General features: G+C 49.1%; 6 protein-coding genes and 1 non-coding gene across 13 annotated transcripts; 3 read left to right on the forward strand and 4 right to left on the reverse strand.

Annotated features, from left to right (window-relative positions):
* Positions 1–3,900: 3,900 nt before the first annotated feature.
* LOC120663979 lies at positions 3,901–5,382 on the reverse strand. The gene is made up of 2 exons (XM_039942935.1): positions 4,611–5,382; positions 3,901–4,456 (listed from the first exon to the last, which is right to left on the reverse strand). The coding sequence occupies exons 1-2, from the start codon at positions 5,062–5,064 to the stop codon at positions 4,041–4,043; spliced, it is 870 nt and encodes a 289-aa protein (XP_039798869.1). The 5' UTR covers positions 5,065–5,382; the 3' UTR covers positions 3,901–4,040.
* Positions 5,383–24,764: 19,382 nt separating this feature from the next.
* On the reverse strand, positions 24,765–25,811 carry LOC120663983 (ocs element-binding factor 1-like). Its single transcript, XM_039942939.1, has one exon. The coding sequence runs from the start codon at positions 25,708–25,710 to the stop codon at positions 25,189–25,191; it is 522 nt and encodes a 173-aa protein (XP_039798873.1). The 5' UTR covers positions 25,711–25,811; the 3' UTR covers positions 24,765–25,188.
* A 10,728-nt stretch (positions 25,812–36,539) lies between these two features.
* LOC120663984 lies at positions 36,540–37,276 on the reverse strand. Its single transcript, XM_039942940.1, has one exon. It carries the CDS (start codon positions 37,242–37,244, stop codon positions 36,852–36,854), a length of 393 nt encoding a protein of 130 aa, XP_039798874.1. The 5' UTR covers positions 37,245–37,276; the 3' UTR covers positions 36,540–36,851.
* Positions 37,277–38,188: 912 nt separating this feature from the next.
* Positions 38,189–38,996, forward strand: LOC120667074 (glycine-rich cell wall structural protein 1.0-like). The gene has a single exon (XM_039947092.1). It carries the CDS (start codon positions 38,328–38,330, stop codon positions 38,775–38,777), a length of 450 nt encoding a protein of 149 aa, XP_039803026.1. The 5' UTR covers positions 38,189–38,327; the 3' UTR covers positions 38,778–38,996.
* A 4,314-nt stretch (positions 38,997–43,310) lies between these two features.
* LOC120667075 (tRNA dimethylallyltransferase 9-like) lies at positions 43,311–47,911 on the forward strand. 7 transcript variants are annotated; one of them, XR_005672073.1, is made up of 5 exons: positions 43,312–44,116; positions 44,206–45,575; positions 46,554–46,729; positions 46,910–46,974; positions 47,532–47,911. XR_005672073.1 is itself a non-coding variant. In XM_039947094.1 (3 exons), the coding sequence occupies exons 1-2, from the start codon at positions 44,004–44,006 to the stop codon at positions 45,572–45,574; spliced, it is 1,482 nt and encodes a 493-aa protein (XP_039803028.1). In that variant the 5' UTR covers positions 43,311–44,003; the 3' UTR covers position 45,575; positions 46,910–47,911. The 7 variants fall into 7 exon arrangements, 3 of the variants coding, with proteins under 3 accessions (XP_039803028.1, XP_039803029.1, XP_039803027.1); XR_005672074.1 differs by lacking the exon at positions 46,554–46,729 and having other exon boundaries at positions 43,311–44,116; XR_005672071.1 differs by having other exon boundaries at positions 46,554–46,974.
* A 169-nt stretch (positions 47,912–48,080) lies between these two features.
* On the forward strand, positions 48,081–48,153 carry TRNAA-UGC. Its single transcript has one exon. It is a non-coding gene; the product is annotated as a tRNA-Ala (tRNA).
* Positions 48,154–48,734: 581 nt separating this feature from the next.
* Positions 48,735–49,708, reverse strand: LOC120667076 (VQ motif-containing protein 29-like). Its single transcript, XM_039947096.1, has one exon. It carries the CDS (start codon positions 49,562–49,564, stop codon positions 49,178–49,180), a length of 387 nt encoding a protein of 128 aa, XP_039803030.1. The 5' UTR covers positions 49,565–49,708; the 3' UTR covers positions 48,735–49,177.
* Between the last annotated feature and the right edge of the window lie 20,189 nt (positions 49,709–69,897).

The raw sequence follows: 69,897 nt of genomic DNA on the forward strand, positions 1-69,897 counted from the left end.
TCGAGGCGGGGAGGGGAATGGTTGGTATGTATAGTCCGACGGGGCAAATACGTGCCGTGTTGGTTAGGTCCACCTTGCAAGGTTAAATCGGATCGATTCGCCGTGTCTCGCGGTTATGAGGGCCTTGGTCTCTTTGTCACACCGTAGCAAAAATGTAGAAAGTGAGTTAGGTATGTTTATATAAAATATTGAGCTCATCGAATTATTTTGCTTGCATCACCATGATTGCTATAGTAGGTCTTTGCGAATATGAGATGAGAGTTAATTTATATAGAATCTGAAGCTAAAATAATGAAAGTAAGGAATTACTTTAGTTGCTTTTTCTGCAAAATAACCACCAGCCAAGAGCCTTGCATGTCTAGATATGTGGGCTAAGTTATACCCACTGGTCGGGTAAGCCTTGCTGAGTATTAGTATACTCAGGGTTTGTTGCCACAATATTTCCAGGGCACGCAGACGTAGACTTCTGTCCCTGCTGCGCCAAGTTCATCCGCCGGGATGCAGAGGGATGGGTGGTCGTGGAGCCGGACGTTTAGTTAGGGATCTCTCTAGGGCTCACTTTTGGTAGCTGTAGGCCCCGTTCCTCTAGACGAACCAGGATTTCAGTATTGTAAAGTTTGTGAATTATGTGTTTATTCAAACTCGGTTTGTAAAACTTAAGGTCAAGTTCTATGTATATTTGTTGTATATTCAAATATGTGTCGTGCTTGTACCATCTGCGCCCACCTTCGCGTGGGACTATCGGTGATGTTTTGATCGGGACGTGGGTTGAGAAAGGATCGCCAAATTAAGCCGTTAAGCTAATGAGCCCGATGTGTTCAAATGACGGCCATTACGCTTAATTAGAGTTTTAATTTGACGGTTCCGTCACAATACTGCTCTGAGGAAGGGCTTGACAACTCTGAACTGGTGGTTGAATTCTCTGAAAGTGTTCCCTGTCCACATTCCACAACGTGCAACTGGACTCTCTTGCACTTTGTCTAAAATAACCAAACAACCCGGTGATTTTGGAACTGACATGGCATGATGACTTTCAAACCATGTACGCATGGTGTAGTAGCAGTAACATTCTCTTCCTCTGAACAGTTCAATGGCATGAAGACAGTTAGACAATGCCAAACAAGGCACAGATTTTGGATTGCAAGCCACTCCAAACGATGCCCCTTACTCGAAAGAAACTGTAAACGTCATTCAGAGAAAAAGAGTGTGAAGGGCACTGACAGACATTTGTGCTCCTTTTGTTTCCCTGCCAGGGAGGTTTCAGGTAGGGTTAGTTGTACCAGATTTGGGAACCTTGTTATCTTGGGAAATACAGGACATCCATCCATACAAAATTGGGTGATCGGTTAATTTGGCATGCGATACAGGAAAAGGACTGCATACTTGCTTTGCGATGCCACGCTTCTTCTACTCCCTTGTCTGAAAGAAACGCTGAAGCTTGCAAACCAGGAACACTGTAAGTGGTTGTTGTGCCCACACAATTGGGTGCTGGAGTGGCCCAATACTTGATCGGCCCATCCTCCGATCCATCAGTTTCAGACTCCCAGCTCATTCCTGGTAGTTGTATCTGATACTTTCTTTTCTGCTTCTCTGATAAAAAGATAGCCCCCGTCGTTCGCCAAATATCTGCCTCCTCATCAAACGTTTGAGTGTCCGATCGAGGACAGCATCGGTCATCTGCTCCTGTATGTATCCAGCTACTACAAATCTGCTATATGCTGCTCTAGATGAATCCACTGGACCACTTCCTCCCCATTTTAATGCAGGCAGAGATGAGATGGAAACAAAAGCAAGATGACAATTGTAAAGTGATCGAGATGCTGCCAAAAAAAAACATACTACTTGTTTTGGTTATATGGAACCTTGCAAATAGCTAGGATAAACCACATTAGGACCGGATACCCTAGGTCCATTGACGATCGAAAAAACAAACATTTTGCTTTGCCAGCTTCTACGCAACTATGACAATACATCTGCGAGGAAGTTCTGACAACAAATCTGGGAGCAATTTGGTGGTGTCACAATGACATTTGTGTTTGAGAAAAAAAATATGTTTCATTATCTAGGCTATCCATAGAGGAACCTAATTGCTACGATTTTGGTTGTTACTTAAGTGTGAGGATGCAAGGGTGCCCATCCGATCAATTTGCTTGAGAATGGAGGTCGCTGCAATGGACCTATTTGCCAAAAACGGATGGAGGAATAATAACAGACTTTGTTTCCTTTGATTTTCATTCATCAGTTTGTGGTTCCTCGTTTTGATCAGATATAAACATTAAAGTAAACCCCAAATCAGGTTACGTGTTTATGAGACCATTTCGGCGGCGGCCGACAACTATGCGAAGTCGGCTTCATTTCCCCCCCCCCCCCTCCCTCCTCCCTTCCTCTTCCCCCAAACTCGCGATTCTTGACCCTCTGCCCCACCGCCGGTCGCCAGCTGCCGGCCGTGCGGATCCAGATCCGGCGGCTCCCTTGCCGGATTCAGGCTTCCTTTGGCCAGATATGGCCTCCCTGGGGCTCCTCGTCAGCCGGAGCACTCTTTCCGTGGCCCGCCCCCTGCCCCCCTGGTGGGGTCGGTGCGGCGATGGTGGTTTGCGGGCCAGCGGTGGTGGCGGCGGCGGCGGCGGCGCGGGTCTCCGGCCCCCCGGCGGCGCTGGCCCGTTATCCCGCCCTAGGACAGGCTGTCGCTCGCTTGTGCCTTCCTGTCTGCTGCTTCTGGTGGCCGCGGGTGGGCTCTCCTGTGTTGTGGCGGCGTTGTTCGGCCCTCGGCTCTGGAGAGGGTTTGAGGTGGAGGCGAAAGCCATAGGTCTCCTCGTGGACCGATGATGATGACGCCTGCGGGCGCCGTTCACCTTCTTGAAGGCGTCATCCTTTTCACCTCTTCCCTCTCCTTTGTTGAGCTTTCCGGGCGAAAGCCTTGACCTATTTGGTCGGACGACGATGGCGCCTTTGGCGTCGCTCCTTCCTTGGAGGCGTCGTTTTGGAAGCTCGGCTTGCGGTGGTCATCTGCTGGTGGTGGTCGCAAAAGTCTCCGCATCTGCTCCTGTCTTTGCTTGCATCGTCTAGGTTGCATTGGTCGTTTTCTGGCGGATGCTTTGCCGCCCTGTACTGGTGGACGCTTGGCCACCGTCGTCGTCTTGGTGATCATTTCTGGCGGATGCTTTGCCACTATGGTGGGTCTGGTGGATGCTTTGCCACCCTTGTTGTGTTGCCGATCCTTGCACCCTTGGCGTTGTAATATCCTGTTGCGGGTTCTAGTTGCGTTTGTGTCTAGGATCGTGGGATTGCCTATGTCTTTTCTGTTTTTTTCTTGATGTATTTGTTTTCTCCTTAATAGTCTCTGGCTATTAAAATTTGTACTAGTCGTATTGCTTTCCTCTTAATGAAATACGTGCTCAGACACGTCGACGAAAAAGAGACCATATCTTTTTCTAAAAAGACTCAAGCCAACTGGTAGCAGCAAAGTGCAAAAACATCCAGGATTCATTAATTTATCACAGGAAGCAACACTATCTAGGGGTCTGTTTAGATCCAAATTTTTTACACCAAAAAACATCACATTAAATGTTTGGACATATACATAGAGTACTAAATTAAGTTTATTTATAAAACTTTTTACACGGTTAGGCTGTAAATCGCGAGACGAATCTAATGAGCCTACTTAATCCATGATTTGCAACAGTAATACTACAGTAAACATCCGCTAATTATAGATAAATTATGGATTAATTATCATCATTAGATTCGTCTCGCGATTTACAACTCATCCGTGCAAAAAGTTTTATAAATAAACTTCATTTAGTACTCTAAATTATCAAAATTCTTTTTCCAAATTTTTTTGGACAAGAGATCTAAACACACCATGACCACTTGATCAAATTTTCCAGTTGTAGAGAGAGAGACGGCTAACTGTAAACTTCGAAATGGTAGGGAATCAATGGTGTGGTAAAAATCGTCAGAAGAGAGAGAAGCTATTACGGGACAACAAGAAGTTGTGCCCAATTTTCCAATTTACAGCAGAAAATCATGGCACGAGCTCGTCAGAATTCACGCAGGCAGATCATGTCACGCACAGCCTCCCACCTGACCTCCTCGAAGATCATGGCCTCGATGCTCTGCCCCACCCGGCGGGCCTCCTCGTCGCCGGCGACCCGCCTCCACCATTCCCGTGCTGACTCGGACACGTCGAGCGCCACCAGGCTCGGGATCCGGGAGATGTCCGCCGCCATCCTCTCCCAGCCGGAGACGGTGGCTCGCTCCATCTCCTCCGAGGAGGACTCGCCGCTTTCCTCCGCAACCTCTTGCTGTTGCCCTCCACTTCCGCCTCCATTGCGCGAAGCTTGCCGCTGGTGGCGAAGAAGGTGGAACATGGGGCGCCGGGCGCCGGGAAGCTGGTCGTGGTCGGATGGCGGCGACCTCGCTGATGTCGACGGCTTGCCGTCGTCGTCCTCATCCCCTGTATGAATCAATGAAGAAACAGAGTGGGTTAGTAAGGAGACCGGGGATGGTGCCAACTGGCAAGAAAATACAGTGTTGCTGTGGAGGGGAAACTAATGGGGAAAAAAGATACATTTTTTATTTGGTTGATGGTGAAGAATCAGTGCGCTTACAATGGCTAGGCACCGGCGATTCCTCGTCGGATTGCAGCTCCAGCACGGACACCGGGCTGAGCTTCCTCCCGCCGTCCATGGCATCGCCGCCGAGCTCGCTGGCGACGTCGCAGCGGCCGCCGAAGTCTCCGGCGCGCGGCAGGCGGCGGAACCTCTGGCCCACGCCGCACGGAAAGAAACAGCCGGTGAGGTCTCCCCACAGCAGAGCCTTCCTCGCGGTGTTGTTGCCACCGCACGCGCACAGCAGGCTTCTCCCTAGCGCAGCGGCAGTGACACCGCCGGCGCTGTCGGTGACGCTGAGTTTTCGGCGCTTCGTGAGGGCGCACAGCTCGCGCAGGCGGCGGCCGCAGGCGTCGATGGGCGAGCGACTCTTCGGCGCGTCGACCAAGGGCTCCTGCTGCTCCCGGAGCAGGTCCGCTAGCCGCCTTGCGCCGTAGCAACCGGTGGCCGCCATTGGTCGGCTGTGGAAGGAAGGCTTGTTGCAAGTGGTGGGAAGCAGGCAGCAGGCAGCAGCAGGATGCGACGAGACAGAGATGATGATGGTGCTCCCTTAGCTTGTCATGGAGATGATGGAGTAAAGTCATGGAGGAGTCGTCTCACCTGTGAGAGTGTCCAACCAAGTGCTGCAATGGATGGCGATTCCACTCGACTCGTCTCCTTCCACTCTAGAGTAGCTACAACTACAACACGTAAAGCCAAAGGGTTTCTTTTCTTTACGTGATATAGGTCTCTGTAGCCTACAGCTACTACATTGCACTGTGTGCTCATGTGTGAAGCTTAACTGACTAAATTAAAATTAACAAGGCAATCCCCCTACCAGGTAGGTAGTGGTTGCAGAGAACGATGATGCAGTGGAGTCATGTGGCGCGGTTTGCAGCAGCAGCAGCAGCGAAGGAAAAGCAAAACCATTTGATTGCTTCAACAAAAAAGACGGCAAAATATTGGACTTTGGTCTGATGCTGATGCTGTATGCTCAACAGCGAGCAAGCCGGCCGGCACTTTTCGGTTCTGTTGTACTGTACACAGGTGATTAAATAAGCTCTGCAACAAAGTCACCATGGCGAACAAACAATCGCAAGGCTCCATGGCGAAACAAGGTGTGTTTATCTGGTGAAAAAGTTTGAGTTTTGGTACTGTAGCACATTTCGTTGTTACTTGATAAATAATGTCCAATCATAGACTAATCAAGTTTAAAAGATTCTTCTCGTGTTAATCAGTTAGATTGTATAATTAGTTATTTTTTTCAATTATATTTAATAATTTATGCATGTGTCCGATGTGATGAATACTGTGCAAACTTTTTTGAAACTAAACAAAGCAAATGCAAATGCTTACAGAGTCAGGGCAGGTGCACGATCCATTCCAGCATCGTAGAATCACAGACGAATTGACTGCAGTGCACGGCAGGCAGCAGCAGACATGTTTAGGCCATGTTTAGCTTCCACCTCATAAACCCCGTAAACACAAAAAAACATCACATTGAATATTTCGACATATGCATGGAGTACTAAATGAAGTCTATTTACAAAACTTTTTATATGAATGGGCTGTAAATCGTGAGACGAATGCAACAGTGATGCTACAGTAACCATCTGCTAATTATGAATTAATCATGGATTAATTAGCATCATTAGATTCGTCTCACGATTTACAATCTGTGCAAAAAGTTTTGTAAATAGACTTCATTTAGTACTTCAAATTAGCAAGATTTTTTTTAAAAAAATTTACATTTCAACTAAACAGGACCTTATTCATAGAGTAGCTTCATACACGGACGCCTTGCTGAATGCTGAGCTTCGGAGCTTGGTTGCTCGCTCTCCCAATGCCAAGAAAATACTAAATTGCCAATTGCGAACCGCCCCCATTTGGTTGCTTTGCGATACTCCCGATAAAAAAATCTTTCATGCATGAAGTACTAAATTAAATTTATTTGCAAAACTTTTTTCACGGATGGGTGTAATTTTGCGTGACGAATCTAATGACGGCAATTATTCGATGATTGGCTATAGTAATGATACAGTAACCATCCTTTAATCGTGCGGTCAAAGACCTCATTACATTCGTCTCGTGAAGTAGCGCAGGAGTTGTGAAGTTAGTTTTGTAAAAATGTGTTTAGTTGGTGAAAAAGTTTGGGTTTTAATAATGTAGCATATTTTGTTGTTACTTGACAAATAATGTTCAATTATGGACTAATTAGATTTAAAAGATTCAGCTTGTGCTAATTAGTTGGACTGTGTAATTATTTATTTTTTTAACTGCATTTAATGCTCCATATATATGTTCGAAAATTCGATATGACGGATACTGTACAAAAATTTGTGAGAATTAAACAGAGCCTAAACTATTTTTATTTAGTACCTCTAATTATTAATTAAAGTTTTTACTACTTATACTACACATCAAACCAACCGAACAGGAGTCCGAGCTCTGCCGCCGCAACACCGAGGCAACAAATGGGTCAGTCCTTCCTTTTGCTGCAGAGCAGAGCAGGCCCCGGCTGGGGACGGCAGCTTTTCCTTTCCCCTGCTGGCTGTGGCTGCTACCCGCTCCTGCTGCTCGGATCAGATCACAGACCATCGATGCATGCAGATGGGGCAAATTTGCTATTGGACACTCTTTAATGTCGTTATTTGCTAAAGCACACTACTCAAATGCATCTTGTTTGGTTTTCTAGCAAAATTACCCATGCAGATACACACCCTGTTTGGTTTTCTAGAATGCTAGGAAATCAATACTTTGACTATTAATTATATTATCAAACTAAGTTAATTTACAAAACTAACTCTAAAACCCCTGCGCTAGGAACACTGAAGAATCTAATGAAGTTTTGACCACATAATTAGAGGATGGTTACGGTAGCATCACTATAGCCAATCATCAATTAATTATCATCATTAGATTCGTTACGAAAAGTTATACACATCCCTGAAATGGTTTTGCAAATAAACTTCATTCTAGACTCTATGCATGCGAGATTTTTTTCTCAGCTTGCGTACACTAAGGATTGCTGCTCAGCTTGCGTGCACTAAGGATTGCTGGAAAGAAACCAAACAAGGTGTTGATCGTCTGCTTCAGCTAGGCTGCACACAGAAGTTGTGAGGAAAACTTGGCGGCGGCTATTCATCGCGCGTGCGGCTGGTAGTCGATGCGTCACAGAAGAGCCCCGCCCCTGTTCATCTTCCTCCCCGAGCCAGGGGAGGGTGAAGTGACCGCCGGCAAGCCAGATGAGGGGAGGGGTGGGGGAGGGGGTGGCCGGCGAGAAGTGGGAGGTGGGCGGGCCGGCCGGAGGCGGCCGGGGTGGTGGCGGGAGGCGGCGGAACTTATAATTCCAGGTTGCTGGGGTGGGGGGCTCCATGGCCACCGGACCTAGAGGAGGGCCCGACAGCGGCGACGGCCCGGCGGCGGAGACGGAGGCGGTTCGGCCGGTGAAGGGCGCGGCAGCGCGGGAGCGCCGGCGGCGGGGGCGAAGAGAAGACGGCGTGGCGGTGGCTGGGCGGAGCGGTGGCGGGCTCGGTTAGCGTGGCGGCGGCGGAGGCCGCCAGAGCCGGGGGTGCTTCTGCGATTGGACAGGTTCCAATCGCAAAAGGTGATAAATAGACGCCCTCGAAAAGCTCTGGATGCGCACGGAAGCAGATTTCGATTCAATGAGCTGTAAAATTAAACGATCACCTAAATGTGCATGCTCCCTGCACCTGGCCAGTGTTGATTGTCTGCTTTAGCTCGGCTGCAACTGCTAGTGACATGAAGCAAGAAGTTGCTGTACTTCCAGGAGTTACTGGTGTTTGCTGCAGCGCGAGATCTTTTCTCCACTAGTAGAGTACTCTGTCCGTCCGTCTAGTACACTGCCCTCCTGAACCAACCGCGTCAACCAGCTAGTACACTGCTCCCCGGGGGAGTCTATTTGTCACGCACATCCCAGAAGACCCGGCAGCGAACGCGGCAGAGGCGAAGAGGCGGCGGAGGAGGAAGGTGGAGGAGGCGGTGGTGGTTCCGGCGGGTGGCGGCGGCGGAGGCCGACGACGATGGAGGTGGCAGCGGGCGGAGTCGGCGGCGGAGACGGAGGAGGAGGTGGCGGGGGGGGGGGGGGTGAAGACGGAGGCGGCCGGAGGCGGCGTGGGAGATGGAGGTGTGGCGAGGGGGTCTGTGCGACGCGACAGCGCCCACCCTCGTGCGCGAGAAATAGACCTCCCCTGCTCCCCCCCGCTGTCAGGTTGACACCAGCGTCGTGGATCATCAATTCATCATGCCATCTTCTGTCTGGTTTGGAGGATCAGAGCAAAATAGCTGTTCAGTATTAGTGCAATAGTAGCAAAAAATGGGAATAAGAATTAAATCTTGCTCAATTTATGGCACTTTTCTCGTTGTTTTTAAGCGTGGCAATGACCTGATGGGCTGTGCAGTTTTTTTGGAAGTAAATGGGTTGTGCGGTTGGTGCTATGACCTATTAGATCAGCGTTATCTGGGCCCAGAGGCCTGCCTCGGTTTTAATTCTTGATAGGCTTGTGGCCCAGGAAGTAAATGTTAAAGAAAATGTTTGCAGTCCAACTCATGATGGCACGGGACAGAAGTATGGGCCTGGACCTCTAAAAAAAGAAGTATGGGGCTGGAAGAAGTGATGATACTACTATTTCTTTACCAACAAGACGTGTGTACCATTGTAAGGATCACCAGGGTGTCCGATCTTAGAGGGGGAGGGGTGAATAGGGTCGCTAATCGCTTTCTAACCTAGGGCTCAATCTATTTGCATAAGATAAACCTAACACATCCTACACATGCTAGTTATGACAAAGTTTATCTATGCTACTCTCTACTTACCCCTAAAAGACTTGCAACGTATAGCCAATCCTAATCAAACTAACTAGGAAAGTAAAGGCGCGCAAGATAGAGTAAATGCGGAAACGTAATACGGTAAGTAAAGAGGTGAGGGAGAGAATATGCAAACTCCTGTGAAGACACCAAGAGACACGATTTAACGTGGTTAGGTTAGGACACCAAGTCCCTCCCTACGTCCACGGCCACTTGTCCAACACGAACAAGTGTGATGCCGAGTCTCTTCGCTTGACCACTGTCTTGCGTTCGCCACCAAGGCTTCCGGCAAGCAAAGGCTAAGTGGCGCCAAGTCACCAAGACAAGGCCACCGCCACCGTCTCTCTCAAGGCGTCACCAACGACACCGTCTTCACTATTGGAGCTTCTCACCAAGAAGGGTCTCCTTCCCCGCACAAAGTGTCGTTGCCTCTCTACACCAAGTCGGAGTGTCACACGACGAGTACACGATTGCTTGCCGTAGCAAGACTTTGCTCAAGGGAGCTCTCGCAAGAACTAATCCCTATACAAGTGCACAAAGCACTCTCTCAAAGCTTCTCACAAGCTAGATATGACACTAAGGTTTGCTAGGATGGTTGGAGATGTTAGTTTGCTTGGGCAACACTTCCTTCAACTTTTATGGCGTCCAACCATATGCAGCAACCGGCCTTGGGGGGTATATATAGCCCACACACCCCAAAAGAGCCGTTGGAAAAGTGGCTGACAAAAAGCGCTATCACCGGTTAAACCGATGATGCACTTTGTGTCATCACCGGTTTAACCGGTGAGCACCTTTTTCCAACTAGCCGTTATACTTCAACGGCTACCTTAATCAATCGACGTAATCAACCGGTGAATGCATCTTCATCGCCGTTTTAACCGATGCATGTAACTGTCCCAGAGTTCCCGAAAACCAACTCTCTGGACAACTACACCTGTAGGAATATGGGTAGCAAATACAAAACTTTTCTACCGCATAAACCAGGATTACTGCAGTTATAGATCACGGGATTACCACTAGACGCGCGGTTGCGGAACTTCTGTAGCGCGTCGGTGTAGTGCGGATGGAAACCGGCAGTGCAGTTGCGAGAACCTCCTCTCGTGCGGCTCGTCCTTGTGCAGCAGATGCGGCACCTCCACACGTACGGGAAGAAGTATCGCGATCCGGACAGCTAGGTCCGCGAAGGAGTGGCGGCACTGTAGCGCGACGCGGCTATTGTTCACGGCGGCATTACTGTTTAAATGAACGAAAACCGTGAATAGTAAAAGGTCTAGCGCCCCCTCCCTCTGTTTATATAGCCCCTTAGGTGGGCTGCCTTGGGCCCCACCTTGGGCGCCCCCTTTTGAGCCGAAAAGGCCCATTAGTGCACCTAAGCCCAGTCTAATTCGGATCTCATCCTTATCAGGCTTCTTTCCCTTAAGTGTGTGACCCTATGGGCTCATATGCGAATAGACATGGCCCGAGTACTCTTACTCGGCCCAATAGTAGACAGTGGCCTCTAGCAAGACATGTCAACTCCTATACGCACACAAAGATCATATCAGACGAGCCGCCACAATATCATATACATGTTGTTCCCTTTGCCTCACGATATTTGGTCTAGTTTAAAGCCGACCACTCTTTCTCGATCCTGTGATTCGGAATACTTGGTTAACTCTTAACCCCAGCATGGCCATGCATTTCCTGATCCGAATCACTCAAGGGGCCCAGAGATATCTCTCTCTTGTAGAGAGGTGCAAATCTCATCTTGACCGACTATGTCTCACAACATGCTTCTTGACAGACCCGAAAGCCACCTTTATGACTACTCTGTTATGGTGCAGCGTTTGATGGCTCCTAAGTAAGTCGGTTCACATCTTGAGTACATACGATGATCTCAGGTCTTAGGACACAGCATACATATTGTGTAATGAGAAGTCATCATCTCGTGTTGGGTCAGTTCAGTCTCATGTCTCACATGAGCTCACATTATTAGTTTGACATCCCCATGTCCATGACTTGTGAAACGTAGTCAATCAACTAATACATGTGCTAGTCTAATATTCATGTGTGTCCTCACATGAACTCCAACTAGGAACATTTTAGAATATTCATACAAGTATAGAGTTTCACAAATACTTCACATAAGCATTAATCAATACAAGTTGTCATCCATTAATATTCAAGGTACACTTTATAAACCATGAATACAAGGAAATATGATTGCCTCTAGGACATATTTCCAACGACACCGACATAATTGACCGGTGTATTATCGGTTCAACCGATGTATGCATTTCCCTTGGTCTTCTTCTGTCGTTGCACCGACGTATTCAATATCTTCATCGTCGGTTCAACCGACACAAAACCCTAGCCTCAGCTTCTGCGTTCATTGCACCGGTGAGTACAATTTGCTCATCATCGGTTTAACCGGTGATAGCAAAATGTCTCTGTCTTGTTTGTTTTGACTTGATTTCTTCACGGTCTCTTCAATTCTTTGTCCTTCGGGCCTAGCTACGCCTATCTTCTCTTTGCCATCACTTGAACCTAAAAGCCTGATAATGGTTATCTTAACAAGCATATTAGTCCAAGTGTTGTGTGTGTCATCAATCGCCAAAATATTACATTGAAATATGGCATGAGAGGCTATTTTCGCTACAACCATGGGCCACTATTGTGTGTCATCTGTGATGCATCAACAGACTTTTCTCGTTTCTTCCCCCAAACAGATCTGAGCAGACAGAAGGAAGGCAATCGACGTCCAGCGCCGATTTCTGTCGTTCCCTCTCCAATCCGGCGGCCGGATTGGCGCTGGAGAGGACGCGGAACAGAGATTGAGGTGGCTGTTGTACATACTCTTACTTAGTTTGAGTAATTTAGATCTAGACAATGTTTCTAGGGTGGAGGTGACACTGCGTCCATGGAATAATCTTCTTCACCTCCTCCTCCGTCTTGCTGGTACATGTTCCACTGCCAGTGAAGAGATGAAAAAGTGTGTACCTACTGGATCTGGAGATCTAATTGCTTCAGATCTAGTTTGGTTTTTGTTGGCGCTCCTTAAGTATCCATTTTATCACCTATTTAACTTTGACAATGGCATGAATTTAATATTAGAATCACTAACCATCCTAACCTCGGCCCAATTATTGGTCGTTTTCGTGTTTGCACATATATTTTGGAGGTACTTCGTTTTTGCAGGTTTTGACCAATTTTGGAGCATAAAATGGCAAGGCCCACGATCACGCGATGACATGAAGAAAGACAAAGGGCAAAGCCCGAACAAAGGATCGAAGGCCATGATGATTAGAGGCCCATTCATGCACATCCACCCTCCAATGAAGCCCAAAAGACAAAGCCCATAAGATAAGATCGAGATACTTCGGGGCTTAAGCAAAGCAAAGAGATATTTAAGGTCCGGCCGGCCCAGACCTTTTTTAGGTTGGTTCGACCTCCCCTTTGACCGAGGGTTCCCTGAGGCTATTTAAATACCCCTCCCCAAGGTTCACGGAGAGATCAATTCGGGAGACGACGCCAAGGAGCAGAGAAGATAGAGGGACACCTCTCGGAGAGCCGAGGGTCGTGCTAGTTGTCTAGGGTTCGCCCTAGCCGACGTGGGAACCTTGCAAGGAAGACCACGTCGGAGTTCTGGAGCTAGGATCATCAAGATCAAGTTAGGGCCCCGGTTGTGATCTTGTGATGTACTATCATTCATGGTGAAGTTATTCTTTGGTTCCGTGGATTGATAAACCTTGGGGGAATACTCTAAGGGAAAAGCTACACGAAACCGTGCGCTTGCGGTATATAAATCGGGGGCGCTAAGGAGCGTCAACAAGCTTTTCTGGCGCCGTTGCCGGGGAATCATTGATTTAAGATCCAATCTTACTTGCATTCGTAAATATTTCTTTTTCTTGATTTTTCTTTTTGACTTCTTTTTAGATCTCTTATTTTTCTGAGCTAACTAAAAAACGGATCTATTCCACGAAAATCAATCTAATCTAGAGTTTTCTTTATTTTTGCTTTATTTTTCTTTTATGTTTTAGATCTTGTACATTCATCTTTTAGATCTCGTATATATTTTTCTTTTTCACTAACCCCTAATAGGAGATGGACGGGAGCCTCTCCAACAAACCCGAAAATTTTGTGGATGATCCAGAAAAAATTTACAGGCAAAGGAGACGAGAAGCACGATCAAAGAAGTCGGAACTAGTAGATCCAAAAGTTGAAGCCGACGGTTCATCATCTTCACCTCAAGCAACTCCACCAACAAGTCCAAAGGAGGTGTCACTTCACCAAAGGATGGCGCTACCGGAGCCGGAGCGTACAATCGGAGAACTATGCGTACGATCGGAGAGCTATGCACTCCGGACGTTCGGGACTTGCCGATCCAAAATCTCGACAACATCGGAGTTCCGTTCGAGATCAAGACTTCAATCATAAAGATGGTGCAAAGCTCGCCCTTCACTGGAAAAGAAGACGCTAATCTACATCTTCAAGCGTTCCTCCAACTATGCCGCACCTTCGACATGCAAGGGATGACTCAAGATCAAATAAGAGCGAGGATCTTTCCGTTCTATCTACTTGGGAGAGCGCTGCAATGGTTTCATTCTCTACCACCGCACACGGTGCAAAATTGGGAGTCCTTGATGAAAGAGTTCATGACGGATTTCTACTCGCTGGGCAAGACCCAGATTCTGCGCAACAAGATTGCAACATTCGCGCAAGCCCCGACGGAGACTATTGCGGAAGCCTATGAGCGCTTCAACGACTACATCCGCGCCGTACCTCATCACAAGTTCTCAAGGGAGGATGTGGTCCAGAAGTTCTATCAAGGCCTCACTACTGCATCAAGAGGGATCATTGACGCATCGGCCGGAGGATCTATCATTGAGCTCACGCCTACTCAAGTTTTCAAGCTATTCAAGAAGGTGGCGGACAATGACGCATGGGCATCATCGGGGCGCCTACAACCACTCCAAGTCGTGGGCGCTGCGAAGAGTGTATTACAAGTGGAACGCGAAGAAGTGCTAGAAGGGAAGATCGACTCGCTCATGAGAAGGTTGGAGAAGATGGAAGTGGAAAAGAGAGAAGCCCAAGCTATTGATTTGAAGGCGGCCAAAGCAAGGTCTACATGTGAAGAATGTGGAGAGTACGGCCATGTGCAAAAGAATTGCCCGGAGGAAGCCAAGATGCTCGACTACATGAAGAAGGGAGAATGGATTCCGCCAACCAACTTCCGCTACGGGCAAGGTAGACCCCAATTTAATGCAAGCTCTTCCATTCAAAACTCGGTGCCTCTTCGTATACAATTGAAGGAGTTCATGGAGGAGCAAGGCAAGATCAACAAGGACACCGTCACCAAGTTCAAGGCTATGGACAAGATTTTAGAGAACATTGATGGCAAGGTGACGGAGGTCGGGAGCTCTAACCTTCAAGTACTCAACATGATGAAGATGCTAGAAACACAAGTAGCCCAGCTCGCCGGACGCCTATCTAGCAACGAAGGAAAATTGCCCGGGCAACCTCAAAGTCCGGAGACGGCAAAGGCAATTCAAACTCGCTCGGGAAAGGAGACCGAAGAACCCGAACATGCGGCGGGAGCAAGGAAGCCTAAGCCAAGAGTTGAAGTGGAGACCATCATCAAGGAGAAGGCACCTACTCCTATGCCAGAGATAGTCACTGAAGAGCCGAAGTTTGAGCTAGATGATATAGACACCAAGATTCTACCACCAAGGCCACGATACCGCAAAGGTAAACATGAAGATGAGTAGTTCAACAAATTTGTTGACATGGTACGCAGGTTGAGCATCAATATGCCGCTCTTGGACGCTCTACAAGTTCTGACGTATTCTCGCTACTTCAAAGACATCATGGGAAACAAGCGCGAGATACCGCCAAGCACTGTCAAGCTAACCGAGGAATGTAGTGCGGCAATCGCTAATGAAGCTCCTGAAAAGAAGAGGGACCCCGGATGTCCTACCATCCTGTGTTCCATTAGGTCTCTTATGTTCGAAAGAGCACTTTGTGATCTCGGTGCAAGTGTGAGCGTCATGCCAAAGAATGTGTTCGAGAAGCTACGCTTACCGGAGCCGGAGCCCACCGCCATGTGCCTAGAGTTAGCGACAATTCCGTTCGCTATCCTTTGGGAATCGCCGAAGACGTGCCCGTGAAGATTGGAGAACACTTAGTCCCCTTTGACTTTGTGATTCTTGATATGGGAGAAGGGAGCAAGGCGCCTCTCATACTTGGGAGGCCTTTCCTCAAGACCGCAAGGGCGAACATCGACGTTGGCAAGGGGGAGATAAAGTTCGACATCAATGGCACCACAAGCGAATTCAAGTTTCGTCCACGCCTCGAGGTATGCAACATGATTAATGTCAAATATGTTCCGCCTCACCGCCATGTCACAGAGGAGAAGCCAAAGAAAGAAGAGGACTCGAACAAGAAGGAAGTGAAGAAGGAGATAGAAGTCGTCGCGTCCATCGCGACAAAGAAGATCGTTGCACCCGTCAAGAAGAAAGCTAAAAGCCCGCCTGTGAAGACCAAAAAGACTACTAACGTAGAAGACAAACCCGCACCAAGGATTGTGCGGAAGTGGGTACCCAAGACTGCAGCGCCATCACCGAGCGTTGGTCCGAAGTGAAGAAGAAGAAAGTCTGGCTATAGACTATAAACGAAGCACTTTGCGGGAGACAACCCGTTCGTCGAGTCAAGAATAAAGCTGCCGGGAGTTCAACCCGTTCGTCGAGTCAAGAATAAAGCTGCCGGGAGTTCAACCCATTCGTCGAGTCAAGAATAAAGCTGCCGGGAGGACAACCCGCGAAAGGTTTAGGTAAGTGAGTCGAGAATTTTGCTACGCAAGAACATGATATACTTTTGAACAATTGGGAGTTCGGTCAAACAATTCGATTTGGATTTTATTCGCTCAGTCATTTCGATGTTGTTTCTTATTTTAAACCAATGACATGAGCCATCCTATGATTTATTTGCTTCTTCTTGAGAAAGCCACATCCAAAATTCCATACCTATTTTTGGCGACCGTCCTGTCCATGACGGCCGGACCATGTTGAGATAAAACACACGAGTAGAGCCGCGCTATGTTTATATCATTTAAATTCTTGATGCGTAGGTTCGTGCAAACATAGAGAGAATTTTCAGTTTCATCACCATAGGATTAGAATTTTCCTAACTTTATTATTCTCTTTTTCAAAAATCTCTCTCTCATTTTGGCAAAAATTAGAACCTAAACCCAATACCCACGATTGAATTCGAGATTGTTCACTATCAATTCATGAAAGTGAACGGTTCCGATGCAACCAAAATTAATGTAGTCGGGAAATATTTTCGACTTACAAATGTAAAGATGTTTCAATTCCCCTCTAATTATTCATTTAAACTCATTGCATGCTTTGAGTCAATTCTGAAATTTCGAAGTTAGAGGAGGATTAAACATCTAAGCATGATTTGGAAAGGGTTTATGTGCTTGATTAACATCCATTGATCAAAGTGAGTTCACGGGAAAGAGTAGTGCTATCTACCTACCACCACATGCAAATAATTCAAAGGAGGGAGCTGCCATGCATGGGAAGGACAAGTGATTTTCAGCAAAGATGGCACCATGTGATGAATGATTAAGCATGGGACAAGGTGAATGTCACAAAGTGGAGAAATAATGTTGCAAGTGGACATCAAAGGCAAAGAAGGAGTGGTTCACATGATTTGGGCGGTGCAAAGCATACAAGATGTACTGGACAAAAACAAATAATTGCACCAGGAAGCCACCAGAGAAAATTGAAGTGGAGAGGAGCCAGAAATGCCCTAGGCCGGCCGGCCTGGCGCCTATTTAAGCCCTCTGGTGCTCCCCTTTGGCAGGTATACTCCTCACTCATTTCCTTGCTTATGTTCTTCAAGTTCTTTGCCCAGAAACATCAGTCAGAGCCCTAAAAAATTCGTCCACCAAAATCTACTCCAAAAATCTCAGAAAATTCACCACAATTCCTAGTTTGTTCCACTCTTCGATATATTGTTCTCCCGCCGGCAAGAAACCCCCGGTGTGTTTGTTTTTGAGTGTGTGCAGCAAGGAGTCACCATGAGTAGCCTCATGAAGTTCATCGCCGGGAGGAGAAGGACGCGTTCATCAACATCCGACGCATCGGCAAGTTTTTCGCGGAGGCACTTGGTCTCCGAGTCTCCGCGGAGCATGGAGGAAGACAACCCCGCACCGAGGAGCGACATGCTGCTCCTTGGTGGGATGAGAGACCCGAGAAGCTCCTCCATGAGATTCACCGAAGGGATGCCACCTCCTCCACGGCATTCGACAAGGTCATCCACACCACCGCCATACAAGCCCAAGAATTCAGAATATGGGTTTATTATCTTGTGGAAGGAAGAAGAAGAAAGGCTCAAGTTCACGAAGGGAAGACTACGAGCAAATTATGATTTTGATGATGAAGCATTGGTGAAGCTGGGATTTCATCATGACATCTATGAGCTATTGGAGAACATCGGTTGGAAGTTATTTTCCGACGGTGTCACGGTTGATATGCAAGAAGTGGCTCTTGAGATGTTCATGACATTAGAAAAATCAACGGAAGTGGTGGATGATGAAGAAGTTCCATGTCTGAAATTTAGGCTCAAGAATGAAGAGAAAGTAATCACCTATGGTGAAATAGGAAGCTTGCTCGGATTTAAAAGTAATACATATAAAATGGTGCAAGTTGAAGATGGAGAGCTTGATGAATTTTGGAGAAAGATAGCAAAAGATGGCAACCGCCAAAGGAAAAATATAAGTAATGTGACCCTCCAAATATTCCACTCTTGGTTGAGCAAGAGAATTCTCGGGAGGATGAGAGAATCGAAGGTCACCGACCAAGAATTAAATTGGATGTATGCTGCATTAGTGAAGAAGCAAGTAATTGATCCCACCAACATCATGATTGAAAGGTGGCTTTGTGAAGCATCATCCGGCACGGGAGAAGTTGGTTCGGGATGTTATCTCACAATGATAGCCTGAGCCATGAATCCGAGGTTACGAGTGATCCAAAAATTTTATGTCCCGGGAAGAGATATTGGGATTGATCATTTGAGGCAAGGTCATTATATCGGAGGGGATGAAAAGAAAGGATTTACTATTTTTGAGATGGATATTTCCCTCCCCGATCAAAGGCTGAAATTATTTGCAAGAGGGAGGACTGATTGGCGAGTTGAAAATATTGGAAAAAAAGGTGAAGAAATCAAAAAGAGGAAGGTTAATTGAAGGGACATCGGCATCGGCACAACAAGAAGACTTGGAAGTAAACCTTCCACCGCCAAGTTCTGCTTATTGGAGGAATGAATTTCAAGGTGCATCAAGTGGACATGGATACCTACAAGGATGGACGAGTCAATGGGAAGGAGGCCAAGAACAAGTATGGGGACACGCTGCGGTGGCACCCCCACCATTTAGTAACTACGGCTACCCACCCTCGTCATACCAAGGAGAGATGCCCGACTCATCATTTGGAGCACAATATTTTGACCTCCCTCAACCAAAACAAGGAATGAGAATTATGGGTGCTTATGCGAGAAGAAACATGGAAGATAAAGATGCCATCCGAAGGCATACAACCCAACTAGAAGATGGAACTGCAGGAATTGCATATCAAATGGGACTTCTAGGCCTGGCGCCACCGGAACAATTGAATGGAGGAGCATTTCAGCAGTATTATGATCAAGGATACAATGCAAGAGCCAATCAAGGAGATTGATCGACGGCATGACCATGAATAAAATGCTCGCACGTGTGGTTTGGATTTTCTATTTCTTTTCATTTATTTTCAGCATGTGTGCAAGCTTGTGTGTGCGTAGCAATTTTTCTGTTTTATTTATTTCAGCATATGTGCAATTTTTTTTCTTTTGTTTTCATCACCATGATAAATAAATGCATCACCTACGCTTTAATGTTATGGGTAGTAATGATGATAGAAAGTTTGTGCCATGTTAAAATATGATGATCGTTGCCGCTTTGTCTACTTTCTTGTGCTTGGTTTATGCATAATTAAACTAATGCTCTCTCTAACATGATCTGAAAATTAATTAAATGCCGGCTAATTCAATTGTGGAGGTTATGATAAATTAAGACCCATATCTTTTACTCTTGCTCTCTTACTTAAGCTTGTCAAGGAAAATTTAATTTGGATTTAATTTTGAGCTAACCTTGTCAATGATACCTTTTGCAATTGCTCTACCCTTCTACAAGCCTAAATGATAGATCATAACAAACCATAGAGCAAGAATTATTTTCAAATGAATTAATTCAGGATTTATCTTCTTTGGTACGAGACTAAGAAGCTGACCATTCCGTATTTTTGCGTACCTCTCTTTTGCTAGCCATTCTATCCATGCATTGTGAGTTTCTATACCGGGAACATCGCAAACCTCGCTGGATATCCACCCCTAACCAAAAACATCTTTTTGTAAAATACCTCCTTGACCACAACCTATATATTGAGTATATATATTTATTTCGACGGCAAAACAGTGGAATCAAGAGCAAAATTCAGTAAAACATAAGCTTGGGAAGCATCAAAGAGTTCGCAGAAGAAAAATCTGAAGAAGTGGAGGCCTACAGGCAGTAGGCCGGCCAGCTCAACACCCCTAGGCCGGCCGGCCTGCCCCTTTTCCTCCTCTGTTGGCTTCAATCTTTCACGAGGTGATGCTCCATTAAATTCCAAAGTTGAGTCCAGAGAATTGATAAAGTTTTGTGCACTCACTCCATCAAGTTATCATCACTTCATTGCTTGAGGACAAGCAAACGTTCAAGCATGGGGGGAGGTGGAGTAAGTGCATTGTGTTGCCAATGGTTCTGAGGAGCAAAAAGAAAGAAAAAAAAAGAGGAAGAGAGAAAAGAAAAAAAATGAATGATGATGAAAAGCTCCTCTGTTCCTTTAGCTTCATTAAACTCCAAGTACTTTGAAGATTATTCTATACTCAATTATTCCAACCATGTGCAATCCGATAACAAGGACTTCAGTCGTGCCTTGGGATCAACCGTTGCCATTTGCACATGTCCACCATCTAAAGTGTGTGTTCCATTCTCTCCCTCTCCACAAAGAAATTATTTTCTAATGGTCTTTTTGACGAGTCTCGGTAAATCCATAAGAAGTATTTCTTGTTTTGATAATATCTTGATTTTAATATCTTTTGTTAGGACTAACCTTTCCAGAGCTCCAGATAAAGCCTCACACATACATATGAGAGAAAGAAAGGAGAGAGTTCTAGCAAGATTGAGAGACAAGATGAGCTGAGAGTTTCCATGAGCAAATTGCAATGAGGTTTGAATTATTGATCTTGGTTTAGCATTACTTATGGAACTTACTTTCTTAATTCTGAGACTTGTTTAATTTTGAGAGCATGTTCTTAATAATTGTGGGGAAGCATTTTACTTGTATCTACCTTCCACGTTGAAAAAGCTGGTTACAACTTGAATTATTAATTGCAAAATATTTTTTGGGAGCATTGTGTTTTCTCGTGTATGTTCAAGTGCAGGGATTGGACACTGAAAGGCAGCGCTGATTTTTTATCAAAGACTTACTCGAGGACGAGCAAGGTTTAAGCATGGGGGGAATGTTGGCGCTCCTTAAGTATCTATTTTATCCCCTGTTTAACTTTGATAATGGCATGAATTTAATATTAGAATCACTAACCATCCTAACATCGGCCCAATTATTGGTCGTTTTCGCGTTTGCACATATATTTTGGAGGTACTTCGTTTTTGCAGGTTTTTGACCAATTTTGGAGCATAAAATGGCAAGGCCCACGATCACGCAATGACACGAAGAAAGACAAAGTGCAAAGCCCGAACAAAGGATCGAAGGCCATGATGATTAGAGGCCCATTCATGCACATCCACCCTCCAATGAAGCCCAAAAGACAAAGCCCACAAGATAAGATCGAGATACTTCGGGGCTTAAGCAAAGCAAAGAGATATTTAAGGATGGATTTTACATCCTATCCTTCTCCTCGAAGAAATCTCGAAGATAACGACATCTAAAGGGGTGCAATCGTGAAAGAAATAAACTCTAGAAGACTCCAAGAGACTTGGGGAGAAAGTTGAGCACAAGCCGGCGAAGGAAAGTCCCAGGCCGGCCGGCCTAGGCTCATTGGGCCGGCCGGCCCAGACCTTTTTTAGGTCGGTTCGACCTCCCCTTTGACCGAGGGTTCCCTGAGGCTATTTAAATACCCCTCCCCAAGGTTCACGGAGAGATCAATTCGGGAGACGACGCCAAGGAGCAGAGAAGATAGAGGGACACCTCTCGGAGAGCCGAGGGTCGTGCTAGTTGTCTAGGGTTCGCCCTAGCCGACGTGGGAACCTTGCAAGGAAGACCACGTCGGAGTTCTGGAGCTAGGATCTTCAAGATCAAGGTAGGGCCCCGGTTGTGATCTTGTGATGTACTATTATTCATGGTGAAGTTATTTGTGTTTCCGAATGTTTAGCGACCATGTTCTCCTCTTTCAATTTCGTTCTTTTCTTTGGGTTCGCTTCATCCTAGATCTATTATCGAGATAGATCACTTAGCATAATCTTGTAGTCATGGTGGCTAGAAGTTCATGGCGGAACTACCAAAGGGGGTTCGACTTGCTTCAGGATATCTCGTTGAAAGGGGTGGCATCGTGACAGGCTATTGCCACTTAGTAGGTTGGGTATCGAGGGATCGGATTGGAGATTTTGGGTTTAAAGAGGCTTTTCATTGAGATTCACATCTATCTTACTCCACTTTATCTAGCTGGAACTACAACATATGCATGATCTAGGTGATCTAGATTGGTTATCTCTAACTTTCTCTTGCTACCTTCGGCGTTTGTCGTGTTTTTAGTAGATTAGATTTGTTTTCACCATCTCACACAAAGGAATCTCTATGCTAGTAGATTGTTTCTTTGGTTCCGTGGATTGATAAACCTTGGGGGGATACTCTAAGGGAAAAGCTACACGAAACCGTGCGCTTGTGGTATATAAATCGGGGGCGCTAAGGAGCGTCAACAGTTTTATTCTGCTCCCTACCTAATCTCCGTCGGAGCTGCTGTCAGTGATGGCTTCGGGAGGTACGTTCGCCAACTCAACAAGAAACTGGATTGGATTTTGTTTTCCACCTGTTTTGGTGGTTTCATTCCCCTTCGGGTTTTATTGTCGTCTGGTGTGCTGGAAATCCTGGTACCGATGGGGGTGCCAGATTCCTTGTACTCCGGCGATGTCGTGGCTTGTGGCCATCTGATTTGGCTTGGGCGTTCATCGGTTACAAAGTGTGTCGATATTTCGATATGCTGCACGAAGTGCCAACAAAAAATTATGGTCCATAGTCGGGAAAGAGGTCGGCTCCAAGTTCCAGACTCGATGTATTTCTTCTTCAACCTTTGGTTCGACATGGATGTGTCATGTGGCTACTCCGACCATCGGCGACGGGGACGATTGGGAGGATGATCTTGTAGGGACTGCGATGTAATTTTTACTTTCTTCAAGGGTGTCTTTGCAAGATTTCGAATGTAAACTTTATAAAATGTCCACGGTTTCTCAAAAAAAAAAAAAGCCGTGTGTACCTGTTTGATGGTTGGCCTTGTGACTCATAGGCCACAAACCGTTTGACCGAGTTTACTAATTTTCATCTCCATCAATACACAAGCTGGGCAGATTCCCTGCAGGCAGTTTGAAAAGGGGGGGGGGGGATCTGATTTTTGGCAGCCCCTTTGGAGCAAAGCAACGGAAGCTAACTTCAGGGACAAGTTGTCATATGAATCTGTGAGAAATTCGTATGGACCTATATATATAATCTATATCTATACCTATACCTATTTCTAATCTAAAGCAAGTTTAAGATTTTCACCTAAATTTTTGGTTTGGTCCGTCTTGTGTCATTGATATGTGGGTCTTAGTCAATTCTGTATGTCAGTCAGACTAGCTCTCTATCCACGACTCAATCACGAACGGACAATTATACGTATCCGATACTTCTGTAGCAATTGAGAGGCATAATTGCCTTATCTCTATCTCTACTATTTCTAAAAACAAGTAATGTTTTCTTGATCCGTCAATAGGAATCATAATCGAAGTTCGGTAAAATTAATCTAAATCCTAGTCGGAACCCAGACAAATCTATCGGAATCCCAATTGGAACATGGATAATCAATATCTCGCACAATCACGACAACACGATCTATATATATGAAGTGAATGAATACAAAGTTAATAGTATTACGTATGTCTATTATATTTTCTGTAGCAACCCACGTGTACTATGCTAGTAAAATATAATCCTTGTTTGTTTGCAGGCGAGACTCCATGGATGTCTTTGTTTGTGGATGTGGACATATATGTGCTAGAGTAATAATGTATGGTTGCTTGTGCTACCTCCACTAGTTACCTAAGCTACTACACACACACACATGTCACAGTGCATCAGCACAGCATGCTTACTGAGAGTCATTGGAGCAACCTTTTACTTGTGAAGCCAAGAGTTACGTACGGTAGATTACAAGAAGAAGGCAACAAAGAATGGCATCTCAGGCTCCACCTGAAACTACTTTTTCTACTGCTATTGTATTGCGCATTATTGCTGAAGCTCAGCAGTTACGAATGTCTGAATCGATCTCAACATGTACTGATGCAATCAATATGCGCACAAGTCTTATTATTACATTATGGAAATCCAACGTACACAGCACTGGCTAGGCTAGCTAGTAGTTGAAGGCGTTGCATCACGCGGGCCAGCCATGTCAGGGTAGCTAGCTCTCACATACGTACAGTCGTTTTCACCGGCGGCGGTACGTGTTTAAGGAATCAAAGGAGCTGGACGATGAAGGAAAAGGAAGGACAAGCAACGTAGCTTTGCAGAAAGCTAGTATTAGCAGCTGGTGTCGATCGTCAGGCGGCAGCAGTACGTGCAACTCCAACCTGCTTCTTTAATTCAAAATTTTATACTATTTTTCTAAAATTAGATATGATTTTAAAAATATAGTACAAAATTTTGAACTAAAGAGAGTTGGAGGTGCAACTAAGAATCATCAACTAACACTATAGGCGGCAGCAGTACGTACATGTCTGTCGTCGAGACAGTATATATGTTCATACTGCTAACGATCAATAGTACTGTAGTCTGTACATGACTACGCCATTAGCGACCACAAGAGGCACAATTAGGAGACGTAAAACACATCGCTAGCTAGCTAATAGCTGCGTGTAATTCTATATATATATATGCTTGTGCTTTGCTTTCAACGTGGCGACGGCGACGAGCCACCTGCACACACACTTTGCTTGACTAGCGCGATTGGAAATAACAAATAAAGCCGGCCGGCCGCCATGGCCGTGGGTGTCGTCGCTGTTCGACCTTGACGACGACACGATCCAACGACAAGGGAATATAATTCTTATATTTTAAGAAAGCAACAAGCAGGCAAGCAAGCTCAGTATGTCTCTTTCCTGCGTGCCATCTCTCTCAAGACCCAAGAGCTAGCCTGCGTGATCTAGAAGAAAAATTCGTCTCCCGCCTGACAACGCAACGCAAGTAGCAGAAATTCAATCTATCTATCGCAATGTCATACGTACTGCGGAAATTCAATTCTCAGCTTGAGCGTGACTGCGTGAGTGACAACTGCGTGCTACCAAATCGATCAATTAGCTAGCCCGGCCCCATGTACAGTACAGAGTTTGGCATCGCATGCATGCATGCTAGTGGCCGGTCATATAATCGATCGTGATCGTCCATGGTTGATAGTCAAAAAGATCCGCCGCACGTTTAATTCTACATGCGTGCAGGGGCAGTCGTCATGCATATGCTACACGATCGGCGAGGGGCGAGGCCAGCGCCTGCAGCTCGAAGCCGCCGGTGCCGGCGGCGGACGCGGCGGCGTAGATCTGCCGCAGCGCGATGGCGCGCCGCGCGGCCGCGAGGCGCCGGCCCAGGGCGCCGGCCTCGGCGCGCAGCCGGGCGTTGGTCAGCCGGACCAGCGCGGCGCGGGCCTGCACGCCGCGGAGGCGCGCGGCGAGCTCGCGGTTCCCCGCGCGGAGCCTGCCGCCGCGCGCGCGGATCTCCTCCAGGTGCCGCTGCTTGCGCGCGCGGGACCGCCGCGCCGACTCCCGGTTCGAGATCTTGCGACGGAGACGGCGCTCCGCCGCCTCGTCGGCCGCCGACGCCGAGGCAGACGTCTCCTCCTCCGGCGGCGTGGCTGCCATCGTCATCGTCGTCGTCACGTCTAGGGGCTCGGGTCCCAGGCCGAAGCCGATGTCGGCGAGGAAGGCCTCGAGGACGGGATCAGACTCAGAGAGCGCGGGGAGCTGGGGAGCCATGGCTGCAGCAGGAGGGCAGAGTGAGGACTGAGGGCCACTGATTGGCCAGGGGCAGAATGGTAATTACCAGCCTATTAGAGGGGGCTCGAGTGTTGAGAGAGGGAAAAGGGAGGGAACAAGTGTAGGAAGCCTCGATTTATAGGCGATTCGAGGGGGTGCCTGTGCTAGGTGGGCCCCGCTCCCTAGTGGTCACTGACGTGGCAGCTTTCTTCCTCTTCATCTTTTTATAGAAGAAAAAAAAAGTTTGCATTGCCATGTTCCAGTGTCGTGGCACACAACTTTGCGGTTTACAAATATTAAAACGGAGGTTTTGTTTTCAGAATTCCAAAGAGAGAGCATCATATAGCGTTTTGCTTTTTGCACATAGGTTATCGTCGCCCCAAAGTTCACTTTTGATCCAACAAGATCTTGCTAGGAAATTAAAGCCGCCGAGTTACATCAGAAAATAAGTAAATAAACCTTTGTGAAGAAGATGAAAGTTTGGGCTGGTACTCTGTAGGGGAGAAAATCGGAGACCGATGCATGATCTGATCTGGTGGCAAATGAAAGTAAAGATGATCATAGCTTTGGAAACATTAGAGAGGGACGTGCACACGCCATGGATTGGTCGTGGTTGTGTGTGCATGCCCAAGGCATAACAACACAGAGCTAGCTCGCTCAACCTGATTGAGAAGAGAAGCCTCTAAACCTTAGTCACTAAGGAAGATCGAGAGGACTAGCTAGATATCATTAGTCGTCTCAGTTTGGCCCATATATTATTATTTTGATTAAAGAAAAGATTGTCGCTTTAATTGTTCGGATGCTTATGTCGGAAACCAGCATTTATTTTCTTCAAAAAAAACCCCAGCATTTACTTGAAGAGATACAAATTATTAGATACATCTATATATAGTTCTGTGGGAAACAAATTGTTAAATATAGTTGTGCTATTTTTTTATAAAATTGTTAAGCATGTAGCTAGTTTCACGACAGTTTGATGAATTATTTCCTTTTATCTCTTTCTTTTTGCAAAAACACACACACACACACACACTTATATATGGAGACTTAAAATTAACATATAAATTCTAGATACAAAATAATATTGTCTAGATAATGAAGATCGAGATGCCTGTTTTCATGTAGTTTACTTGTTATTCTAGTCATTTTTGTAGGCACACAAGTTGTAGAAAAACCAAAACGACTGATAATTTGAAACGGGGCGTGTAATAACAAGCTTGCACAACCACGATTGACCCCAGCAGCATGTTATGCTCCACCAACGTACCAGCACCAAGTGAGAGGCGCAGACCTTTCTAGATATTTAAGCAGCAAGCAGCCACAAGTGCAGCCTAGCTAGCTAGCGTGTATCGACCAGTACTTTAGTTTCAGGTCGGTATAGATTAGGCCGCTGAAAGCTACAGGTAGGTTACACATTATTCAAAGACGCATGCATCATGCAGTATATATTCTGCTTGCATTGGCCACGCAACAGTAGCAGAAATATCGGCTAGCTGCTCCGATCCCTAGCTCAGGAATGTGCTCAGCCACCAGAAGAACATATGCTATACGTCATCAGGTCACCATCCATAATCATATCTCAAGTGACCAAAAACCTAGCAAGAAACTAATAAAGAAGATTAGCAATATATATAGGATCGGAGTAATAATGCCTTCCCTTATCGAAATGGAATATGCCTATAACTAGCATCGCAAGCAAGTAATCTTTCCATTAGTTATCGCAAGCAAGCAACTTTTGGGTTAGATGACCACAATCTAACTCTAACCCATGGATCCAAACAGGGCCATAGACACAGAAAAAAATTCAGAGTAAATACGTCATTGGATGCTCTATATGAATATATCTGTCAGAGAAAATTTAATTTAACAACGAACTCTGAAAGAGAAACTGGTTGGTTGCACGAGGCATAACAAATCCTTCAGACAGAAGGAAACGGCCTTGCCTGCCCTGCATTTGGAAACAAGGTAGCCCGGACCTAATCTAGCAGCTGGTCTACCAAATGCACGCAGCCCTAAAAGAAACACTGACGAATCACTGCTCACCACACACTATAACAGATCCGCGCTGTCTGAACATTGGGCAAGAAATATAAAGTTGCCTGCTGCTCCTTTCTGTTTCAGCAAGTGGGCAGCACGAGAGAGAGAGAGAGAGAGAGAGAGAGAGAGCCAGGGAGAGAGAGAGATGTACAGTAGTATGTAGGAAACTGAACACTCGGCAGAAAGAGCTTAAGGGTTGCTCAATAAGAAACTGGGAATGATTGCAGCTACAACATGATTAGTGGTAGTTTAGTCGGTTAGCTGTACCGATTGGCGATCAAAGGAGGGGGTTATGTCAGTTAAGCGTGCGGCTGTCGGACAGATGGCACGCATGCGTGGCTTATAGTACCTGCTAGCTGCAAGTAAAGCCTGGGAGCTCGTGTGTGTATCTGCATGTGCAGAGGTTGTTGCATTGCTGAACTAGATATCATCAGATCATGGGGCGCACGACGACGCATCATCAGTGATAGATGAGATCTAGCCAGAGAGCTGGGCGGCCACATGGTGTGCGGCGTGTGCCTCAGGATTTGGGGGATAAAGGAGCCTTTTTCAGCTGCAGGGAATCTAGCAAGAAGATCTAAAAATCCCAGTCCCTGCTTCCTCTGTTGGCCGGGCAGGGAGGATGAACTGAGGACGACGTCGGGCCAGGTGTCCAGACAGCAGCTTGCTTGCAGCGGCTTTAGTCTACTGTTGGAGTATTGTAGTACCATCTCTCTGTTCCCTCCTTGCATTTTATTTTTTTCCCCACGCAAAACATATAAACCTATAGTAGAGCACTACTGTTTGATGAAAGAGATACAACATGGATGCATGAATCTATGCAGATAACTGTAGTCTTTGCACAACATAGGTTGGTTGAGATCAGTATCTTTTGCTATTTTTATTAAGACTATATGTCTGAAGGTGCAGAAAGAGATACAGGCAAAGTGATGTTGAAAACTTTAAATCCGGATCATGTAAGCGGGTTCCTATTGGTTCTTCACAAATCCTAATAACTAATTAACCAGATCGATGATGAGATGGAGTAAAATAATGATGGAAACAGTGAAAATTAGAAAGACACTTGAGGGAGCTATATATCTAGTCCTTATAATCAGAAATGGTGGGCAAGTGATGGGCTAAAGGATCCAAAGAGAGTTATTAGGAACCAAACCCTATACAAATATACAATGGAAGCATGTGACCATGCATGTCAGATGACTGGTGTTATTTTGCTTTAACCTATTAATTAGGTCATACATATAGAGAACCATATTTTGATCACATACTACTTAAGTAACTGTTTTTCCTTCGTCAGATGTCAGCAAATAAATTGTACTACTATATATTATTATGTATGCTCGAGGTAACAAAATCCTTGCATGCATGGTTTTAATTTCATTGGAGATGTTGGATATGTGTCGAATATGTGTATAATTAGGTTACGACTGGAGTTGAGTTGTAATATGATAGGTTAGGGATAGAGTTTGAGTCGTACTTTGTATCCCTATGGCCCATAAATATGAGGGCACTATCGTGTAACCATGAGACGACTTGGCGGTTGGTGTGGGCGGCGGCGTGGCCGCGGTAGTGCCCGGATGCCGGTGTAGCTGCTGTATATGGGGAGGAGCGCCCGTAGTCATGCCTCGAGGATGTAGCCACATCACCAAACCTCATTAAAAAAATATCGTGTCTCGGTGTCGTTCTCGTTTGTGTGATCTTGTGTTCTGGTTTTGTGTTCTTGGGATTATTGCTTCCGTGTAATTATTCTAATAAGAGAAAATGTTTTTTCCCCTTTTTGGACGAACACAAGTTGCTCTCATCTTCGATTCCTTGCTAAGTTGGATGGGTTGGGCCTACGCTAGGCTTGGGCCATCATGCATGCACCACGCCCCTGATGTGAGGTTGCTGGTGGTTTTGGTTTGGTCCCTTCAAATTTTTTTTCTACGAAAAAGAATGATCAGCAAGGAGTTGTTGAGGAATACGAAGCAAATTGTCAGCAAGCAAGCAGGCTAGCATATTATTATGTGCGTGCTAATTAATGCGCTGCGAATCGAACCATGCATTATGCAGACAGAGATAGATGAACCAAGGCCGTGTTTAGTTTGTCGGTGTGTAAACGCAAAAAAATTTCGACGGAATCTTACCAATTTGAAGTACTAAATGAAATCTATTTACAAAACTTTTTGCACAGATGGGTTGTAAATCGCGAGGCGAATCTAATGATGCTAATTAATCCATAATTAATCAATAATTAGCGGATGGTTACTGTAGCATCAATGTTGCATCATGGATTAAGTAGGTTCATTAGATTCGTCTCATGATTTACAGCCCATCCATGCAAAAAGTTTATAAATAGACTTCATTTAGTACTTCAAATTAAAAAGATTCCTTTACAAAATTTTGCGTTTTTTTGTGTTTACGGATAGGAAAACAGGGCCCAAGTACTATAGTGAATGCATGCTGAGAATGTCGCCGTGTGGCGAATATTTCTGATGCTGTCGTCCGGCCGGTCGCGGACTTATCTAGCAGACTTTTTTTTTGCGAAAAAGGAGAGAGCTTTATTAATCTATAGGAATTACATCCTTAGCTACCAGGTGTTCGACACAGACCGGCCAGCGTTCCCGCCAAACCGCGCTATGGTTCAGCCGGCGCGCGAGCTGGGCAAGCTCGTGCGCGATTACATTTTGCTCTCTCCCTATATGCCTAAACACGACCTTGGGCAACTTGCCAGCTTCACGCAGTGCATCCTGGATGGTGAAGAACGCAGGGGCCCTTTGCTTCTGTCGCTGCGATAGGTAACTGATGACTCTAGAGCAGTCGGACTCCAGGATCGTCGGCTTGTGAATCCATTCAGCAACGAGGTGGAGCCCCTCTCGGCAAGCCAGCGCTTCCACCTCCTCCGCAGTCGCAGCACCATGGATAGACTTCCATGCAGACAGGAGAACGCACCCACGATGGTCCCTGACAATGGCACCGATGCCCGCCATCCCAGTTTTCGGCACTAGAGCACCATCCACATTCACCTTGACCCAGCCCTCCTCTGGGCATGACCAGCTTTCCTTCGGTTTCAAGCTCTCTGGCCTTCTCAACGTCAACAGGGGAAACTCCACCACACCTTTGCCCTTGTCATCGGATGACTCTGGGATGCTGCAGCTAAGCGAGTCCCAATAGTTCAACAGGAAGTTTACTGACGTCTGGATGTTGAGCCACTTTCCCTCGTGTGTCCATCTGTCCCGGACAAACCAGGCGCGCCACATGGTGAGAAAGAGGCGAGCTGCTGACTCCGACTCCGAGATGCTCACCACATGAAGTAGCCATTCCGGCCCAGACTGGACTAGAAGATTTTCGTCGGGGAGCGACCAATGTTCCCGCATCGCAGAGCGGAGATGCTGTGCATGTTGACACTTCATGGTACCATGTTAGCCGGATTCAGCCTCCATCCCGCATATGTCGCATGTAGCGTCGTGCAAAATGTTCCTGCTCTTCTTGTTTTCCTTCGTAGCTAGTCCTCCCTGAATGATTCTCCATGCAAAGATGCGCACCTTGTGTGGGATTGGTAGTGCCCAGAATTTCTTCCACACTGGTCTTGTACCATCCGGGTTCGAGCTCGAAGAGCCGGCTCCTCCAACATCATCACGCAGATCCATCCCCAGCTTGTAGGCACTGCGCACAGAGAAACAACCAGATTTTTCAAAGTGCCAGGCCACAAAATCCTCTGAATCCCGCCACGGAATGTTTATACTCTTAATGGCCTCCACGTCATGCCGGTAGAAGAAGCGCTCAAGGACGTCCTCCTTCCAGCTTCTACTTTCATCATCAATCAACTCCCTGACCCATTTCAGCCTGCATGATCTTTTGCGTCCCGACGGCTTTAACGTGATTCCGCGAGGGATCCAAGCATGCCTCCATATCTTGATACTCGAGCCATTACCGACTCTCCAGATAGCTCCTTTCTTCAAGAGTTCCAGGCCATGCATTATCGCTCTCCAGGTGGGCGACACCTGACTCGGAAACGCAGTATCTAGCAAATCACCATTTGGGAAATATTTGGCCTTCAGAATTCGGGCGCACAAACTGTCCGGGAACTCTATGAGCCGCCATGCTTGCCTTGCTAAAAGCGCTTGGTTAAACACTCTGAAATCCCGGAAGCCCAGTCCGCCCTGGCCCTTCCGGCGCGTAAACTTCTCCCATGCAATCCAATGAGTCTTCCTCTGATCCTCGCCTTCTCCCCACCAGTATTTCCTCACAACCCGGGTCAATTCGTTACATAGTGTCCCCGAGAGCTGGAACACACTCATGATGTACGTCGGGATAACCTGGGCGACGGACTTAATGAGCACCTCCTTGCCACCTGATGAGAGGTGCTTTTCTGACCATGCTGACACCCTTTTAACCAGCCGCTCCTTCAGAGGCAGAAAACGATCCTTCTTCAGCGTGCCGTCTGGTGTAGGCAAGCCCAGGTACTTAGCTTCGAAGTTGATACGTTCCACGCCAAGAGTTAGGCGGATTTGTTCCTGCACTATTGGGTCCAGGGACTCACGGGCGAGCAGAGAGCACTTGGACGCATTGAGCAGTTGACCCGTTCCAGCTTGGAATCATTGCAACACTTGCTTGATGCGATCAGCTTGGGGCACGTTCGCTTCAAAGAATACAAGGGCATCATCAGCAAATAGGAGGTGCGAGACCCCCGGTGCATTCCGGCTGATCTTTAACTCCTTCAGGCCACCTGCCGCAATCTCATTCTGCAAGATTCGAGAGAGAGCATCAGCGACGAGCAAAAATAAGTACGGGGAAAGTGGATCTCCCTGGCGTAGACCACGAGTCGGCAAGAAAGGTTCTGATGGAACCCCATTGAAGCGAACTGTGTAGCGTACGGAAGTAACACAAGCCATGATCCACCGTACCCAGGAACTTGCAAAACCCAGCTTCAACATCGCTTTTTCCAAAAAACTCCAGTCGACTCGGTCATACGCCTTCGAGAGGTCAAGCTTGTACGCACAAAAATTTGTACTGGCTGAGGTAGAGCTCTGAATAGCATGGAGGCATTCAAAAGCAATCAGTGCATTGTCAGTAATGAGCCGGCCAGGAATAAAAGCACTCTGATTAGGGGAAATAATATCCTGTAAAATAGGCCGTAGCCGGTTTACCAAGCATTTGGAGACAACTTTATAAATGACATTGCACAAGCTGATTGGTCTGAACTCACTAAGCTGCTCAGGGTGTGCAACCTTGGGAATCAGAACAATAGCCGTTTCATTTACCTCTTGGGGCATAACTCCATCGGCGAAGAAAGCTTTAATCGCTTGGATTACGTCATTTTTCATCAGAAGCCAATTGCGCTGAAAAAATCTTGCTGGGAATCCATCTGGGCCCGGCGCCTTTAGGGGCCCAATTTGGAAGAGTGCATTGCCAATCTCCTCATCAGTAAACTCCTTGCACAGCTGCGTGTTCATGTCCTCGGAAACCCGCTCCTCAAAGATAGAGGTGAGGCTGTCTGAATCCACTCCATCATCTCGTGAATAGAGTGACTGGAAGAATTCCTTTGCCATGGAAGCCATCACAGAAGGATCATCGCACCACTGCCCGTTATCAGCTTTTAATCTTTTGATTCTATTTTTCCTCGACTGCCAGATAGCTTTTTGGTGGAAGAACTTAGTGTTTCTATCTCCCTCCCGCAGCCATGAAATACGGGACCGTTGGAGCCACATCATTTCCTCCCTATATAGCATTTCATCCATCACCGCGGCCGTTCTTCTCGCCTCAGCTCTGCTATCATCGTCCATCTTGCCATTCAGTTCAGCAAGTCGGGTCCTGAGTTCTTCCAACTTTCGACGAACAGACCCGAAATTCTCCCGGCTCCAACTGTGAAGTGACTGCATGACTCCCTTGAGTGCTGAAGCAAAGGAAGCCAAGGAAGTTTTTGCTGGCCCGCTGTCCCATGCCTCCATAATGATATCTCCGAGGGATTGCTCCCTCTCCCACATAATCTCATATCGTAAAATCTTCGGTTTCACTCTTTGCACATCAGCTGACGCAAGCCTCAACAATATCGGACAGTGATCGGAGCACGGTGATACAAGGTGTTCCACGGATGCTTGATCGAACAGGTTGGACCAATTATCATCGGCCACGGCTCTGTCCAGACGCACCCGCACGTTTCGACGACCAAATTGTTTATTGTCAAATGTCCACGGCAATCCAACAAAACCCAGGTCGTGCATCCCACATAACTCAAGTGCCTCTCTGAATGCCTCCATCTGTCTTTCTCCCCTTTTCGTGCTAGAGAAGTGCTCAAACTGCCACATGGTTTCATTAAAATCACCCATCATAATCCATGGTTTATCGGACCGGGATTTGATTCTCTTCATAAACTCCCATGTTAAATATCTGTCCTCAACTCTTGGCTCCCCATAGAAGAAAGATATTCTCCAGGGTGGTGACGCCGGGTCCTCTTGGACAGAAACATCAATCACCTTGTTAGAGATTGTGATCAGATTCACAGCTAGGGACTCATCCCAGAAAAGAGCTATACCACCACTACGGCCCACACAGCTCCTGGCGAGGCAGCCTTTCAGTCCTAGGCGCCACCTTAGGCTTTGCATACGTTCCTCGCTCTGTCTAGTTTCTGAAAGGAACACCAGTTTGGGGTTATACGACTGCACTATGGCAGCGAGGTCACGAACTGTCCGGGGGTTCCCCACCCCCCGGCAGTTCCATGCCAGCGCATTCATTGCTCCTGACGGGGCTCATCGTGAGCTCCCGTCAGGGGTGTTGCGGGTGTAGGTGAGCGTCGGCTGCGTTTCGCAGGGGACTCGGCATCTATCACACGCTGCTCCTCCGATTTCACATCATGCGCCACAGTTTCAGAACTTAGCCCATTCTTCCCGAGTTCCTTGATCGACTCCAAGATGTTGGCATGCACCACGGTCTTGGCCTTCTTCTGTTTCTCTATGTCTCTGTTAGAGCTTCCCACGCCAAGCTGGAATTTCTTCTCTCCACCAGAGCCTGATTTTCCTCCTTTGGTCACCGAGAATCTCTGATGCATGCTTATACGAACTCCAGCACCTGTAGCAGACAGTGAATTTTCCGATGTCCCGCTCGACTCCATAAACGAATCTAATCCGGACACCTTATCTTTTGCCGCCGTGGGTGGATACACGTTCAGATCAGGTAGCTGAGACTCCACAGCCATCTTCTCGACCCCTGCAACCAGATTCTCAGAGTGCTCAATTGGCACACCTTTTAGCTTGTCTATCACCAAATGGTTCGTGTTGTCCTCTGCACCCTTGTCTCTCCGGGTACCAAACATGCGGACGTGTCCGTTCTGCTGTCCAGCAGACGATCCAGTCGCTGACAGGACCCGACGCTGTTGATCACCACTAAAGTTCAAACCCCGTTTCACATGAGATGTATCAGCGGGGATCGTCATCTTCCTCCCTACGTTCTTCTTTTGTGGTGAACAGCGGAGCGCCTTCCCAAAACGATTCCCGTCCACTCCATCTTCCTCATCTGGACATTCCTCTTTGTCATGCCCAATTCTTCCACAACCGAAGCAAAAATCTGGTATGTTCTCATACTTCACAGCAAAAACCATCAAACCATGTCCTCGGACCTTCTGTTCCACTGTATGCTGAATTGATTTCTCCAAGGGAAAATCAACCTTGACTCGCTTGTAGTTCTGAATGGCTTGCCCTACCTCCAGCACCTTGCCAAGCTTGGAACCCAATGCCCTAGCAAAGCCATCTGTTATCATTGTCTCCGGGATATCGTAGATGCGCACCCAGAGAGCAATGGAATTTATAACAACATCTGAAAATCTGCACACTCCATCATAAGGCACAAAAATAACGGCATCTCGTTTGTGCTTCCACGGGCCACCCCCCACCACTCTACTCCAGAGTTTCTCTGAGTTGAATTCCACCAAAAACCTATTGTTTCCAAGTTCCCTCACTGGTATTTGCTCCTGCTTCCCCCAAATAGTACTCAATTCATTGAACATACCCCAAGTGGAATAGGGTTTACCAGAATAAAACCTAGCGATCGCCAACCATCTCTTGGGCATATGCTTTGCTTCTGCATCCTCCTCGAAAACGTACTCGTCCTCCTCTGCAGCATCCTGATCCTTTGCCTCTCCAACCAGGACCATCCGGCGATCCTCGGATGCATGTTCCTGCACTAGAACTGCCTTACCCTTGCTATCTCCTCCCAGACTTGCAGCTCCCTCTACTTGCGCCAGGAGAGGTTTGAGTTCCCCTGTTTCCAGGTTACCATCCCCAGCGAGGCCCGCCATTGCACCCGGAGGCAAAACCCTAGATCAGTTCACACAACGTAGGCTTCAGGTGGGCAATTTCCTCACCGAAAATCCCTTATCACCCCCCACCACGAACGTGAGAATAGTAGATCTGAGGTCGCGAACCGGAGCTTTCGTGGGCGATCACGAGGAAAAACCCTAGACTTCCTGGCACCAGCGTTGGCTACTTACCACCGCCGTCAACGTAGAGTCCTAACACTTTCCGGAGTCGAGATTGGATCTCCACGTCCAGGTGGAAATATATGGTCAAGCAGAGACCCAAGCCCCGCAAGTTGATACGGCCGCACGCACGGAGTCCCAAACGGGCGAATCTGCGACGGTTATCGCGCGAGGGGCCCCTCCGCGTTCTGCCCGACGTCGCCGCCGGCAGTAGATTTCTCACGAGAGACCTAGGTCTCGACGCCAGCGCCGCCGTCGCCTCGGAATCGCCTATCCGCTTGCTCCGTCATTTTCGCGGCAACCTGAGATGCTAACTCACAGATTAGTTGACTTATCTAGCAGACTTGAAATTACTTTATAGACAAATTAAAACGCTACACTCTTCACTGCTCCGTTGGATGAATCAGCAGTGTCGCTCGAGGTCAAGAACAGACGATGAACTGCATACACAGCATATACACCTCTACTGTACTGGCGCATCCATCATGATTTCACACATCGGACCGAGTACATGCATGATCCAATCCAAGAACTAACTGAGAAAAGAAACACAAATAAGTAAGGGAGTCCAAAGAGTCCAACTAGCTAGCTAGTAGTACGTTCATTTATTTTCCACTAGCTAGTAGCTCGCCATGGATGAATGGAACGACGATCAGTTGATGCTTGTGCTGTTGGCAGCGCAGCACCCGAGTCCTCGGCGCTGCTTGTTGCCTTTTTTCCCGGACGCCCTCCTCCCGGAGTCGGCGGCGCCGCCGTCGACGCGCATCAGGGGCGCGGCGTCGGCCATCCTGAATGAGTCGTCGTGCTTGGTGCGCACCTCGACGCAGGAGCACCGGTCCAGGGACGCGAAGAAGGCGCCCCGGATGCCGCCGCCCACCACCTCCGCGGCGCGGCACAGCGGCCTGCCGCACCCTGCCGCCGGCCCGGGGGCGGCGTGGTCACCTGCTGCTGGCGGCGGCAGCCCCCGCGCGCGGCGCTCCCGGCGGAAGGCGAAGGGGACGCACCGCGGCGAGGAGGACGAGGAGGAGGAGGCGAGGGTTGCCATGACCGCGATCAGGGACGCGTGAGCACTGCAGAGCAGTGGAATGGAATTTTGTTGTGCCGCTGCCGCTGCTTAAAATTAGGAGGAGAGAGGATGCCTTGCCACGTCACGGCGCACATCACATGCATTGCACTGCATCGATGCGATTCTTCCTCCTTTTTTTTTCTTTTGGTACCAAGAACAAGGTATAGATTCCATCATCAAGCAGAGCGAGCAGATGTTGGATGTTGGAGCGAGCGAGGAGCGAGGGAAACGCCACAGCCACCGGGGCAGTCATGGTCACCCCAGAGCCAAGACCCAAGACTTGCTTTGTGTGTGTTGGTGGTCATCGGCTAAGTCTGCGTCCACCCATCCCATCCACTGTTGTCTCTGCTTGGCTACGGGAGTATGTGCCCATTTGACTTGCATGTGGTGGTTCGTCCAATACCAATACGATGATGATGGCCGCCAATTGGAATTGGTACCTGCAGCGGCCAGCAGCATCAGCAGTGAGAATTGGATTGTGTTGGATCGGATCAGGTGCATGCTGCGTATGCATGCTCGGCTGTCGGCAGCTCGATCAAACTTTGCTCAAGATCCAACAACTGATGACCTTCGCCGTTCAGCCATTTCACCAGTCGCGGTAGGTCCAGGTGAGAACTCTGATGCAGGTTGCTCTGACCTCCGATCCACTCCATCCTTTTGCATGCCAAAAGGTGACGCTGATCGATGGGTGATGATGCACCTGCAATTGCCCGGCAGTAGCTTTGCTCGTTTCTCTTCTCCATCCAGATGCTTTTTCTACAACTTTATTTATTTGTTCCCATCCAGTGTGAAAAGGCTACATCGTGCCCTAGCTGCTGCTGCTATCCACATGATCCTGGTTCGCCTATCTTGCAGCATCTGCATGCCACCCTATACTCTCTGCATCACACACACTGCTCTGCTCTTGATGCCGTGTCGCCATCGCACTCACGCCCCCCGCGTCTATCTGCTGCCCTGCTGCATATATACAGGCGGATCATATCACAGGCCCATCCAACGCCACTCCATCCGGAGCTAGCTACTCCTACTAGCTAGCGCACGCCACGGTTCAGAGAGCTAGCCATGGCCCCGCACCGCCGCTGCGCCCGCACCCTGCTCCTCCTCGTGGCTGCCGCCGTCGCCTCCGCCGCGCGCGACCTCGACGCCGCAAACCCGCTCCCTGCGCCGGCCGCCGGAAACAAGCCCGACCCTGCTTACCACGGAGGCTACGGCGGCGCCATCCCGGGCATCCCGCCCGGCGGCTTCTACGGCGCCGGCCCGGGCAACAACGGCGGCGGCGGCGGGTGGGGCGCGGGGTACGGCGGCCCCGGCGGCGGCGGAGGGTACGCGCACGGCGGCGTGGAGGTGCCGACGGTGGTGTGCCAGGAGAAGGGCCCCTGCTACGGCAAGAAGGTGGCGTGCCCCAAGCGGTGCTTCTGGTCATACAGCCGCTCCGGCAACGGCTACGGCGCGGGCGGAGGCGGCGGCTCGTGCGCCGTCGACTGCAAGGCCAAGTGCACCGCCACCTGCTGACTGCCTCACCTCACTCATTGCTACCCACTGATCAATCGAGATATATAGCTGCATGCTCAAGCAGGTCTACATATCGGAGTACTATAGTATATAATAAGTCGTTACTATATATGATGTACTTTCACCATGCATATTGTACTATGTGAGATGCTAATGTAAGCATTAGCATATTGTACTATGTGTACTCCTAATCAAATAAGTTGACATCATGTTGCTTAACTTTTGCATTCAGATCAGATCAGTGAATTAGATGGAAAGAAAGATCCATTCGGTATTTTTTAGGGAAAAGATTCATAATTTTTTTAGAGTGAGAGAGATTCATTCAGTAATGAGTAGGGAGCCTCTGTGCTTGTCCAAAGGCCTCCTTAGCTTTTTGCTCACGTCGGCCCATGTTCCATTTGGGCTTCGGGTTGGGTGCTCTGCTCCGCACTTGGTGGGCTGTTCGATTTCGCATAGGAGGCCCATTGCAGACCACCTTGCTTTCTTCCCCTCCCGCCAATCACTGCATCAGATTGGGTGACGCTGGCTGCATCTAAGCCCTCCAAAACAGATCCAACCGCTCCTTTTTTTGGGCCCACAGTCAAGCAATTGTCGCGCTAACAGGCCGGAAAGGGACTCCAATCCCGTGCTCTCGTCGCCCGCGGTCGCCGGGGAGAAGGCCGCCGCCGCCACGTCTGGCCGCTGCAACGCCTGCGGGAGGCCGTGCTTGGCCGCCGGGCTGCCGCGGCGCGCCGCTGTAGGAGGCCGTGCGTGGCCCTCGCGCCCTCGCTGCGGGAGGCCGCGCGGCGCCGTCAGGCCACCGCAGCGGGAGCCGTCGGGACGCCATCGCGGGAGGGCAGCGGGCGCGGCAGGACCCCTGCTGTCGCGACCGACAAGTACTGCTGCATTTAGGTTCAATCAAAGATGGATTTATTTTTCCTCTGACTTTAATGTAGCCGGGATTAATGTGGAAGCTCTTGCTATTAGCTTTTGCTTTGAATTGAGGGAGATTAAGGATGCATGATGCCAAGGTTTTTTTTTCTCGGCGAAATTTTTTCCAAAAAAAATCCGAAAATCATCTTTCTCGGTGTTTTCCGCTCAAAATTTTCGGTTGTTTTCAATTTGGCCCGGCCCAAAACCAGGCCACCCCCGCCAGCTCCTAAGCCTAGCGCCCCACGGCCCAAATGCATTCTATTCCCCGTCTCGGCACCAAGACCCTGCTCGGCACTTCAGCAGCCATGGCGACGACGGCACTGCGTGCCTGCGCGGTCGTCCCCTGGTCGCCGTAGCTGCCGCGGCCGCGCACACCGCCTCTCCCAGTCTCCCGCGCAACGGTCCCGCGCGCCGGTCTGCGCGACTGCGGCACTGCGCCCGGCCGCCCGCGACGCACGGCGGCCTGCGTCGCACGACGGCCCTAGCCGCCGCTCTACGCGACTGCAGCACTGCGCCCGCCCGCCCGCTCGAGTGCTGGGACGCCGGGACACTGGACTCCTAGCTCCGGTCCCCAGCCCTCGCTGGCACCAACTTCCCCGATGCACGGATCCAGCAGCCCAGCACTGCTTAGAAGGTGAGCCTCTTGGATTTCAGCCGTGCTTGCCGATTCCAGCAAAGTTTTCGTTGTTAGATTGTTCGGAAGTAATCTATGTTATTCCCTGTACAAAATGAGGGATTTTTTTTTTCAAATTTCATCCGAAAATAAAACGGTGAATCCGAGAATTTTTTGATAAATCCGATAAATGCGTTTCTCGATGACCTCCGATTTTTTTTTGTTACCGGTAAGAAAAACTCTGCATGATGCAAGTCAATGTCAATCAATTTCCATTAACTTTTAGCACACACGAGTCATACAATTATTCTGTAATTCTTGTACTATTTCATTACAGCATCACTGATTCCATTCATTCAAATTACAGAATACATGAGTCATACAATTGACCCTGTCACGGCCACGGCCTGAGCCGCGCGGGCTACTGTAGCGCCGCGGCACAGTAACTTTAAATCAGCTTACATAGCCGGTCCCTGGGAAGTTAGTAACTCCGGTTCGAACTTTTTGCGCGAAGCGAGGACAAAAGCGCAAGAGAGTTATTTAGCAGGTGTGGTTTACTCAATGTACAGAGTAGATTTTAACCGTTATCCCGAGCCGGGTCGTTACAGGGATATCAGAGCCATATTCTCGCGGTTTTACACCACGTACGGGCAGAAGTGCGCGCACATGAGCACGTTGTGTGCGCGTGGGAACACCGATGCTACCAGCATGTGGACGGACACACATGGACTGCTGGCAGTGAACCCACAAATGTGGCACATGAGATCGTTAGAACTAGACGTATGGGACGTGGCCCAAGAGATGAGATCCTGCTCTTTTGTCCCGTATGGGTAAGCTGGTTCGACGGGGATGTCGAATCCTAACGGGGGGAGATTGTCACGGCCCACGGGCCGACTGGGCCGCGCGGGTTACTGTAGCGCAAGCTACTGTAGCGCCGCGGCCCAGTACCTCCTTTAGTCTCAGACTGGAAACGGAAAGAGAGTTGAACCAGCTTAAATAGCCGGTCCCTAGGAAGCTAATAACTCCGGTTCGAACCTTTTGCGCGAAGCGAGGACGAAAGCGCAAGAGGGTTATTTAGCAGGTGTGGTTTACTCAATGTGCAGAGTAGATCTTAGCCGTTATCCCGGACCGGGTCGTTACAGACCCAACTCTCACAATGCCACCCTCCACCAGTTCACATCCGATCGGCAGGGCAACTGGACCACTGCAGTTCACAAAGCCAACCACTGCTTTGCACCGGGCAGAACTACCACGGCAGGGGCGACGTCCTTCCTCCAAGCGGCTTCAGGCTATCCGCACTCGTCGTACTCTAAATTTATCCTTTAAAAGAAATATTTTGTCCTAGTCATCGATATTCTCTCATCTACATCCAGTTCCTCCGCACTCATTCATACTCTATACACATCCTCCATATCAACTACCAAGCCAAGGGCCCGCATGTCATAATATTTTTTTTTGTTTTCTACCGTCCCACCTCGGTCACTCTCTCTCCTTCCTCCTCTCTCCCATCTCCAACCCCGACCCGCGCCGCTCCTCCCCTGTCTCCGGTGGCTGATCCGCCCGTCGCCATCTCCCTTCCTGCTCCGCCCCGGCGGCCCTCCCCCACGGCGCGCGCGCGGCACGGCCTGCCTTGCCGCCACGATGGAGCAGGGGCTCCGGCCTCTAGCGTGGGGCGGCCTCGGAAGCAGGGGATCCACGCCGGTTTGCACCAACTCCCTCCCCATCCCTGGCCGACGGCCATGGCCAGGAGCGGGTGGAGCTGGGGTTGCCGTTGGCCCTCGCTCCCCACGCCGCCCTTGCTCCCTCCTCCACGGCGCGCGCGCAGCGCGGCGCTCGGCGAGGCACAGAGGGTGGAGCAGACGTGTGCACGGCCGGGGCAGGCGGACGGTGCGCGGCGTTGAGAGGAGGAGGGTTCGGAGCCCTGCGCGGGCAAACGACGGACAGGCGCGGCACGGCGGTCGGCCTGGGGCGACGGCAAGCTCCGCCATGGAGGCAACGGCGGTGGCAGCAGCGGCCGTGGTGGGTGCGCCTCACGCTCTCGCTATTCCTCGCCCTCGCCTGCGTCCTCCTCGGCTCCCCCGACCCAGGGCCAGCCCTATAATTTTAATGACCCATGGGCAAGAAAAAAATAAAGACCTGTTGAACTAACTTTTAGTATCAAAATTAGTAATAGTACGAAATCGTAAAATTTACTTTGCAATATATATGTAGCTCATAAAACATAACAATAGTGTAAAAAATAAAAATAATAACTATTATGATTATCTCAAGTGAAAATATAAAGCTTCAATGCTTTGTAACAAACCGCTTTCACGCATTTCTTGATGCAAAAATATTCAAGAACTATCTCAAGATTAATATTGTCCAAAATATCCTTCTCCATGCTACTGTTACTGTTACATTTTGTAGAAACTTCTTTCAACTGCTGCTACTGTTAGTGGAATAGTGTAGAGAATCCAATATGCAATAGAGACAACTTGGATAATAATATGCAGATTTAACAAACTGAAGAATCTCAATTGCTGATATCAATTCTTGTTTGCTTGCAACACTTTTATTTCAGAGAAAAAAATTATTTAAATCAACATTAGAGTCGTTGTCTTGAGAAAAAAACATCCAAATCAAAATTTATAACTAATTATCTATATGGTCATGGGCCCCGGGCGGCCTCCGTCCCCATCGGGGAAATTGCCATCCTGAGTGCCTGCCCTCCCCTCTGAGCCGCGCCTGCCCCGACCCCGGCCCCTCTGTCTCCGGCGAGCGCGCGCGGCCTCCGTCTCCGCCTCCCCTGCTTCCTCCAGCAGCGCATGGAGCTCGCCCCTGCCCCCAGGCCTCCTTGCCGCCGCGCCTACCGCCGCCCCTGGAGCCGGGGCCACACCCCTGGCGGCGGGCCTCGCGGCGGCCGGGCCAGCGGAGGCGCGGGGCCTCGCAGCGGCGGCCGGGGTTGGGGGTGGCGGGGTCGGCCGGCGTGTCGAGCTGCCGGGGTTGGGGGGGGGGGCGTGGTCGATCTATGGCCGCGCCGGCTGTGGCGGAGGCCCATGCGCGCCGCGGCGGGCCGGCACGCGCGTGCCGCGGCGGGCGGCGGCCATGGCGCCGGCGGCCTGCGCGGGGCCATGCGGGTGGCAGCCTGCGCGTGGCCATGCAGGCGGCGCTCCTCGTCCCATCCTCCCGCGCCCTCCCATGGCGGCGGCGGAGGCGAGCAGGGGCGGCGTGGAGCAGAGCGTGTCAAGGTAGCAGCTGCGGCCGGTGGAGCTCGCAACCGCGAGCGTGGAGCAGAGCGTGTCAAGGTAGCAGCTGCGGCGGCGGCGGACGCGTGGTGGGGCGGGGCGGGGCGGCGAGCGGACGGAGCGGCGGCCGGCGGTTCTCCTGGCGCCAACGGAGGTCGGGCCGCGCGGACCCCACGACGTAGCGCTCCTCCTCTACCTCCGCTGGATGTAGCGGATCGGGAGGCCTCCGCTATCTTAGCGTACCGCATAGCGGACGCTGGTGCGGAGCTTTTTCCGCTATACCCGTCCTGGAGGATGGGGTAGCGGTGCCGCTGCGCACAGCCTCAGAGCGGCGGCGGCCTTCTTCCCCGGTGAGCGCGGGATCCTTTTGGGGCGGCGACGCGAGCCCTCGAGGGGGCGCCTGGCGTGCGGGTCGTTGGATCTGTTTTGGAGGGCTGAGATGCAGCCAATGTCCCACCGTGACATCCTAACCCAATGTCACCCAATCTGGATCCCCAATCACTCCCCTCCACCCTTCTTCCCTCATTCCCTGGCGGCGACGGCTGGGCGAGCGGCGCCGCCCTTCGCCGGCGACGACCACCCACCAGGTACGCCCTTCCCTTCCTAAGCAATCTGTATTCGAATCTGACACACTGAATTCGGTTCTTTAATGGATCCGCCCCTGCATTTTTGCCAGGTGCTCTTTGCTGTCTATCATGTGCTGGGAAATGAGGCCGCAGCTCGGGACGACGCGGCGCGCCATCTGGAGAAGCTGGCCCGTCCTATGTTCACACCACAAGCTGTCCACATCTTCCCACTCCGCAAACAAGGTCGCCATGGCCACCGCCTCCCCGCCACCAGCCGAGAAGATGAGGAACAAGGGCACGGTCATTGTCATCTCAGGCCCGACCGGCGCCGGGAAGAGCAGGCTCGCGCTGGAGGTGGCCAGGAGGCTCGGAGGCGAGATCATCAGCGCCGACTCCGTCCAAGTCTACCGCGGCCTCGACGTCGGGTCCGCCAAGCCGTCCGCGGCGGAGATGGGCGCGGTGCCGCACCACTTGATCGACATACTGGACACCACCGACGATTACTCCGCCGGGGCCTTCTTCCGGGATGCCCGCAGAGCGACGCAGCATGTCCTTGACAGGGGCCGCGTGCCCGTCGTCGCGGGAGGGACCGGGCTCTACCTGCGGTGGTACATCTACGGCAAGCCAGATGTTCCGCAATCCTCCATGGACACTACTTCCGCTGTGTGGTCTGAGCTCATCGGTTTCAGGGAGAGCGGCCAGTGGGAGGAAGCGGTGGAGCTAGTGGTCCAGGCTGGCGACCCCAAAGCTCTGGACTTGTCCGTGAATAACTGGAATAGGTTGAGTCGCAGGCTCGAGATTATCAGGTCATCAGGCTCCCCTCTGTCTGCCTTCACCTTACCGTACAATTCGTTTCATGAACATCAAGTTGACGCCAAGCTAACCGAGGTCTCCGCTGACGGAAATTGTGAAACCGGGAAGCTGGATTACGACTTCTTCTGTATTTTCCTTGCAAGTTCACGCGTTGAGCTGTACCGGTCAATTGATCTGAGGTGTGAAGAGATGCTGGCTGACACAGGAGGCTTACTTTCAGAAGCGTCGTGGCTGCTTGATATCGGTCTGCATCCGCACATTAACTCTGCAACTCGTGCCATTGGTTACAAGCAAACCATGGAGTACCTGCTGCAATGTAGGCAGAATGGTGGCGAGAGCACCCCACAGGAATTCCTCCAGTTCCTGGCCAAATTTAAGAGTACATCTAGGAACTTCGCAAAGAGGCAGATTACCTGGTTCCGCAATGAGATGATCTACCAGTGGGTCAATGCTTCACAGCCCTTCGAGGAAGTTGTTCAATTTATTTGTGATGCTTACCATGACCGTGGTGCAAGGGTGGTTCCTGAATCACTTGAAATGAAAAGGGAAAGTTGCATGCATAAAGCCTGTGATCTCAAAACCTATCGCTCAGAGAACAGGGTGTTCCGTGGGGATGACGACTGCTCTCATATTTTGGATTGGATTAGGAGAACACAGCGGAAATGAGGTCTAGTTCTACTCTCTAGTCCTTTTTTTTCCACCTTGAAATTGTCCTGGTTTTGGGTGTTGACCAATTAGCAGATGATTTTTAGGGCAATACATAGATAATTGAGGAATTTAGTTTATAGGTTTGAATTCTGTTTTTCATCATAGTGCAAATGCCTTGGCAAAGTGCCACATCGGAATGAAAAATCAGGTTGCTTCTTTGGCATCTCCCTCTTTGAACTCTGTAAGGAGCTTGGATGCTATTTTCTGGGGCGCACTGGATTTTGTTAATTTTGTTAGCTGGAATTGAATAGCAAATTGAATAGCATACTTTGCGAAATTGAGATGTGCTGTTTTGAGGACTATCCGTTTTATTTGAAATGAACTGTACAACTGTGTGTGCTGACAATTCTGATTTTGCCGTAGAAGTAGAACAATTCCGCTAGTTGTGCTATCAACCATGCATGAAGCAATGTAACCAATACATATTTGGTCATCTGTTTGGTACTGGTTAAAAGAAGAAATGTAAAATCCAAACTGGTAAAGGTTTCAGGTTGGTTTCAGCTGGTTTCGAAATGGAAAGAAAAGGTTTGTTGAGCAATCACTTTGAGGTTGTCTGATCATATTGTTGCGGAGCAACCAAAAACATATCAGACTGATGTAGCTTTTTCTTTTGGCTTACGCTTGATATATGATCCCAAACATGATGCTCCACTAATGTAACTAGGTGTAGATGAAGCAACTGTTGAATCTTATATCTCAATCATTGTACACACATATAGTGTCCAGTTCTTGTATATGTGCTGTATATTGGCCATGAATTATGAATGGCAGTCATGTCTGTGGTACTTCCTGAAGAATTAGCATAGCTTTCTGTTTAGAGGCTCTATGCACATTTCAGCATAACAAACAGCATATCTTAATGGCAGCTAGGTTTGACTGTAGACTTAATTTCTGAGCTTCAATGATTGGAACGTGTAAATGGCTTCTATTCTTGTAGGATGAGATGGCAGAGCACCTGCCATTTTTTCCCTCAAAGGGGAAAAAAAAGTATACCTGAAGATATTGGTTATAGAGTCAACAAGTCAACTGTGTATTGGTTGCAAATGGTATTTGTGTTATTTTGAGCCTCAAAATTTTACCCCAAGTTTGCTGCTGGCTGCAGGCTGCTGCTAGGTAAATAAACTCATTTGGGATCAAACATAATATACTCAACACTCTATAACATGAATAAATTATGTGTTTTGTTCTTTGGTGCTGGATTAGCCCCATGTATCCATGACTAATCTACTTCCTCTAGCTGTTTTTGCCCACAGCTGAAAGAATTCTATATACCTACTTGTTTCTGACAACCAGCTAGAGGAGACTGTGACTCTCAGTACCAGCCTGGTGAGGAGTCTCCTGCAACCACTCTCCTTAAGGTGCACCTTAAGGACAACTCAGTTTCCAAGGATCTCTATGTTTGTCAGAGTAGCAATGATCTTTGATTGATAGCTTTAATCATTATATATGGATATTTTGCAGCAGAGTGCCTTTGTAAATTCATCTAGGTTACTTCTTAATGTGTCAATTTCAATTATCAGGCAATAAGTGCCTCTAGTTTACAGTGCAATTGTGATTTTACCCTCATGTTTCTTAACTTTGTGATTTTACCCTTACTCTTCACAAGTCAACATGATTATGCCCCTGGTCAATGCGATTTTGCCCCCAAGTGAACGGTCCAAACAGGGGCAAAATCGTGTTGAATAGGGGCAAAATCACATTAACTTGTGAATAGCAAGGGCAAAATCACAAAGAACTCCAATTTCTCATGTTTGATCCACGACATCCAATGGTTATGAAAGATCTCTATTAGTTATGCTGTGCAAAAGCTTCACAGTAGACAGTAGACCTACTATTTTTTCATATCCATGTTACAGTGGCATCTTAGTTTTTTCTCCCATGTTTTCTAGATATAAAGTTTTGTTAAGTTGAGCAGATATCTCGGAAGATCATAATTGGTCTCTCCAAAGACCTGGGGCCATGGTGAGTGGTGTGTCCTGGTGAAAACCTCCTCTGTGCTGGGGCCAAAGAGCTGGAGGTGGAGCAGCTGGAGTGGAGATGGTGTTGTGTTCTGAGCTACACTGCACACACCATTTTTTCCCCTTTTTTAGCTGATGAAGACTTGACTTTTTGTTTAACTGAGGAGAGAGCCTGCGAGCTCCAGATTGCAACAACTATACTCTTTCCTGATGCAATGCAAAACGGCTGAGGCTAAAATCCTTGTATAATTCTGAAAAGAGAAAAAGAAAGGAACCCTAAAAATGATCAGAGACTGATCTTTTGTGTTTAATAACAGGAAGATGTGATGCTTTTGTACGGAATTGGTGTCGATTGCCTCTGCCTTATTTCTGGGAAGCGCCTTCATCATGTAGGCTACATGCAGTATGTGAGTAAAAAAGCACCGAACCAAAACCGTGTCAATCTGCACGTGTCGATTGTGGCCTGAACGCTTTTAATACGACTCAATTGAAGGAAGATCACAGCTGGGGATGTAGCTCAAATGGTAGAGCGCTCGCTTTGCATGCGAGAGGCACGGGGTTCGATCCCCCGCATCTCCATCTGCAATTCTTTTTTTTATTGTTTTTTTCTTTTTTTGAGTGCTGACTCCAATGCATAATTCAGCAACTGATCGATGACTCCAAATGTTTGGTTGGACCCTTCAATTCTTCCACTGAAGGTCTGAATGCAGGCAGCTTTCTTCATCACATCGGGACGAAAAGAACGCGTGGTCAGCAACTCTGACCGCGCACGCGCACGTTCATCACTCGGTCGGCGGTCGGTCGGTCCACACGGACACGCACGTTTGAAGTTTTGAAGCATCATCACCATTCACCAGGCCGGATCACGCACGTCAGTCAGCTTCAGCTTCAGCTTCAGCTACCATTCCATTCCTCCATCTCAATCAGGTAGGCATTCAGACATTTCCACTCCGCCCCATCAGGAGAAGAGAGACTCCAGAATTCCAGATGGCCTCCGCGTCAGATCGTCACGGATGAAATCAGCTAGCTCTACCTCTACCTCTACCTCTACCAGAGCGTTCCCTCCACTCCCAATGACTGCAACCTGTCACCACCACTACCAAATATATATGCTCATGCTCGTTCATCGCAAGTAACTACCAATCCACAAATAAAACACCTGATACCAATGGATGATCCTCGTTGCTTGCAAGAAAATTGGAAAGACTTTGTTTCTCAGCATGCAGCTGGACTACTGCAACACCTTCATCCTTCAACATTACACATACACTTGTTACAGTGATATACCAAGTCTGTCTATATGAACACCGGTACTTGCTGGTAGTAGTAGTAATTAACAGAGAATAACTAACTAGAGTATGACTATTGACATTATTATTCAACATCATTAATTAATTCATCTATGTATGTCTGCCTGCCTGTCTAATGCATGCGTGGTGAGGTGACTGCTGCTGTTGATTCTTGTATGCTCGATTCCCTTCCTTGTTTCAGAAACAAACTACTCTGTCCTGTAATAACCAAGAAAAAAAAAGGAGAAAGCTTTGATTTGCTACATCGATCCCTTCCCTTCTCTTCCCTTGATGCGTGCGTTGCGTCACGACGACTACATGAGGCCGCCGGCGTTGGCGCCGTCCAGCCCGGCCAGCGGGAAGGAGAACCACGGCGAGCCGTAAAGCTGCTGCTGCTGCTGGTGGTGGTGGTCCCCTGTAGCGCGAACGGCCACCGGCTGGTGCGGCTGCACCGCCGCCGGCAGCTGATGATGCTGCGGCCGCGCCACGCCGCCCCTGCCCGTGGGAGCGGGCGGCGCGCCGGTGAGCCTCTGCACGAGGTCCCGGAACTCCCGGGGCTCGACGCGGTACACCTTGGGCGGCGGGGGCGGGGTCGAAGCGGCGCCTCCCCCGCGCCAGGGCTTGGCGGGCGGCTTCTGCACGGCCCTCAGCGCCGCCTCGTGGGCCGCCGCCGGGCGCCGCAGCTCCGCCTGCAGATCCATGGAATTCGGAGGAGCAGAGAGCAGCCAAGGGCGGCTAAGCAGCAAGCAGCTGTGAGGAAGAGGATGAAGAATGAGGTCGGGTGGTGGATGGAGATGGATATATACGGAGGCCGGAGGGGTGTGTGCCTGCGTGGATGTGGATGGATGGATCGTGGAAGAAGAGGGAGGTGGTGGCGGGCGAGGCGACGACCACGTGGTCGGAGCCGGAGGGTGGGCCGGTCAATGCTGGGAGGCGCCGTGACCACCACCAGCAGTACTACAGCAGAGCCCCATGAGGTCCTTCCGTTCCGCCCTTGGATGCATCACCACCTGGCCTAGGTGTTACCGACCACCAAGCTTACATTAGATAGCCTCTCCGTCCCCATCCCCTTCGATGTGATGTTCTTGCTACGTGCATAATCCCATTTGCTATCTGTACAATAACAATTTCAACTGAATTTGACCTCAGGTGTACTTGAAAGTGGCACCTTAATACCGAGACGTGCCACGATAACTTAATTGTATTTTTTTTCACATTTTCATTTCGTCAAATCTCTAGAACAAGCAAAGAAGATTCCCTAAGACTAACAAAACTAAACTTTGATTGTTGAGCACGCCACAGCAGCAAGCCAAAGAATGACCTGCTTAAGCCGCCGTTTCAGTTGCACCTCACCATCAGGCAGTCAAACAGAGGCGACCACTCAATACATTAATTCCATGGATGATCGATCCGAGAATCTGTTGGCTAGTTGCTTGCTTATCTCAAGAAACACGTACCTTGTTTAATCTATACCTTAATAATTTCAAGATATCGACAGGTATTAGCTAGGTACCAAATACCAATAATCCAACTCTGCAAGCTTGACGTGAGAGCCCCCCTGTCGTCCTCTGCTCGGGCGACTCGGGCGGCGTCCCAGTCGCCGGCGGCGCCAGCCCCTTCCCCCTCCCCTCTTCCTCGCCGTCGCCGGAGGGAGCTGCTGGAAGTCCGCGCGGCTCCCTAGGAGGGTGGCAACGGGGACTCTTCGAGCTGCGCGCGGATCTAGCGGGGGACCGCGGCCGGCGATGGAGGTGCTGGTGGCGTGCGCGCCCAGCGAGCTGCCGCAGCGGGGGCTCGCGGCGGAGGTGCCGGGGTGGAGGTGGCTGATGGCGGCGACTGCGAGCTTGGCGACCAGAGGTGCTGCACAGCGGGGGTGCTTGCCGGTGCGGGCGGCGGTCGGCGAGGCTGGTCGGCGGGGCTCCTCCGGCGACTTGGCGGCCGGATCCATCGTCCCCATGGCCGGATCTGCCACCCCCATGGGTGGATCTGCGGCCATGGGGGGCGGCCGCGCGTGGGGTGGATCTGCGGCCATGGGGGGCGGCCGCGCGTGGTCAGTGATGGAGGGCGGCGGTCCAGCATCTGGGGCCGTCTTCTCGGCGGAGGGCAATGTGACGGGTGTCCGCGCGCCATGGATGCGGTGACGGCGGCCTCGACGCAGGGCGTGGTGCCTGGTGCGCGGCGTCCGACATTCGCCGCAGTGGCGTCCACGGTGCGAGGCATGAGGGCGCGTGTGGCGTCGGTTTCGGCGCGTGCCTGCGCGCGGTGTCGGCGTAGGAGTGCTTCCCTCGCGCGGGGGCGGTCTCTGTGGCGGGTGTGCGGCATTGTTGCGCGACGCTGCTTGCGGCATTCAAAGACAAGGTGGAGTTCGACGGCATGGGCGTGCGGAGGCGCGGCGGCGGTGTCGTCCCGGACTGGTTGTTGGGCTTTGGTGTCGGTTTTCCCACGCTGTGCGCATGCAGCTTGGGGTTGGGATGCTCCGGGCGAAAGCCCTCGCCGGCGTTGCTGGTGGGATGACAGCGGTGTCCTTGACGTCGCTTTCCCTGTTGGGGGTGTTATTTTTGGAGCTCCAACTCTACTGCAAGGGGTTCTCTAGGTGAAAACCCTGTCCTCTGACGAGTGACGGCGGCGCTCTTGGCGTCGTGCCCTTCTTGAAGGCATCGTCTCTTGAGACCCATCTCGGTGTGTGGCTTCGCCGGTCCTTGGTCAATTGCGGCTTCTGCTGGGGTCGATACTTCCGCTCCTTGGCAAGCTGGAAGGGTGTTGCTAAGGCCACGCGGAGGCGATTGCTGTCTTGGTGGCGGCCAGGGGCTGTTGCTTGGTTGTCGGTTGACTGCTTGCAGCGGACTACGGCGGCTGGTGTTGCTTGGCAACAGTCAATGCGGGGTGGGACTGCGTCGGAAGACGGCGCTCGCGGCACCGGCACCATGGGACAACTTGGCTTGCAGCAGACTGCGGCGGGTTGCTCAGCCTAGCTGTGGCCTCCTGGTGCGGTACAACATCGAAAGATGGCGCAAGCGACTTTCCTGGCTTGCTGCTATGGCGGCGGTGGCTAGATGCGAGTGTAAAGCAATGAGGCGAAGTCAAAACTGCGGCGATGGCTTGACGGTTTGTTAGAGACCCGGGGGAGCGGGGCATCCTTGCTCACCACTCCGACGGCGACTTCTGAAACAGATCCTGGGCGTAGAGTTATGTGGCGGGTGTGGCGTGGCCCCCGTGTGCAGACGTGAGAGGTGGAGTCCAACGGCGGAAGCGGCGAGGCCCCCGTGCATTGTGTTATTGTGGTGGCGACTGCGTGGCAGTCTACGAGTGGCTTGAATCCGATGTTGTTCACTCCGTTGGGTGGTGCGTTTGGTTGCAGCGGCATCACGACGAAGGATCCTGCATGGCGGCGACCCTCTTGGTGCGGTGTTGTCCACCTCCTCGTTTCTTTTTCAACGTTGGGTCACACCGAAGTTTTTTCGACGATTATAAGAGTGTGGAGTGCGGATGGGTGCTGCGGCTTGTTTTGACTTTGTTGCCATTTTGTGTGGAGTGATTACCTCTGGGCCTCTCGTGGCAGTTTGAGTTCTCCTCGTATTGATGACTCAATCTAAACGAGTGAGTTGAGTTGCTGTGTTCCCCGTGTTGACGTCCCAATCCAACCGGGCGAGTCTTGTCTTTTTCCAATTTCTTTTTATTTTTTTGGCTATAGCCTCCCAGGGCTGTAGACTTGTATTTTCTCTGCTATATCAATGAAACTCGCACTATTTTATGCGGTTCGTTCAAAAAAAAAAACTCTGCAAGCTTGCTGCTTTCCAGAGTTAGCCCAAAAAGAAAAGGAACACAACAAGAAGATGGAAAGGAAGCAGCAGTAGATGAACCGATCGATCGATCCATCCATACAGGCCCGTAACTGATGGGTCAGTTGGGCCTACAAGTAAACAATCTTTGCTCAGCTCAAATAGAGTAATAATTCCTTCACTTTTTTTTTAAAAAAATACAAGAGATGGAGAATGAATATAATGATGCCCCTCCGACCCTAGTATGATTTTGTCGTTTGAATGAAGACGGCCGCAAACCAAAAACAAAAACAAAGAAAGGTTGTGCACGATAGCCTGCCTCGTCAGTTTGTGTTGGCAATCACGTTGCACAAGTGTCCCGGATGGAGTCCGAATAAGTCCTATCACATCGGATGCTTGACACTAATTAACAATACTAAATATAAATTAATTATAAAACAATTGTATAAAGTCTAACTGGACCATGATTTCATAACATTGTGCTACAGTAAATATATGCTAATTATTAATGGTTTCGTCTTGACAATTAGCTGCGACTTCTGCAGTTTAGTTTTGCAATTAACCCTTACTTATTCTACCTAATCGGTGTTAAATGAGTGGACTAAAGTTTGGTATGTAGGATGTTGCATCGCCGGGAAAGCAAGCTAGCACATAATATGTTCAATATAATATTATATATGTGCTATTCTACAACTCAATCATAAATAGTAGTCTACTCTACACCAATAGCTAGTTCAGTAGGTCTGTAATAGCCTAATCGGCGAGCTATTACTGAACCTTGTTCAATAACTTAATAATTTTAGCTCAGTATTTTAACGATTATTTTTTATAGTAATAGAAGGTGGGTGTTGAATAATGTTTTACACCTAGAGAGTAGAATAACATTGCCAAATATAACATGGTATAACGTAATATAATACTATATAATATAACATAATATAACATATAAGTACTTGCATTGGTAGGTACTGCCTGCTATTTGGGACCACCAACATGTTGCACGTGTTCAATTAAGTGCCTCTCACAACTAGAAATAAACATTTTCCACGAGTGGCAATATATCATGGTCGCCACGAGTTCAACGCTTGCGAGACAGTATGTTCGCGTGTCAACAGTAACCTCCTACTCATTTAAAAAATATAGTAACATCCTAATCACCGAGTTCGGCAGGCTGGAGTTGGAATGCTGTGAGAGAAAAATACTGTTGGGCTGGCTGGAGCTGGAGCTGGTGGCTGGAGTGGTGGGAGAGGAAATTATTGTAGTGCTGGAGGAGAGTAGACCAGCCGAATACAGTAAATATGCGTTAGGCAACCTACTACATGGCATGCATGTGTCAGCTAGAAGGTCCGAACTGCAGTTGATATTTTGGTTACTCCTCTGCTACGGGCTGTTGGAGCTCCTTCTGATCTAGATCAGCTCCCTCGAGCAGTAATGTTCAGAGACTCTAGATTTGTGGCCGCAAAAGCTAAGATTGATGTCACCAAGAAAGTGGTAGATCGTATCAATTTGGATTTAAAAGAGTACAAACCAGTCACGGTTTATGTTCTTTATGAGAGAATTTCAAGAATATGCACATTTTGTGGTTTCTTGTTTCACAACTATACTGATTGCCCAGAGAGAAATCAGCTCATTCTTCGGCAGCCTTCTGGTCTAGATGATCATGAGACAATTCCAAAGGTTGTCTACGGTCAATGGATGACAAATGAAGATCACATCCCAGATGATCCTGAGGAGTCCCAGCAATCACAACCAGCAAATCCGATGATTCAGAGGTTTGTTCAGTATTTCTCAAAACTCTTAGTTGCAGGTTCCTCTTCGGGAACAGGGCTGAAGCCGGGGAAGACAACCCAACCAGCACTACAGTTACAGCAGTCAATCCTAGCTCACTCTGGTCAAGAGACTCAACTACCGCCACTGTTGTCTCATTTACCTTCACTGCAGAGGAGTAAGGTGGTCACTGTGCAGTATGGGCAGAAGGATGGGCAACAAAGTGATGCAGCTACTACACCGAGTGGTCAGGTTCAGGTAGCAGGTGTAACAGGCACCTCTCCACCGCAGTTTCTCCATAGCTCTGAAAAGCCCTGCCTGCAGCAATTTTTTGGGCCACAACAGCTATCTAGACCTTCCTCTTCCCAAGCCCAAATCAAATCTGCTATTCAACCTGTTGCCCAGCATGTGCTGCCTCAAAAAGAAAGTCCAAGAATTCAGGATGGACGCAGACCCCTTCGTCTTCCTGGCCGTGCGACCATCTCCTCTCCCCAAAACACCATCCGTCATAGTATCTCTGAGTACAGGCAAACCCAGGATAGCAGGAGTGCAGGCCCCCAATCTCATAAAAGGGGGCAACCTTGCCACTCGTTCCGCACTTCCCCTCCACCAAAACGTGCTGCCATCACCCAAGATGGGGAATCGGGTCGGCCAGATCGCCGCCGCCACCCATCGCCTGCGCTCTCTTCCACCTCTGATGCCGCTTCCCACCACCAACCCTCTGCCCCCATCATGGATCAAATCGATGATGCGCCCCTTCATTCGCATGATGACCGAACCCCTCCCACTGATCCATCTCCCGTCTACATTCCTCCCCACCGAAGGGATTCAGCTGTTCCCCAATCCGAGATGGGCAAGCTTGCCACCTACTTGGCTGGTGACGCTGCAGCAAGCTCCTACCCCCAACCCTCAAGCACTCCAAAGCCAGCAGGCTCCAACCCATATTCAGGAGATGGTGGAAGAAGAACACGATCTAGAGCTAGCCGGTGGGATCGGGGACCAACCCATGGAGCAAGGGCGAACTATCGCAATATTGGCGCTGATGGTGACCAGCATGGAGGCGGCTCTCTGGAGGGTCATGGTGACGCCCATGTTTTCCTTAGCACTCAGAACCCATGCTTGTGTAGTGAAAATCTTCCAACAAAAGCTTTGGCGCCGGTTTTGAGGGCGCCCCCGCAGCCATGAGTCTTCTCAGTTGGAACTGCCGAGGTTCGGGCGGGAGCCTTCGCAGTCGTAAAATGCAGCATCTCGCCCGCCTCATGTCATCGACGCACTCCCAGGTAACCTTTATTTCAGAAACTAGGAACTCGCGTATTACTGCTGGAGATTTAACTGATCATTTTCATGTGTCTGATAGTTTTGTAGTTCCAGCGATTGGCCTCTCGGGTGGTCTTTGGTTGATGTGGAATGATGATGTGGATGTTGATATAATCTCCTCTAGCCACTACTATGTGTTAGCTTGTGTTGTACAGAAATCTAGGGTCCATAGCTTTAATCTAGTGTGTGTGTATGGTGATCCCCACCATCGGCAGACAGATTCCATTTGGAATGATGTCTCTTCTTTTGTTGTACAAAATCAAGGAAGACCTACTTTATGTATGGGGGATCTTAACAATATCATGCATCCTAATGAAAAATGGGGGCCAGGCCCACCTTGTTTATCCCGAATCAATAATTTTTGTGCTCTCATTAAGCAATGTGGTTTGATGGATCTTGGTTATAGTGGGCCCGCATATACTTGGACTAATAAGCGTTTCACCACTAATCCTACTTTTGAGCGTTTAGACAGGTGTCTTGGGGATGCAGAATGGAGTCAAGCTTTTCCATACACTGCTGTCTATCACTTGCCGATGTTGTACAGCGACCATACACCCATTTTGGTGACTCCAGATCCTAGCTATTCCAAACCAAAGAGAAAGTTCAAATTTCAGAACTGGTGGCTGAGTGAAACAGACTTTCATGAAGTAGCAATCCAAGCATGGACAGAAGCTGCTGGTAAGCCCTTTCATCAACGCACTAAGGTTTTAACTACCTCTCTTAAGAAATGGGTGAAAAAGAAAAAACCTTTGAACCAGCAACTTAGTGAGATAGAGTGTCAGCTCTCTTTTGTGCAACAATCCCCTCCCCACCTCATAGATCATACAAAAGAAGCAATTTTAATTCGGGAGCACAATTTGACTTTAGATAAAATAACTGAGCATTATAGGCAGCTGTCTAAAAAACATTGGGCAACGGAAGGTGACAGGAACACCAAGTTTTTTCAGCAAGCATGTACAAGGAGGAGGCAGAAAAATAGAATTCTCTCCATTCGTAACAATTCTGGTCTTGTGATCTCTAATCCTCAAGATATTGCTCTTGAGTTCACAAATTATTTTACAAATCTTTTCACCTCCTCGGTTCCCATGCAGGATTATAACTTTGATTATGAAGGAACCATAACTAACGAGTTTGTTAATTCAACGCCAAGTGTTGATGAGTGTTTACAGATTCTAAAGAGCATGAAACTCAATGCTGCCCCGGGACCAGATGGTTTGAATGTAGCCTTCTATCGAGCTGCTTGGCCTTGGATCAAGATGGACGTCCACAAGCTAGTGGCTGATTTCTATTTATCTGGTAACTTTCCTAGACCTCTTAATGCAACTGAAATTATTCTTATCCCAAAGAAGACCCATGCTAGCCAAGTTACAGACTACAGACCGATTAGCCTTACCAATGTAGTCTACCGCTTGATTGCAAAATCTTTAGCAAATAGGCTAAAAGAAGAGCTGCCTAATTACATTCACCAATCTCAACATGCGTTTATTCAAGGACGGAGAATCATAGACAATATTATTATAGCTCAGGAGATTGTTCATTCTTTTAATCTCAAAGCCTTTAAGCAGCAAGCTTTCTTATTGAAAATTGATTTAGCCAAAGCTTTCGATAGAATAGAATGGTCTTTTGTTCTTAATGCTCTTAGGCGTAGAGGGTATCATGGCCATTTCACAAAGCTAGTACATGCTTGCATATCAACCGCGTACTTCTCTGTAAATGTAAATGGAGAATCTTATGGGAACATTCAAACAACAAGAGGTATTCGGCAAGGCTGTCCTCTCTCACCATATTTATTCCTCCTTGCAATAAATGAACTGTCCCTAACTTTGCAGGAAGCTCTAGACAATGCTGAATTGACAGGTGTTAAGTTGGGACCAAATTGTCCTCCTATTCATTCCATCCTCTTTGCTGATGATCTAATCATATGTGGAAAGGCTGATCTTCTAGAGGTGCAAACAATAAATGACATTCTTCAGAATTTCTGTGCAATGTCAGGACAAACTCCAAGTTGGCTTAAATCATCAATCCTCTTCAGCAAAAAGGTAAGTGAGGCAACTAAAGCTCAAATTAAAACTGTTTTTCCAGTCAGTGACTTTAAGCCAAATACTATGCACTTGGGTCATCCGTTGCTTATTAGCCATCGAGACAAAAGCAAAGCTTACAATTTCATTTACCAGAAATTTAAGTCCAGACTCACTCTCACTAAGGCCAACTTGCTCAATCATGCTGGACGCCTCACCTTAATCCAATCAGTTTTTGCATCTATTCCTATCTACTACATGAATAACATGCTCTTTAGCAAGAAATTTTTAGCAAAAATTACAGCTATCATCCGAACCTTTTGGTGGCATGGAATACAGAAGGACCAGCACAAGAAGCCTATGCACTACAGGTCTTGGGATGCAATTTGCAAAACAAAGAATGAAGGTGGATTAGGAATTAGAAAGCTGGAGTTGGTGAATAAAGGTATGCTCATCAATACTGCATGGCGCCTTGTTTATGATTCGAACTCCATTGTAGCTAAGATCATAAAATCCAAATACTTCCCTTATGCTTCTCTGTGGACTGCACCTACCTATGTGCCTAAATCTACCTTTTGGGCCTCAATTCTTAGCATTAGGCACCACCTTGAGAAACATGTCACCATTCAGCTTATTGAAGGTAACACTTCCATATGGAATCAGCCATGGTGTCCCATGTGGAAGGATATGCATAACCTCTTAAACCTTGAGCAAACCAATTACCAAATCCCAGACAAGGTTTCAGACTTGTGGATGACAAACACAAAAGAATGGGATGCTTGTAAGATCACTACTCTTTTTGGGCAGCAAACTTTGGATGTTCTTTTGCAGATACCTCTCATTCCAGGGGATGGACCGGACATTTTATGCTGGAAACCAGCATCCAGCGGCATATGTTCCTCCAAAAGTGCATATAGGGTGCTAGCTACTGAAGAAGCAGCAAACAATCCTCCAGTTTGTATCCCTGTGCAGGTGCTACAAATTCTCCATAAGGTATGGCCTGACAAGTCAATACAGCCACGTGTCAAAACTTTTGCTTGGAGACTGCTTAGGCTTGCCTTAGGGACAGCCAGCAGAGTGCACAAGAAAATTCCCTCGATACATGAAGCCTGCTCCCGGTGTGGCAACATAGAGGACGAAAAACATCTCTTTTTTGAATGTAGCTTTGCAAGAGCTGTCTGGTTTGCTTCATCCATCGGCCTTAGAGTAGACGCTTTGCCTTCTTCAGAACGTGGTCTTCATATACAGATTGCTACAATTTTGCAGCAAGGACCATCTCAAGCTACAACAGGTATGATTTTTTCAATCATGTGGTGTCTTTGGAAGGCTCGTAATGATCTTAGGTTCAACAATTTGAATTGGTCGATTGATAGAGTGTTACATGAGGCCATGGCCATTGACAATGCTTACTGTTTGCCGATACAACCAGGATATGAGTCACAGCACACACATACACCCCCACCAATTTCGAATTGGCCCATTTCAGGTGCTACCAATGCTGCCAATATGCACATGGAAGATGAACTCAAGATTTTTTGTGATGCTTCTGTTTGCTTACAGAACTCACCTGGGAGTAATCAAACCGGGATTGGAATTTTAGTTCTTTCAAAATCTACTCGAAATGTTTCTTCTGCATCTTTTTTTCAGGTTGCGATTCGCCGGACCCTGGAACCCTTGGAGGCTGAAGCTAGAGCTCTCCTTTTAGGTGCCAAGCTGGCGGTTGCCCTCAATTTGCAGGTTGCCACATTACTCACCGACAATCAAGTATTGGCCTCTGTGATTCAAGCAAGATCGCCTCGCACCCAGCCTGGCCACTGGTCACTACGACCGGTTATTGCTGAGTTTTAGGAACTTGCAAGCACAAGGCGATTTTCAGTCATCAAAATTGGAAGACAGGAGAACATGACAGCAGATACACTTGCAAAGAAAGCAAGGCGAACTACTGTTCCAAACAGCTGTTTGTTTTCATGTCAAGCCTTAGGTCATTCGTCACCATGTAATGTGAGTCAGATGCTTGAACACTTCGATTGGGGTGACCTCTACCCCATATCTGTACTTTGTCTGTGATCTAAATGCAATCTTAACGTTTCAAAAAAAAAAAACTGTTAAAAAGCACGTCCGTGAACGAAGCAGCTTTATTTATTTGTTTTATCTTGTCAGTGAACCAGTAGGGATGTGAATGATGCTAGCCCCCTGCGTCGCTCCTCCAGAGGCGAGTCACAGGGTTCACCTAGGGGTGGGCATTCGGTTCTTCGGTTCGGTTCGGTTCGGTTCCTCGGTTTTCGAAGAAATTCGGTTCCTAGAAAATAGGAACCGATCGGTTCCAAGAAATTCCAGGAACCGAGTATTTCGGTTCTCGGTTATTTCGGTTCGGTTTCGGTTCTAACCGAACTAACCGAACTTTTTTACCGAAAGCTAAGATAACAAGAAAAATATATATGTTCTATAGCAAATTTAGACAATACTTCCTCTACTTTAGAGAATAATAATTGAGAAGAGAACAATAACAATATAGTAAGAGAAATACATGGCAATTGAAGTATGATACATCACATGTAAACTAAATATACTCTTACAAAATGCAAAGTTTATGTAATTCGGTTCTTTCGGTTAATTCGGTTACCCGAGGGTAGGAACCGAATTTTTTTCGGTTATTTCGGTTCTTCAATATCTGGAACCGAACAAGGAACCAAATTTTTCGGTTCCGGTTCTTTCGGTTTCGGTTCCGGTTCTTTCGGTTCGGTTCTTCGGTTTCGGTTAAATTTGCCCACCCCTAGGTTCACCTAATCGGTGGGAACCGGTCCGGTTCCGGATCGGTTCCCCAAATTCAAAATTTAAATTTAAATTTAAAAAAACGAAAAATTCTCAAAAAATTCTTAAAAATACTTCAAGATGCGATAAATTTAATAGTGTCAAATTTTCTCAAAAATTTGTTCATTTAGTATAGTTTGCGGGGATTTGAAGTTAAACAAAAAAAAACGTGCATACAAAAGTATACAAATACAATGTAAAAGTAGTACAAACGAGGGTTAGAGGGTTCATTTAGACTAAAATATGTTATACAAATATTTATTTAGTATACTTTGCGGGTATTTGAATTTAAACCAAAAAAGAAAAAAAATTGAATTTGACCGGTTACCAGCCAAACCGGCCGGTATACCGGTCAAACCGACCGGTATACCGGTCCGAACCGGTTGAACTGGGAAGTTTGAATTCAAATTTGAATTTGACCGGTTCCTACCGGTAACCGGCCAAACCGGACCGGTATACCGGAACCGGAGTCCTCCGGTTTGGTCGGACCGGTCGGGAAGGTGAACCCTGGAGGCGACACGGGCCGTTCCAGAGCCGCCTCCACTAGCTGCGCCGCCACCATGGGAGCTGCCCGCTGGAAGCCCATGCAGCAGCGAGGGTGATAGTGGTGGAGTCATTTTTCACTGATTTGAAGTTACTTCGCGCGGATCTGGGATGCGGCGGCTCCCTGTGAGCCGTGGGTGATGCAGGCCTCTGCCAGGGGGCTCTATTCATCGTTTTGTGCGATTTGTCGCAGAAGCTCTCGGCGCCACGCCCCCGTCTTCCCACGCCTCCCCCGGCTCCAGTGCCGCCGTCGGCTCCTCCACCGCCGCCCTCCACCGCCAGCGACGCTAATCACCTTGGATCCACGCTCCCCGTTCGGTGCCTGGCCCACCGCACGTCTCCCCGCCACCGACCGCCGCCCACGACCAGCCTTCGCTGCCGGGCTTCCCTGCCCTCCTCCGCTCCTCTTCTAAGGCCGCCGGAGACCACGGGACCGGCAACCCTGAACCCCGAAGGGCCCGAACCCCGCTGGAGCTCGCCGGGGAAGATAAACAGGGTGTCGCGGCGCATCTGCGACGACTTGACTGCCACTCGCGTGCGCGGTGAATAGCTTTCGCGCTCAGCCGTGCCACTGCATGGGCTCGCCCTATGCTGCCGGTGTTGCGCGCGCACCACTGCCGGAATGTGGGTGGGCGCTTCCCAGGCCCCTGCCGCCGTCGGAGCGCAGAGAGGTGCTCGTTCGGTCCGTGCCCGCGCCCAGGCTGGCCGCCGGTAGCAGGAAGGCGGTGGCGTGGCCTCTCCTTTCCGCTCGGCGTTTGTGTTGACGACAAAAATTGGCCGTATCCGGTCTGACCAAGTGGTCTGACCGGTCTGGTGCTGTAGCCTGTCCGGCAGGAGTCCGACCGGCCGAAGAGGAGCCCAAGTACAATTAGGAATTTTGTAGATCCAGATCTGTAAAAAGAATTTCTTTCGGGATAAATCCATCCCACCCTATAAACATAAAGGGTCACGGCCGATTGAGTGATCATCCAATCGATTAAATACACAAAATTTTCCAATCTACTACTTGTTGTTCCTCCTTCGTCTCTACGTCGATTGAGGGTGTTCTAGGTAGCCTGCCGACCTTAGAACAACTCTGCGTGCGCCTGCCTTGACAGGTCTTCCTGGGCTAACATTCGCAGGTTCGTCACCGATCTCGCCGGCGGCGCCCGGTCTGACCGCTCCGTGAAACTGGTCTGACCGGTCCACGCAGGAGGCGCTGCAGCGAGCTCCTCGCGCCGCACATTCGAGTGCGTTCGTGTGTTGATCCCAAAAGGCGCCAACAGTTTGGAGCTCCATGGCCGCGTGGTGGGAGCGACAGGTGGCGGTTCTTCACAGCGGCAAGTGGCCGGATCCGAGTAGTCGCAGGCGGATCCGGCTCCCACTATGGGAGGTAGCTTGGTGGTTATGGCCCGAGCGCATGCGCGCTAACCCTCCGGTGATGCTCCTTGTGTTTGATGATCTGCCTTCCCCAGACCTGATCCATGCGTTCTCGTGCCCAACGGCTACCTCCCCTTCGAACACCGGGGGTTTGCTAAGTCGGGCATCTAGTCGGCGCTGGCAGAGTATAGCCCCATTGGTCAGGACCACATTTGGAGCCATGGTGTCGCTGCGGGAAATGGGCGACTACAAAACTACTCGATTGCTCGTTTGTTGTGTGCTTGATCGGATATGGTCTAGCACGCAAGGACTCGAGGATTTAGACTGGTTCAGGCCGAATGTGCCCTACTGTAAGGATCGATGGACCAAAAGGGGGGGGGGGTGAATTGGGCCTTTTTCAAATTTCTAAAACAATTGAAGCAACCTTAACCTATGCAATGCTAGTAAGGCTCAATTCACCAACCGGCTAACTAAGCAAACTACACAAGCTAACAAAGATAAGAAACTAAGCAAGGTAGAGCTAAGTTATGATCTCTAAAGGCAAGCACATGAATAATTGCATGAAAGTAAGTGCTTGAAATGAAAGAGTGGGCAAGAGACAACCGGATTTTTCCCGTGGTGTCGATGTGTTGGCACACACCCCTAATCCACATTGTGACACTCACTAAGAGTCTTGTCACCTCCCATGTCACCGAGACTTGGGCGCTCACTAAGAGTCTCCGTTCACCATCCCGGCGTGGTGGAGCTCAAGCCACGTACAAACTTCTTCGGGCTCCCACAAACCTTGGCAAGCTCCGAAAGAAACACCTTCAATCACCAAGATCATCTTGGTGCTGCCAATCACCAAGAGTAACAAGCTCCTAAGCCTTCACTTGACCTACACTCAGTTGGCCCTAGCTCAAGCACACTTGCTACACTTGCAAAGGATGAATTCTTCAAGATTGAAGCACAAACAAAGCACTAGATCTTCTCTCTTTTGCTCAAAAGCTCTTTCTCTTCTTCTCAAGGGTGGCCTCAGGTTTTCAAGGTCTCAAAGGCAACTGAAATGAGCCAGGGGGTACCCTTATATAGAGTGGAGGAGGTCACATAGCCGTTGGAAGTTTTCTGCAGAAAAACCGTGACCACCAGAAGAACCGACGTGATAGAAAGTATGGGCATCAGTTCAACCTGTCTCTCTGTGTCCAATTAGTAACCGTTGGAGTTCTAACACAGTATCCACGCTTGTGTCATTGCACCGGTGCATGCTCCGTAGAGGCATCGGTTCAACCGGTGCTGAAGAGGTTCACTGATCAACTCAAACAAGCGTTCTGGAACAAAGTACATCCAATGCACCGGTGCTTTGATTCTGCAGCATCGGTTCAACCGGTGCTGAAGAGAAGTTGACGTCCACCAAAACATGCTCTCTGGAACAAAGTACTTCTAATGCACCGGTGCTTTTCTTGGGACCGTCGGTTCAACCGGTGCTCTAGAGTTTTTGACTTGATTCCTGCCTGCTTCCAAAGAAGATAGACCGACAGGGCATCGGTCCTTCCGCCATGCATCGGATGCTCCGATGCTAGGGCACCGGTTCAACCGGTGCTTCTGTTTTTCTTTGTTTTCAGCTGTTTTGACTTGGATTCGAATGTGACTTTGATTGTTTCTTCTTCCAAGAGTTGTGTTGACTTCTATTGACCATCTTTTGTTGTTTTTGAGTGAGTGTGCAAGATTTCTAAGGCCAACTTAATTTTGATCAAGCTACTAACTCATGAACCCCTCTTAATAGTACGATCAAGAACTAGAAACTATAAAACCTAGCTAAATCAAGTGTCCTTCATCTCCTTGTGACACTTGAGACTTGAAAGGTCCTTAATCTTTCAAATGGAGTCCTTGGTTCGCATGATTGTTTCGAATTGAGGGGTCTCCTTTCATATTTCATATGAGACTAATCCAGTCAAAGAGTTTTCCTTTAAAACATACGTTAGTCGCATACGGTTGTCATTAATCACTGAAACTTACCATTAGCATCTATCGGCCTAGATGCGCTACACCTACGTTCTGTATAGGGGCGGTGTTCTTGCTCTATTGCTCTCGAGCCTGGGTGCTCAAAGTTCAGGGGGGAGCTTACAAATAGTATCCAGTAGTGTCGAACCTCTAGGAGTCCAACTCTTTCCTACGCGGGGGGTTTTCCCTTTTATAGTTCAAGGTGGGGCCCCCAATTACATATATCTAGCGCTTTGTCTTGGTTCCATCTGATAGTCCTACGATCTTGTCAGTTGTCGGGGTCCACTCGGTCAGTCGGGAGTAGGAAGGCTTGAGTCTGGTTGGTTTTCTTGGGCAATATGTTGTCCAAGCGCTGTCCCATCCCTGGTCAATTGGGATGGCTTGGTCACTCGGATGGTCGCTCGGGGATCATCTCCAGTCTTATCCGTCTGTGCCTACACCTCATATTTGCAGGGCTACCACACGTCCTCCCCGCGTAGCCTCTGTCCGAAGGACAGCACGCCCGGTGAGGGGCGCCTTACAGAGGTCAGTAAGGGCTGTCTGGTCACACTCGCTGGCGTAATGGAGTGGCATGCAGGGGTGACCATCATTACAACACGGGGGGCGACGCCCGTTGACGCCCTCTCCCGTTGCATCGCGGGACCCGCATGGGGAGGCACTGCTCCTCTGTCAGGGAGCTCTGTAGCCCATGTTCGCGCTGCGCTAAGAGGGGAGTGGGCATCGTGGAGCCTGTACGGGGGCCTGGCTTGACCGGCACGCCCACCGTGCGGGGCAGCAGTCTTGGAGTACATGGCCCGGGTCACCTGGTACGGCTCTGACCCGGGGCACAAGGTCGAGGGACCTCCACGTGTCCCGGGAGGTCAGTCCTCCGACCGTGCTGGCTTATGAAGGAAGGCAACTGCCCATGCTATTTGGTGGGCCGCGCAATGTCCAGCCTAGGAGACTTGCTGGGCTTCCTTTATGCGAGTCGGGCCTGTTAGGGCTCCCGAGTTCACGCCCCCGTCAGAGGCCCCTAGTGGCTTTGCGATTTTTATAATCGTGGAGCCGCTGGACTTGGTTTAATGACCCCTGGCCGGGGCGTCCCAGCCGCCTGTCCGTATTCCCAGCTTTCGGCTGGCGCCAGCACTGGCGTGACGGAGGCGTGCCGGTCTTAATGGCCGGCTGGAGCGCTGTACCGTGGAATCTCGAGACCTGCCGACGGGCGCTTTGGTTTCTCCCCCGCTTGGAGCCGCCCCGCATTTGCGGGTCGGACAAGAAAATTTGAGACGACCCGTTCGCTGCCGGGGCAGGTCGGGCTTGGGCCGCTTGGTGCTCGTCTCGATTTTTCTTCCCTGGCTCTTTTAGTCAAGGCGGCGCGGAGCCCTTAGCGGACTGGCCTTCGAACCTTGAAATTGAATCGTGCGGTTAAGATTCGTTTGAGGCATGGAAACGGTTCGCCGTCTTCCCTGCAATTGGAAATGAATGGACGACGAGGGATTTAATTGAAATTTTGGAATACGCACCCGTAAGCCGGTGCGTCGCGCCAGTTGCCGCAGAGAGGTCCGTGTGTGCCGGATCACGTCTCGAGGCGTCGCTTCGCTTGGGAACTGCCGCGGAGTGATGATGTGAGCCTATTTAAGCCCCTTCTTCCTATCGCCTCGTCTCCGTCAACGCTGCTGCCTGCCAGTTCGTGAAAAAATAGAGAGAAAACAAGGTGCGGGGGGAAAAGAAGAAAGGGGAAGTGCTAACCACCTTCGTTGTCGCCGTGATCTTCCTCGATGGCCGACGGTAAACGCCCTCGCAACGAGGAGTCTAGTGCTCCGTCGTGCAGCCTGCCACGGGTGTGTCGCGATTTCTTCCGGGGGAGGTATTTTTCGACGCCATTTCCTTTCATCTGCTTCCACATTCGGCCTTGTCACGTTCTTGATGATTCCTATGTGGTACTAGGGTGGTGTCATCGGGCCCCGACGAGTGGATCGCGGGGCAAGGCAGCGTCGGACTGTCGGGCGCCGCCGTCGCTTCCGGCTCCTCTTCGTCTAGCGAGACCCCGGCGCGGGATGGTGCCGGGGTGTCCGCCGCTGCTACCGGCGGTTCTGCTTCGTCTTTCGTCGCACCCTCAGCACAGGTCGTTGCGGCACCGTCGGTCGCTGCTGCTGTCGCCATGGGTTCACCCGCGGCGTCCACCAAGTCCTCGTAGTACGGCCCTGCAGAGGTCCATCTGGACATACTGATCCTGCAGTGGAAGTGCGACTTGGCGCGTGGCTGCTTTTCAGCCGCCTCGGTCGAGATCGAGCGTCTGCGGAAGAGCCAGCGGGTGGTCGAGGTGGCCCGTGGCGCTGTCGAGGAAGAGGCGCGTGTGGCGAGGGATGCTGCCGCGGACGCCCAAGCCCGTGCCATTGGTGTGTTCTGTTCTTGGTCGTGTCTTCTGTCCCCTGTTTTTCCTGCATTTCACAATTATTATTCGTAGTGCTGGAGGAGGAGTTGGACATCGTTCGCCGTGAGGTGACGGACTTGCAGCGCCGTCTCGGCGAGGTGGAGGACCAGCGCGAGGCCCTGGAGGATGGCGTACTCACCGTCTTCCTCGTGGTGAAGGCGCGGGTGCCTATGCGGGTCGATCAGCTCCACGCCCTCCCCGACATAATTCGCTTGGCAGTGAGGCTGGGGATCTATCGCGGTTCGTTGTAAGTGCTGGGCCCCAGGCCGTTCGTGTGGCTTGGGAGAACATCTGGGGTGTTCGCCATGTGTGCGACACCCTGCTTATGCTTAATGTCTGGTTTGCCTTTTCCGCTCTTGCCGCGTTTTCTATCTTGCGTGAGTTTATTTATTTTTTCAAAAAAGTTCCATTGTTTGTTTTTCGATTGGTCGTGAACATTTTTGCCCTCTGCATTCCATTCTTTCGAGATGGAGTGCTGATCATAAGCTGCGACATGAAGCCGGGAGCTGGCCCAAAAGCCTCAGTCTCTAGTCATCGTAGACCGTTACTGTGACACCCCCGATGTTTAATTAACTAAACAAGAGTCATTAGCACCAAATCATGCATCCTTAAGCGTTGAAATAGATGTGTATGTATGTATGTCTAAGTGTATTTGTGCATAGGTCGAAAACTTTAAATAGTTTTTACACTGATGCAGGTTTTCTTATGAGATTTCATAGGCACCTCACTAAAATCATAATAAACCAAAGTCCAGTGAAGCCATGGGAAGAAAGTGAGTTTTTGCACATGAAATGATAAGTCGATCCACATTACTTTTTCTCCCATAATTAATTTCAGAAAATGCTGAAAAGATCCGAAAATACAAAGTGCAAACCATAGCTTAAATTAATTTTTGCCCAAAACAAAAGTTCTAGAGTTTTGCAAGACAAGCAACTTTCGTATTCAAAGTTTTTCAAGTTACAACATGAAATTTGGAGAAAACCCCAAAAAACAGTGGGTTTAGGGGTTTTTCGTTTAAACTTGATTTCAAATTGTTAACTTTCAAATTATTACTCAAATGAAGTTTGACCTGAAAGGAAAGTTGTAGGAATTTGAATTTGGAACAACTTCGGTGTTCAAAATTTTTCGAGTTTCCATGGAAAATTTTGAGAAAAATGCAAGTCAAAACGTTGACTCTCTCTTTCTCTCTCCACTCCCTTTCTCACTTCTCTCTCTCCCTCGCTCTCCCTTCCCCTCTCTGCGCGCGGCAGAGCACGCGCCGCTGCCGCCCGCTCGCTGCGCCGCTGCACGCCCGTGCTCGCTGCCCTGTTAACGCCCCGCTGTTGCCTCGCTGCGCTGCGCCATCACCACCCCACTCGAGCGCGCACGCCGCCCTCACTGCTCCACCCGCGCACGCCACGCTCGGCGACGACCGCGTCCGGCCGAGCGCCGCGGCTGCTGCCCGCCCTGCCCGAGCTACCCGTCCTGCCCCAAGACCGACGTGCCCAGCCCTCTCCTCCTCCTGCTCGCCCATAAAAGCCGAGGCGAGCTTCTGCTCGCGCGCCCGCGAGCCACAGCCGCCGCCATTGCCACGCCGCCGTGCCCAACCTCACCGTGAGCTCCCCTCTGCAGCTCTCTCCTCCCCATTTTGCTTCGCCACCCCGCGTTCCTGCTCCTCCCCTCTCCGTTCCACCCCAAACCAAGCCCCCACTCCGCTCCCCGCGTCCTGGAACGTCGCCGCCCACGCCATGGTTGCCGCCGCCCACGGCCTCCACGCGGAGCCCCCTCCTCCGCCCTCCCTCGACCCAAGCCACCTCCGGGAACGAGTCCCTCTCAGCTCACTGGTGCTCCCCGACCCCTCCACCACCACCCCAACCCACTGGAACGGCGCTGCCGCGGTTCAGACCGCCCCAGGCCGCCCGCTCCACGTGGAGCTCCGCCTCCGCCCCTCCTCAACCCAAATCGATCCCACAGCCCCCTTCCTCACCTCCCACCGAAGCCCCCAAGCCCGGATGCCCCATCCCTGCGCCGCCGGCGAGCCGCCGCCGCGGCACAGAGGCACCGCCGCCGCCCCCTTCCGCGGCGCCGCCGCCACAGGCCGTCCCGGCCCAACCCAAGACCGCCAATAGGTGCGCGCCGACGTCCTCTTGCTCTTCCCCTGCGGGCCCCCACCCCCGGCGACCCTCCTCGCCGGGAAAAGCGCTGCCATGCCCTCCTCTGTTCTGAAACCCGTCCATGGACCTCGGGTTAGAAGAAAACGAAGTTCCAGGGGCCTAGATGCAAAAGTTCGTTTCCTTTTTCTTTTGTTTTCAAAAATAGCAAACTTGTAAATTCCATATAAAATCGTAGAAAAATCATAAAAATTCAATCTAAAATTTTTTGGAATCCTTAGATCAAAACCTACAACTTTCGTTACATTCACTTTTTCTTTAGCTCAATAGTTTTTGCTATATTAAAAATACAAAGAAAGTATAGCTTTTATTAGATCTCAAGTTACATGCATGATATGTTAGCCATTTTTGGTCAGTGTGTTACATGTTAGATTTGTAGCCTTGTGTAAAAGTTTCATAGACATTTGACACTCTTAGATGTAGGTTTTATTTAGGACTTTATGTATGCCTAGGATAAATAGTTTTAATTTTCCAAGTTGTTCCACCTTGAACCATAAGCTGAAAATTTTTCAGTGATTTGTAATTGTTACCTTGATGCTTTAGAAAAATGTATAGACTTTTTACCCAAGCCGAACATGCTCAAGTGATTTATGCTATGAATAAATGCACTAAACTGAGAAAAATAGCTTCTGTGCCTAGAAAAATCTGATACTTTTACTAAAGCTTGATTTTAAGTACTTAATCATGCTAGTAATGTTTGAGCTCCTGGTACTCAGTATAACTACCTATAGAATTTATTTTTCTTTACTGCAGTTGTACATTGTGCTATTTTTCATGCCTTGTGTAATGTTTAGTTAAATCTGAAATTTTTTCCAGTAGGTTCATAATTGGATCATAAATACTCAGTTAAATTTTCAGCACTAGTACTTACATGGTTTGATCTATACAAATTAATCTTGT

The sequence above is a fragment of the Panicum virgatum genome, chromosome 3N (assembly GCF_016808335.1).
Source record: "Panicum virgatum strain AP13 chromosome 3N, P.virgatum_v5, whole genome shotgun sequence".
NCBI lineage: Eukaryota > Viridiplantae > Streptophyta > Magnoliopsida > Poales > Poaceae > Panicum > Panicum virgatum.

Bases quoted from the DNA above. Each gene is read 5' to 3' on its own strand.
- LOC120663983 (XM_039942939.1), bottom strand. From the start codon at position 25,710: ATGGCTCCCCAGCTCCCCGCGCTCTCTGAGTCTGATCCCGTCCTCGAG.
- LOC120663984 (XM_039942940.1), bottom strand. From the start codon at position 37,244: ATGGCAACCCTCGCCTCCTCCTCCTCGTCCTCCTCGCCGCGGTGCGTC.
- LOC120663979 (XM_039942935.1), bottom strand. From the start codon at position 5,064: ATGGCGGCCACCGGTTGCTACGGCGCAAGGCGGCTAGCGGACCTGCTC. The intron at 4,457-4,610 runs GTAAGCGCACTG...TGATTCATACAG, and splicing joins ATCGCCGGTGCCTAGCCATT to GGGATGAGGACGACGACGGC.
- LOC120667076 (XM_039947096.1), bottom strand. From the start codon at position 49,564: ATGGATCTGCAGGCGGAGCTGCGGCGCCCGGCGGCGGCCCACGAGGCG.
- LOC120667075 (XM_039947094.1), top strand. From the start codon at position 44,004: ATGTCACCCAATCTGGATCCCCAATCACTCCCCTCCACCCTTCTTCCC. The intron at 44,117-44,205 runs GTACGCCCTTCC...CATTTTTGCCAG, and splicing joins CGGCGACGACCACCCACCAG to GTGCTCTTTGCTGTCTATCA.
- LOC120667074 (XM_039947092.1), top strand. From the start codon at position 38,328: ATGGCCCCGCACCGCCGCTGCGCCCGCACCCTGCTCCTCCTCGTGGCT.